At 40.3% G+C, this 60,948-nt stretch overlaps 1 protein-coding gene across 5 annotated transcripts; it reads right to left on the bottom strand.

Moving 5' to 3' along the window:
* Window positions 1-3,655: 3,655 nt before the first annotated feature.
* scn3b (sodium channel, voltage-gated, type III, beta) lies at window positions 3,656-34,714 on the bottom strand. 5 transcript variants are annotated; one of them, XR_009768955.1, is made up of 6 exons: window positions 34,062-34,714; window positions 24,894-25,072; window positions 24,543-24,771; window positions 19,501-19,639; window positions 12,348-12,449; window positions 3,656-4,025 (listed from the first exon to the last, which is right to left on the bottom strand). XR_009768955.1 is itself a non-coding variant. In XM_061682439.1 (5 exons), exons 1-5 carry the CDS (start codon window positions 34,114-34,116, stop codon window positions 12,443-12,445), a joined length of 609 nt encoding a protein of 202 aa, XP_061538423.1. In that variant the 5' UTR covers window positions 34,117-34,714; the 3' UTR covers window positions 12,144-12,442. The 5 variants fall into 5 exon arrangements, 4 of the variants coding, with proteins under 4 accessions (XP_061538423.1, XP_061538422.1, XP_061538424.1 ...); XM_061682439.1 differs by lacking the exon at window positions 3,656-4,025 and having other exon boundaries at window positions 12,144-12,449; XM_061682438.1 differs by lacking the exons at window positions 3,656-4,025; window positions 12,348-12,449 and adding an exon at window positions 18,690-18,962.
* Between the last annotated feature and the right edge of the window lie 26,234 nt (window positions 34,715-60,948).

Here is a 60,948-nt window from a genome sequence, read left to right as displayed (position 1 = left end):
CGAAACAGAGGAATTATCTATTGAAATGGAAAAATTGCTGAAAACTAGCATGGACTTGGTACTTATGAGAATAATTTTTGTTTTATCACTGTTGAGTTGTAGAAAATTGGATGAGAACCACTGCTTGAGTTTAGAGAAGCAGTCAGTAAGAGAGAAAGGAAGAAGATTGGCAGTGGGTTTGGTGGAGAGGTAGAGCTGGGTGTTATCCGTTTAACAGTGAAAGTGTAAGTTGAATTTTTGGAAAATATTGGCAAGTGGTAGGATGTAGGTGACAGGGTGCCAAAGACAGAGCTGTGGGGGACACCAGAAGAAATCGGGGACGGATGTGATTTGTATGATTTCATTTGAACAAACTGGGTGCGACCGGACATGTAAGAACTGAACCACTGGAGGGTTGTGTGTGTGTGATGCTAATGTTGAGGCGTCTGTACAGGAGGATATTACTATATGAATTTTAAGTAAATATTACATAGTGCTATGTTCCTTATTTAAAAAAACTCATTACAAATGTTTCAGTTATTTTTTTGGGAGGCTGGAACGGATTCATGGCATTTCCATTAATTTCAATTATTGCTAGTTTCTCATGCCATGTTGTTTTGGTTCAATAATAAAAAAAATAATAATTTAAAAAAATCCAGTAGAGTATATTGCATGAGGAACCTCAAAACACGATACAGGGTCACAGTTGCAGCATGCCGTGGCAGATGTGCAATGCTCATTCGCTTACTGTACGGCGAAGAGTCACCAAATGTAAGTTATTCGCGATGGTGTACTTCAGTCTCATACTGCTGTCGTTCAGTGTGCTGCGGGTCTTAAAAAGCATAATAGTGGTTATTCATACTAAACATAAGGAACAGATGTCAAGTACCTTAAATATAGCAAAATAAAAACAAATAAAAAACTTAATTGGCCCGAAGAACAAAAGGATGTGTCAGTGCCACAAAAATGTCTTACTCGCTTTCTGAACAATAGACAGACTGAAAAAGTAAAGCATATGTGTACATTGAAAGTGAACACTATGTAATGGTAAACAATTTTAATTGAATACACGCAAACATTTATTTTAGGGAAGTTATTTGGTGAAGCTAAAATAAATAAATATTTTCCACCAAGTATGGTCAGTGATTTGACACCGGGAGGAAGAAGTGGTTAATAGGTTGCATCTCATTGAGAAGAAGCAAACCAAAGCATCATAATGGCACACTTTTCTATTTATCAATATGTCTATCATAACACTTTCATGCTACAAGAGATAGAGCCTCGGCTCCGGGAAAGTGACTATTGATCTGCAATCAATGAGGCGTGTCTGGCGGCATACAACATTCCACATCATCACAGCTCGGGCATCCTGCACCAATAGTCTCTTATCAACTTGGCTCCCAAAGAGCCGGGTCTCGATAAATCAATGACAGCAAACATGAGTGAAATGAGTGTACAATCATCAGCACCATGATGACTGGGGCGGGGGGGGGGAATAACCATAAATAAAAAATAAATCACAACTTTTTGATGACATGTTTGTTGTCACATTACACTAGAGGGAGGCAAAGACCCATCGTCACATAAAGATATGATTTCGATTTGATTTCAGTGGCGGAGCTAGACTTTTATCCTTGGGGTGGCCAAGGCTATTTCAGGGGGTCCACAAACTATGACAATTAATTTGTTTCTCGACCAATGAATTGCAATCTGAGTCTCTAAATGTTGAACTCTTCATACTAAGCACACAGAAGATGAGGTTTGTGCACATGAATTAAAGTTTATTAACAATGTTTACAACACAATGTACACAGAAACACAACTGCAACATTTTTTCAATAATCACAGTAACCTGCTCACACAGTTATCCACTCACACACACACACACACACACACACACACTAGCTATTAACTCTCACTCTCTCTGTTCACCTTACCGGTACCTGACTTGCTTCTCTTTAAAAAGAAGTTATATATCTTGTCCCCGTCTTTTCATTTCTCAATGGACCCAATGAAAAAGAAAAAAAAGGCCAGTTTTGTAGCATCACTTACAATTGCATAATGTTATCAAATCCCCACTTCAAATCCCCACTTAAAGCCTAAAAAATGTCAGGGGAAATCGACCACTGTAGATGTAAGTTTCATATTCAAACATTCAGCTACTCAGTGGTTCCCAACTGGTTTTGCCTCAGGAACCAAAATTTAATTTTAGTCAGTCGCAACCAACATTTTTGACATTCTTTCGCAAAAAAAATTATTTCACCAACAAAATAGCCCAGTAATACAAAAGCCTTTATGCACTGTTGAAAACATGAAAAGTTGATATCTATGAAACATGAACAAACATGAAAAGCATGAAATATTAAATAAAAAGGCACTTTTTATGAAGTAAATAAAAAGGCAACTTCTTTTTTTTAATAGTTGAAAAAGGCAGACTTCTTGAATCAAATAATAAAACAAAACAGACAAAATATTTAAATAAAAAAGGCAGAATTCACTTGAATTACAGTATTTATGCTTTCTAAACAAGTTCCACTTGTGAAGCTCATGAGCATCACTTTTGTGATGCCCTCAACTCCTCAAGTTTTCATTGAAAGCACTCCACTAGTTTGTCTTCAGTGTTTTTAGCTAGCCTGTTGTGCGCTACATTATGCATGAAATAAGATGCTGCATAGAAGGGGGGGGGGGGGGGGGGGGTGGATACAAGAGCAATACTTTTGACACTGTAGCGATGTCAGTATTAAAACTTTTGAACAAACATACCAGTTTACCAACAGTTTAGAGACATAACAAAGGGCAAAACGTTGAGGATAATCCCCCAGCTTCCTTCACGTTATATTTCATGTAAACAAAAAAAGCATTAAACAGCTTGCTGGCCGATTGTGTGCTAGTTTCATTCCTCTAAAATCATTGGAGAAACATGTCATTATAAGCAGCAACCCGAATTAAATATACACGTTCATGTGGAATGAGGCTCCATGAGATGTAACTTGCCCATGTGCCCGTGTTTGTGTGTGCCAGCGGGCGCGAGAGACTGGCACACTGCACGAGCTGCTTATTGAAATGCGCTGGGTGATAGGTTTTCGTTTTTACCGCCATGAGAGGTCACTTAATGTTAACTTTAGCTTGACACCCGTGGCTGCTCGCAAAACGATCTATCTGAACACAAAAGTGTTTTTAAACAGGGACTCGTTTGCTGCTCGCAAAACGATCTATCTGAACACAAAAGTGTTTTTAAACAGGGACTCGTTTGGACACCACCGTAAAACTTACTTTAGAATGATGTCGTAGACTGGCTTTGATGCAAATCTTCTTTCGCTTCTGTGGCGATTCTTCTTCTTCTAATAAATGTGGATTACAAAACTCTTTGTGGTACATAGCGCCAACTACTGTACAGGAGGGTTTTAGCAGTCAAAAGGCATCACTGATTTCAAAATGCAAATGGTTCGTTTCGACAAGACGTGCGGTGCCGTGATATGTCAATCTGGGGGGGGGGGGGTCCAATCAGATTTTTGCAACCCCGGCCTCCCCACGGGCTCCGCCCCTGCAGAATTTAAAGCGCTTTAGGTTATCTTCATGGCTCCTATTGAGACCAGGGGTCTGCAACACAAAATGTCCCCAAAAAAAACCCAAAAAACAAATCTCTCTGGAGTCGCAAAAAATTAAAAGCCCTATAATGAATGCAACACATGCTGTGAGTGTCTATATTAGCCGACTATCCAAATGACATAATGAACATTCATGATAAAATGTTTATTTTTCCTGCAACGCATCCTAGAGAGAATGGCGCTCCACATGACTACTCTGCTGTACGATGGTGTTTTAAGTTTAACTTCCATTATCGATGTGTTGTGTTTCGTTGCATTGATGAAATTATACAAATATAATAAAGAACATTTTTTTTTTAATGTCATTTTTATTTTGAGGATTCAAATTGATCAAAATGGAACATACCTCCTGTAATTTCAGACCTCCCCATGGAAATAAAATGCAGTCCTCTTTCATCCTCATTAATACAAACAATCCTCTTCTCTTTTCCCCGTTATCTGGGAAACAGACAAAGTGTAATAAAACGCAGCCTGCAATTATAAAAATAAAACAGCTGCCTTTTGAAAACGTAAAGTATATCAAATTAAAATAATACAGTTTAAGTTCGATTTCTGTGCATTATCCTCTTCTCTTTAGTGTTCTATAAATTCTAAGTAAGTCAGTGCAAAGTAAAAAAAAAAAAAAAAAAAAAAACATCTTCGGACCTGAGCAACAAAACACAATAATATCCCTATGTGTCATTCCAAATATATTTTTTTTGGTCCTGTTCGGCTGTGAGGTCAATCAGAATGGAAAATCTGTATCCCTTTTATGCCGGAACAGTTTTACTGTGTCACAGTGGAGTTTTTAAGCTTCCGCTGTGATTTCTTAGAATTCTAATTTAGGTTTATTGAGAATCCGACTTGATCACTCGATCACTTGATCACACAAACAAAGACAAATGGCAAAGCACTAATTCTAAACAGGATGAGAGAAGTAAATGATTGCATTATCTACAACAATGAAACATTAAATATGAGTGTTGCATGGGGTTGTAGTGCTACACACTGTGAGGGAAGGGCAGGACAAGATAGAACAGGACAAGGACAGGAGAAGAACCATTGCAGGACAAGGGTCGTGAACCTGGCTGGACAACTTAAGTGTGGTGGCATTAATTATGCAAATTATAAAAGTCTACAGAACTAGAGTATAAGTGGGGGGATACACAAGCGATTTGCATATTCATGAGTTATGTCATGCGAGACCCCACACCCAGTGAAAGAGTCCCAGGGGTGTGTGCCTGCGGATGCATGCGAGTGAATTGACACCGTTTTACATGCACAAAGACTGACAGAAGTGTCCTGTTATTGTTGTGCTCGCACCGCGGAGGCAGAGGACCCCACCCAGTCAATCGAGGGGCGGGATCGGGTCCAGGGGTCCACCCGAGAGCAGCCCGGTGGACGGGCCAAATATATATTGACAAAAATCAGAAACCATTTGATTTAAAAAAAAGACACTAATAATGTGTCGATAACAGAATTGTGTTTTTGGACATCACTGGACAGCTTCTCAACATCGGGCATGTACAACCCCAATTCCAATGAAGTTGGGACGTTGTGTTAATCATTAACTTACAATTTTATGGCTGCAACACGTTCCGAAAAAGCTGGGACATGTGGCAAAAAAGACAGAGAAAGTTGAGGAATGCTCATCAAACACCTGTTTGGAACATCCCACAGGTGAACAGGCTAATTGGGAACAGGTGGATGCCAGCATTGGGTAGGGGTTAGACTAAAGTTAAATTAGGTTAAATTCTAAGTTAATGATTATTTGCTAAAAACAATCAAGTTTATCAGTTTTTAACATTAAATATCTTGTCTTTGTAGTGTCTTCTTTTTCTTTTCCTTTCAGCTTGTCCCTTTAGGGGTCGCCACAGCGGGTCATCCTTTTCCATGTAAGCCTACAGCATCTCCTGCATCCTCCTCTCAAACACCAACTGCCCTCATGTCTTCCCTCACGACATCCATCAAGCTTCTCTTTGGTCTTCCTCTCATTCTCTTGCCTGGCAGCTCCATCCTCATCATCCTTCCACCAATATACTCACTATTTCTCCTCTGGACGTGTCCAAACCATCGAAGTCTGCGCTCTCTAACTTTGTCTCCAAAACATCGAACCTTGGCCGTCCCTCGGATGAGCTCATTTCTAATTTTATCCAACCTGGTCACTCTGAGAGCGAACCTCAACATCTTCATTTCCGCCACCTCCAGCTCTGCTTCCTGTTGTCTCTTCAGTGCCACTGTCTCTAATCCGTACATCGTGGCTGGCCTCACCACTGTTTTATAAACTTTGCCCTTCATCCTAGCAGAGACTCTTCTGTCACATAACACACCTGACACCTTCCTCTACACGTTCCAACCTGCTTGAACCCGTTTCTTCACTTCCTGACCACACTCGCCATTGCTCTGGCCAGTTGACCCCAAGTACTTCAAGTCCTCCACCCTTGCCATCTCTTCTCTCTGTAGCCTCACTCTTCCCCCTCGACCCCTCTCATTCATGCACATATGTTCTGTTTTACTTCGGCTAATCTTCATTCCTCTTCTTTCCAGTGCATGCCTCCATCTTTCTAACTGTTCCTCCACCTGCTCCCTGCTTTTGCTGCAGATCACAATGTCATCTGCAAACATCATGGTCCACGGGGATTCCAGTCTAACCTCATCTGTCAGCCTATCCATCACCACTGCAAACAGGAAAGGGCTCAGGGCTGATCCCTGATGCAGTCCCACCTCCACCTTAAATTCCTCTGTCACACCTCCAGCACACCTCACGGCTGTTCTGCTGCCCTCGTACATGTCCTGTATTATTCTAACATACTTCTCTGCCAATCCAGACTTCCGCATGCAGTACCACAGTTCCTCTCTGGGTACTCTGTCATAGGCTTTCTCTCGATCTACAAAGACACAATGTAGCTCCTTCTGACCTTCTCTGTACTTTTCCATCAACATCCTCAGGGCAAATAATGCATCTGTGGTACTCTTTCTATGCATGAAATCATACTGTTGCTCACAAATACTCGCTTCTGTCCTGAGTCTAGCCTCCACTACTCTTTCCCATAACTTCATTGTGTGGCTCATCAACTTTATTCCTCTATAGTTCCCACAGCTCTGCACATCACCCTTGTTCTTAAAAATGGGCACCAGCACACTTTTCCTCCATTCCTCTGGCATCTTCTCACCCGCTAGAATTCTGTTGAATAAGCTGGTCAAAAACTCCACAGCCACCTTTCCTAGATGCTTCCATACCTCCACAGGAATGTCATCAGGACCAACTGACTTTCCATTTTTCATCCTCTTTAATGCCTTTCTAACTCCCCCCTTACTAACTACTCTACTTCTACTCTCCCTTCTCTATCATTTTCCTCATTCCCCAACCCCTTGAAGTATTCTTTCCATCTAGCTAGCACACTACTGGCAGCAGTCAACATATTTCCATCTCTATCCTCAATCACCATAACCTGCTTCACACCCTTCCCATCTCTATCCCTCTGTCTGGCCAACCTGGAGAGATCCTTTTTTCCTTCTTTAGTGTCCAACCTGGCATACATGTCATCATATGCCTCCTGTTTGGCCTTTGCTACCAAAATAATTTAAACCCTGCCCCTAAACTCCTAGCCTTACTGCCTTTCCACCTGCTCTACTTGACACACAATATATCAACTTTTCTCCTCATCATCATGTCAACTAACTCCTGAGATTTTCCTTTCATAGTCCCAACATTGAAAGTCCCCACATTCAGTTCTCGGTACTGCGCTTTCCTCTTCTCTTTACTGCTGAAGAACCCGCTTTCCACCTCTTCTACTTCATGTCTTTGTAGTGCATTCAATTAAACATAGGTCGAACATGATTTGCAAACCATTGTACTCTGTTTTTATTTATGTTTAACACAACGTCCCAACTTCATTTGAATTGTAAGATGTAACTTTAATCTTGACACATGACTGCAAGCTCTCATCTGTGAGGCGGTTGCAGTATTTGGATTTAATCTAGTTCATGTTTGAGAATATCTGCTCGCATAGGTATGTTGATCGAAAGATTGGATAATACTCCAAATGCATATTTCTTCATGTTCCTAAAACTGTCAGGAAGAGCATTCCACATTTCAAACAAGTTTCTTGGGTGTTGCGAGGCTTTCAATTTCACTCCATTCGTGGCTTTGGGCAAGCTGGGCTTTCTGGCGATTGACATTTTCAAGCTCGGCTGTCAGACCTTTGAATTTGGACACCCATAAATCTTTGTCAGCTATATTGGCCATTTCCATTTCGAGGTCAGCTTGATTTACTCCTGGGAATGTGTTCAACAAGGACAGCGAGCATGCCTTCCCTGGAAATGTCTTTCCACATGACTCTTTTTGTTATTTGACAACTTCTCATTACAAAGCACACATGTAAGCAAACCTTCCGCGTTGGCAATGAAAGCAAATGATTCAGTCTGAGAACTGCTGCATCCTCAGCTATCTCTCTTTTTCCCTTTGCGATCCATGGCCCATCACACACCCGCCGGTTTGTTTGCAACAGCCACCTGCCACGCTGAGCTGTGAAGCAAATCTTCGTTGACAGAAATGTTGAAATTTTATATTTATTCCACAAATTTTTGCAGCATTGGAAAACGTTAAGAATGTTTGTGTCATGTTTGTCGTCCTACAGAAACCACAAAACAAAAAATATATTTTTCTCCCCCATCTTTTTCCATTTTCATACATTTTTGAAAAAGCTCCAGGGAGCCACTAGTGCGGCGCTAAAGAGCCGCATGCGGCTCAAGAGCCACGGGTTGCCGAACCCCGATCTAGACACACGCAACATGTTGCGTGATTAGACATTCCCTACATAAGAAAAAAAAAAAAAGGTCCAAATGAAGGTGTTTATAGTCATGGCCTGTCTTGAGTGGTTGATGTTATGTGTCTGCAAATGTTTGCCAGCAGCAGGAGGCCGTCTGCTTTAATTGAAATGTATTTTGGTACATATGTGGGCCACATTACTGGGCTGTATCCTCGGGGAGATAAACGGGAACACGAGAGGGAGGCAGCATGTTGGGAAGAAAGGATAGACGAGCACTCTGAATGACCTGTTAAATGCTTTATGGGCCGTGTTGCACAATCCATCCATCCATTTTCCAAGCCACTTATCCTCACTAGGGTCACGGGAGTGCTGGAGCCTATCCCAGCTATCTCCGGGTGGGAGGCGGGCTACACCCTGAACTGGTCGCCAGCCAATCGCAGGGCACATAGAAACAAACAACCATTCGCACTCACAGTCACACCTACGGGTAATTTAAAGTCTTCAATCAACTTACCACGCATGTTTTTGGGATGTGGGAGGAAACCGGAGTGCCCGGAGAAACCCCACGCAGGCACGGGGAGAACATGCAAACTCCACACAGGCGGGGGCGGTAACTGAACCCCGGTCCTCAGAACTGTGAGGCTGACGCTCTAACCAGTCGATCACTGTGCCACTGTTGCACAATCAATAACCAATTTATATGAACCTGATGGATGGGTAAAGGCCGCACCGGTTACATTAGCTGTTTATTGGTCGGACTGTACAATATCGGACACTGGGAGTTTTGGAGGAAATCCATTCCTCTGGCAATTTTAAAAAACCTTGCGGAAGGTGTGAATTTCAAAGCGCCATACTTTTTTGTTATGCTTGTTAGAGTGGTCTTCTATTGCGTGATCATATTTTAGCCAGTCGATTCCACCTTGATACAGGCATACGCAGGTCGCCTTGACAACAGCCGCTGCTGTATCAGTCACTGCTCTTGGTCACAGGCTTTTGGAAAGAGCAGCCTGCATCATGTCATCATGTCTTTAGACCATTTTATCCTCTCTGCCCTTTCTTTTAAATTCACTATTCTGCAATTATTTGCTCCTGTGGACCAGTTTGATAAGGACTAGAAATCCTTCTCTCTTAAATTGAGCGCTTTAGTGACGGATTATCGTGCAGTCTTCCCCTTAAAGCCAACAGACTTGAAAGGCATCAAAATGGCTATAAAGCGTTGTATTTGAGATGTTGCACTGTACATCTCCTTTAAAAGTAGATTCTTCGTGCAATGGAACTTCTGAAATACAATGCAATGCCTAGTAACTTCAGAAGTGTGTTTTGCTTTTTCTTCCCCAGCAAAAGCAGTATTTTCCCCCTACGTGTAGCTACATTTGTCACTTGTCATCAAAATTAAAGGGCCACTTGCAATTTGTTAAAACTGTCATTATGACCTGACATCAGTGATTAACATGATCTGTGAAAAACAAAATGAATATCCTTGAGCCCATCTTGTGTTTCTAATTTGATTTGCAAGAAACCAGAGCGCCCGAGGAAAAACAACCATTTAGAGGCAGAAGGCGTGACTCATGACACACTCAAGGACAGACCCTCAGCCCTTTGCTGACCTGTTACCTTGTGTTTTAGGAGCTTTGCTGAAACTATGGTGGAATATCCACCTCAGGAAAATAAAAATAAAAAATCCCACCCCTCATTAGCCAACAGCTGTGTATCCTGTAGGACTCGAAAACAGAAGCATTGAAGCATTAAAAGAAGGAATTGGACAGGGCCTGAGACAAAACAAGGCTGAGCATATTAGTTGCCTCGCCATGTGGAGAGAGCTCAGGCAGCTCTGAGGATTCAGAAGCAATGCAGGATTAGCAACATTTCTGCTCAGCAGGCAGGTTTATCACCTCTTTTTAATTTTTTATTGATGTCCATTCCAAAAAGAAAACTTCAAAGTGATAACATTTAGTGTTATAGTAACTCAAAAAATAATCATGCTAACACCGTAGCAATTGTGGCTATTGCCAGCTTGTTTACAGTCAGAGGTAAGAATACAAATGCTTCGTGACTGAACGTAAGTCGATTTTTCAGGTATCTGCACTTCACGTTTCTGGCAACTTTTTACTTTTACCCATTATTTTTTAAACAAGTATCTGCACTTTCTACTCCTAACATTTTAAAAATGAGCTTATTACTTTTAAAACCTAAAGGTAGCGACGACGATGGAAGTAAACGAGTCAAGCGCATAGATCATACACTTTGTAGCTACAACACTCCCCATTTGAGCTGTGGGCGTACGGCGACACTAAGCTAGTGGGGGAAAAGTGTCGCCGCATTCTATGTTTGTTGCGACAGGTCGGAAACCAAAATAACAAGTACCCCTGAATATTATGCTGCATACGGTTGCACACACACCGTGCAGTCACAACAAGGGAACGCTGAACTAGGAATAATCTTACATAGGTAAGAGTATTTTTTGACTCTTTTTTTTCTTCTTTCTTTTACTTTAGTAATGAATACCAGTACTTTTGATATCTGATTACAGTGAGAATTCTAGTCCAGTATTGCCAGGACTGCTATTTTGTTGAAACTGAATGGGCGTTCTCTGTGACTATCATGACTACGCACTTTCATAATGGCACAGCAATTATGAATAGCCATGTTTGACAATCACACTTGTAAACGTTTATTGAGGGGAGTAGCTCTCCCCTCACTAAGTAGCACACTGAAAACGCCCCCTTTTACTTCTTTTTAGACTTGTGTGACAGTTAGCAATCGCGAGAGTTTAGCTTTGGATTGGATTTTCATTATTTCCTAAAGGAAAAAAAGTTTGTGAAAAATGAGAACAAATCCACATTGTGTGTTTGGATTGCAATGACATGATGTGATCAAGGCTCAATTCTAATCTATGGAGAAAGATTTGTCTCAAAATTATTTACACAATTTATCCGCAATTTACACATTTTTCGGATCCACAAATATAGCTGTGATCTACAAACGCTTTTTAAATCCACAAATATGCCCACGATTTGCACGTGTATTTTAATGTTGTGTGTGCATTTATCATGACTTATCATTTGTAAATATTCAATTCTGCTTGTGAATTGTTGAAGGTGCATTTATGTTTGAGACAAACGTAACGCAGTTTTCAAGATATTCACACACGCAGACAAATTGAGAGTATTCACACGCGTGGGAAAGCCCGTCCCTCCATCCGCTAGGTGGCAGTGTTGCGGATATATTTGTGTAAATATCTTTTTAGAGAAATCTCTCCCCACACTAATCTGACTTTGGCATGTCGGCTCACAAATGGGATCTCTCGGCATCCGCATTTCCAAAGTTTTAGATAATTTCAGAGGAACACTGCCAAAAGATGTGGAATTTAGTAGAATTTACTCAAAGATTTGCAGAACAGGAGCAGTGTCACGTGACATAAATGGCAAAATATGTCCAAAATATTACAAAGTAGCAAAAAAGCATCTACTGCATGTAGAACACCAGCAGCAAATGTCTAAGCCGTGGGTTTAAAGACCTTACTGCTGTGTATTGATTAATATTAATTAATTTATACAGAGAGATTAGGAGGATTAATTAAAAACAGCAACAGAAATACAGCAGGGGGGAGACAATAATCATATATTTCCTATATATTGTAGCAATGCATGTCATAACAATAAAAAAAAGCAGTGTAAGTTTTCTTACAGCGGTATTAGCCATGACTAATATAATCAGACTCTCTGTATGTCTTATAAAATACTGTAAAGACCAAAAAAAAAAAAAAAAAAACAGAAAAACTACAGCTAATAAAAAAAGCTGAGTAGCCGTGACAGCAGTAGGATAGTGTGTTGCACTTCATTGTCTCTATTTATAAAGGGTCCACATCACAGAGGCACGACATGGTACGATTAAGAGGCCAGGTTCACATGAAGTGCAGCCGCTTTTTACATGACCTTAGACATTTGATTTGTAACTCGTGTTACTACTGAGGGCACAGGAGTTTAGCACAGGAAGGTAATAAACTGACATTTTTGGCTCTCCACAGGAAAACGGGTGGGACTGGGGGGCAGGGGGGTTGTTGGGCCGTTCGGTTGGTTGATCTTTATCGTCCATCATGGTTCTTCAGTATCTGGCAAAGCACAACACATTTCTGTTGTCAATAAACAACTCATAGTTGTATTTTATATATTGCAATAGTTAATCAACACATGAACATGTACAGCGGAGTCACTATTTAATCACTATTTAATCTAGATAACAGATTCACTAGTCACTATTTAATCTAGATAACAGGCTTGCTGGACACGATTATGTACATGTCTACAATGACATTCAACTTTGACATTTAACACTTCATTGATATGCAAATTTGTGAAGTGTTTCGCATTTCTTGTGAGTATTTTCGCTTATCTCAATTAATACAATATGTAGTATGCCTTTACAACTCATGTTTAGCTTGGTTGAGGTATTCATTTCACAATACGTTATGTAAAAAATATGTAAAAGTATGTGCATTATTTAGTATTGGTAAAAAAGTTTCCACAACTCTGTTCAATTGCCAGGTTTTTGTGATATCAACAAATGAGATCAAGATAGATCATTTCAAAACGTATGCCACCATTAATGTGATCTATAACCTGTACAACTCAACTGGAAAAAAAAAATCTGTTTTGAGAGGGGAAATTTAATGTGGTGCCAGAAGTGTGCACACCCTTGTATCACTGGGAGGTGATTGTGTTCTGAATTAAATGTGAGTCAGCACGCACCTGCCACCATTTACAGTTCCTCTGTATAATCCCAAATAAAGTTCATCTGTTCCAGTAAGCTGTACGTGTAGGTGTGTGCTGACTCACATTTAACATGTTTGATTTATCTTCCTCTCATGTTTTATTAAAAAAAAACAGGGGTGTGTAGACTTTTGACATCCACTGTAATACCTCCCTGACAGTGGAAAAACTAAGCATTATTATCTTGGTAACACCAACTTTTGTATTCATTCCACCACGTTGTGCAAGTGAGGTTGAATTGCTACAAATGAAGGATTTCTGATTGGACATCAATTCCAAAGATGGCAAGAGTGAGGATGCGACACGAAAAGCTCTAAAGACATGAGACTTGTAGGTAGAGAACTACAAAACAATTATTTGCATGATGTTAATAGTGTAACTATGGAAATTTGCCATAGTCACTGCATGTCATTTGAGAAATGGCATTCAAAACTATGCACTCCTCTAATGAAGCATACATTTGAATATGAGAAAAGAGTCTCTCTTTGTCACAAGGAATGTGGCTAATAACTATGTAACCTTTGTTGGATTGGTGAGAATTCAATTTTACATTTTTAAACAAATATGATAATGGCCTAATCAGTATTTTTTGCCACAGTTTAAAAATAAATTGAGGCTCCTGCTTGGAAAATAATGAGAAAATGGAGGCTATTCTTGATGGAAAGGTCATTTTCTCTTTACCATAGAAACTTAAGCAAGAGAGATCAACTGCTATGCAGCGCTATGTAATTTGTTCATCTAACCTGCTTTTATCATCCACCCATCCATTTTCTATACTGTTCATCATATTCAGGATGACAATAGAGGGTAGAGCCTATCCCAGGAGAGGACACCTTGGTTACCATGTCATGAGCCTGTGATCGTGCCTGGTCTCTTTTGAGTTTTTTTCCCCAGTTGCTGTCTTGGTTTTGTGCTTTGGGGTCATGCTTTGATATTACGCACCGTAACAGGTACATTGAATTGGTATTCATCTCACACCAGCTGCACAAGTCAGCTACTGTGCTGCATGTTTACTGCTCTAAATACCAATAGCTGATGGAGTAAAACCTCAAAATACTGCAGCTGGCGCTTGTACTCCATAAGACTGAGTAGCCAAGAAGTCCTTCGCCAATATTGGGACGTTTGATAATGTCACAGTCAATTAGCTGTCTCATCTTTTTGGAGATGAGATGTTCAAGTCAAGTGTTAGAGTTTGTATTATTAAAAAAGTTTGACGCCAATATTGTCCCTTGGGCTCCAAATATTGGTTATCGGCCTCCTTGACTACTGATAATCGGTATTGGTATCGACCCTGGAAAAAAACATATCGGTCTATCTAAACATCAAAACCGAAACATTAGGTAGTCAATGTTTCATTTTAATTTAGTTTTAAAATGCAACCAAACAAGAGAAAAAAAGATATTCTTAATTCGACATATTACAGAGTGGCGGCACGGTGGCCGACTGGTTAGAGCGTCAGCCTCACAGTTCTGAGGACCCGGGTTCAATCCCCGGCCCCGCCTGTGTGGAGTTTGCATGTTCTCCCCGTGCCTGCGTGGGTTTTCTCCGGGCACTCCGGTTTCCTCCCACATCCCAAAAACATGCATTAATTGGAGACTCTAAATTGCCCGTAGGCATGACTGTGAGTGTGAATGGTTGTCTGTCTGTTTGTATGTGCCCTGCGATTGGCTGGCAACCAGTTCAGGGTGTACCCCGCCTCCTGCCCGATGACAGCTGGGATAGGCTCCAGCGCGCCCGCGACCCTAGTGAGGATAAGCGGCTCAGAAAATGGATGGATATTACTGAGTCTTGTTGACAAGCCTGACAATAAATGAACGAATTACAAAGTACGTGAAATCAGCTTCAAAACGGTCAAGAATTGAGTCTTTCAGCTTGCAGACACTGTGGAGACACAATCAGGTACACGTACCATCTTACTTCTCTCACGGCTCCTTTCCAGTGACCAAGATATCACACACTTTCACAGGCTGCAGAGAAGGCTATAAACCTATGGCTATAAACTCTGCCGCCAGGACAATCTTCCCTCCTTTGAAATACAGCGAACAACCTGCTTCTGTGGCCACAGAATGGTGCCCCATAAGCGGTCAAAGTCGCGCTATGCTCTCCGGTCCTGCTGGATGAATTTTGTTTTTCAGCCAGGAGAAGGAGGGAAGGAGGCTGTGAGGCTCACGGCAGTAACGTTGTTGTGACCTCCAGCGGCTTCTCTAACTGCTGGCAATGGGCTGCGGATCTCGTCCGTTTTACCACTGCCTCACAACACAACGTGCATGGGTGCCAGACGGCAAGACAAGTTGCCCAAATAACACAAAACACATTACACTTTATATATTTTCAAGTTGTGGGCATAGCTTCATGGCCAATTGCACGCTATACATGTACGGGTAAAACTAGCCGAAGTTATTTATGAACAAGGAAGTGCAATTCCACTGAATGGCCACTGCATGGAATTAGGGCACTTGGTTTTTATACAGTGGGGTACACGCTCCAGCCCCATGATGCCATTGGGCTAGTTTTTAGCCCCACCCACAAAATCAGGAAAATTTAGAAGGTGGAACAGTGCCATATCAGCCATATCGCAACAATTCATTACTATATAGTTATCAGTCTTTGCGCAAGTTTTCAGCACTTTATCTTCAAACATTTAATGTATTTAGAAAGTAAACGTGAAAATGAGCTTGCTTGCACTTTAAATAGTTTGGATGTTGCTGAAAAAAACTGCTGTTTGTTGTATTATGAAATTGTTTGAATGTTTTTAGTTTGTTAGTCAATGCTGTTTTGCTTGTTGCCTGTCCTGACCAGGGAACTCTTGTAAAAGAGATTTTTAATCTCAATGAGGTTTTCCCGGATAAATAAAGGTTAAATGAAAAAATGAAAAATCACTAACACCGGTCAACAAGCCATAGAAATAGCCGCAAAAGCTCAGATATTTATATATATCACGCCACACCTTCTAAAGTTGAAGCATGTGATTTGCTCTCTCTGGTCATGTGGCATTTTGCCCTTTTCTCAATCACATTTTTCCAAATATGACCTTGAAGCGCCAACTTGTGGTGCAATCTGTTACTTTGAGAGTTTGAAAAAGGTTAGACTCATAGTTACAGTTAGAGAAGGCTGAGAAGTGCATTCGAAACAAGGGACATTAATGCAATGGGTAAAACTTGTATTTGTAGTTTTGATTTGAAATATATCCTTTCCGGTCCTGGAACATTGCTGACACACCTCATACAGTAATTAATTAAGTCCGGAAGTATAGGTCGGTAGGTATGTGAAGTAAGAAGAAACGTAAGTTGACAAGGAGATGATTTGTTTTTGTTTTTATTCATACAAGTACAAACATTTATTTTTGGTGTTTTGCTTGTAAACATCCATCCATCCATCCATTTTCTTCACCGCTTCTCCTCACTAGGGTCACGGGCGTGCTGGAGCCTATCCCAGCTATCATCGGGCAGGACGCGGGGTACACCCTGAACTGGTCGCCAGCCCATCGCAGGGCACATGGACACAAACAACCATTCGCACTCACATTCACACCTCGGGGCAATTTAGAGTTGTCAATTAACCTACCATGCACGTTTTTGGGATGTGGGAGGAAACCGGAGTGTCCAGAGAAAACCTACGCAGGCACAGGGAGAACATGCAGACTCCACACAGGCGGGGCCGGGGATTGAACCCCGGTCCTCAGAACTGTGAGGCAGACGCTCTAACCAGTCGTCCACCGTGCCGTTCTTGTGAACAAACTTTGTGAATTATATGCCCTTCTTCCTTTGTATCTTTGCTATTCTAGGAAACAAGAAATACATTGTGCAGTAAATTGTCTGTGTGTCACCGCAAGCGTCTGGCACAAGCCTTAATTGTCAACAAAAACACAAACAGTGAGACTCGCGTCTGTGTGCCGCGATTGTTCCATCGCAGACATAAATTGCCTGTTTAAATGCCGTCAGTCTGGATCGACGGGCCTCGTCAACACAATGGCCAACAGCAGGGAGCTAACTACATGGGTGCCTTTGGGTCTTTGTCAGCGCTGACAAGGTGATGCAAAAGCTTGGTCTCTGATGGAGCTGCATTGGTAAGACAAAGGTTCCAATGGAAAAAGGGAGCATTCACTAGAGATTTATTCGGCACTGTCAGACTGCATATTGTGAAAAGATAGATTATTATTACATGAGGTTTACAAACAGATGCGGTTCGGACTCAATTACTGCTCTGTCCATCTGTCTGACTGCTTTCTCCTCAGCTCCGTCCTGTTCTCTCTCGTCTCTTTGATTGCTGTTCTCTCTCGTCTCTTTGCAAGTTCCTCACAAGGTTTTTGCAATGACTAGTGTTGTCTGCAGAAAGTCAGGCAACACAGACAACAGTGCCATTGCATGTTGCGATAACTTCTATGAGATGTGGGATACAACCACATAGTGCCATCCAGCCATCCATTTTCAATACCACTTGTCCTCATTCATGCTGAGGCGGTTTAATTGGATGGGGAAATGCGGTTGTCGGGCTGGACTGACAATTGAGCCAAAAGGTAACCAATGCAGAGCACTCCTATCCATCTTCCTCTCCAGTGTTCGCTGACTAAACAATACATTAGATCATCTACAAATGGAACTAATATCAAAACAAACAGCCCTCCTTGTTCAGCGATGACAGCGCGAGTGCGCAGTCACTAATGACGGGCGGCTTCGCTCTGCACCAACACTCGCCACGCCTCTTGCACTTTTTGCCCAGCCACAAATTTCACTGTCTATGTACATATTAACAAGAACAACCACCCGTTCTTATATTATATATCTCATATAAATTGTGGAAGACCCCTGATATAAACCATAAAAAAATTATATCAGTTCTCGGTATCGGCTTGGAGAAGCAGCAAGTATCGGTATCGGTCAAATGAAGAGTTATCGTGCATCCCTCACATTGGGAAGAAGCTGGAGGACCCACAAAAAACCCACACAAGGATGGGGAGAACATGCTAACTCCACACAGGAAGGCTTGATTCTGAGTTCAAACCCCCAACCTCAGAAATGTGCCAAACAAACGTTCACATTCACAATTGAAAATTAAGTATTTTAATCTTTTTTTTTTTTTAAATCTTTGTTCTATCTTATTTTCTTATTCTATATATACTGTATTTCTCGAGACTTATTGGGCTAATCTGGGACCTCATGGATTTGAATTTCATGCCATATCATGTGTAGATGTATATTGGTATGACAATTAAACTCTTTGAATCCATGAATCCTTGAAAGATACCAGAATTTCCTACGGGCTCAATTAAGTCTAAAATTCTACGTTGACTTGTGTGTGCATTTAACAGTTACAGGGCTACTTTTAAACTGAAAATAGAGGAATGGTGTTAAGTTACAGGCATGTGTGAAGGACTCACAACCAAAACAATTTTATCTCCGACTAAGGACACATTTCCTGCTTCACGAATGTGTCGAGTGGAGACATACATACTTCCCCACAGTGTGACACAAGGCGGGTGTGGCGAAAGACCCAAGTTCAAAACACCAAACCACGGAAAAAATTGCAAAGGATTTAAAAATTTTTATTTAAGGTCAACTGTGACAGGTCAATTCAAAGCCAGGATACAGAACAGTTCACAGTCGAGAGGGTCAAGTTTTGAAGATGGGAAATTTGTCTTTGGCCTAAGTGATGCAATGTTTTGTAAACCACATATAGCAGGTCAAGCAATTCAGTGATTTCACTGTTGTCTTAATCCACGATTCACAGAGACCAGAAAAAAAGAAACTCCCTTTTCCCCTTGATCAGGCAGAACTCGCGGTCGTGGACACAAATCGGAGTGGATTCATGGGGTAGCAATGTTGCCTCTTGCACAGATGACTTGTCGGACACTGACACTGATTGCATAATCAACAAAGCAGAGTGTGAATCACTGTGGCTAGTAGAATGGATTGGCTGGGGGGGCTTTAACCAACAACAATTTACACAACTGTAAATTACTACTTATTATGACTAATTATTAACTGACTACTACAGAATGGAAAATGTATGAATAAACTTTTTCCAGTGAAATAAAAGAGTCTACTTTTGGTGGGTTCGGTGCTTACACAGTATTGTCACAGAACACAATATTATATGGGTTCTGAATGATCAGTCAAAATGCTGTAAAACGGCTCGCAATATGGGGAACTCTGCCTTGAAAATGGCTTGTCGTGAATGAGTTAATTGCTTTATAAAGTGACATTGCCAACTACTGGCCTGGCATAAAAACTACAGCTTTATCACTCTGAAAATGGGGATTGTTTTCACAAGATGGCCTTCTCTACTCAGACCTTCCTGTAACCCAACTTGATTGGCACCATTTAAGCACTGAAGTTGTTGCTCCCCTTCCACTCAATGCTGACCCTGTTTGCCATTCATCCCAATGACACTCACCCTGTGTCCTGGACCAGCTCGTCAGACTTGGAGATCTTGCGGTAGCAGTAAACCATCTCTACCAACAGCCAGAAGGTCAAGAAGACCAGCAGCAAGTACATCATGATCTTCGAGTAGAGGGCTGTGGTGTCCGGGCTGACTGTGGGGGCACAAACAGCAGCGAGAAACATTTTTTATTCAGTACATTTTGGTTTCTTTCGTGTGGTGAATAAAGCAATACTGTTTATTCACAGGTTTAAGAAGGTTGTGTGCTACCAACAATAGACAATCAGGCATTATAAAGAAGACCACTACTACTATTAATAGGATGAATCCAAATGCTTATGAGATGCATCAGAGCATCACGTCTAGCTATTGATTGGCACTTCGCATTGGCATTTCTTTGTTTTCAATATATAAACTACATTCACTCGCTAATTTATTAGGTACACCTGCACAATGTAATGAAAATCAATACAAGAGATGTATGAAAAATTCTGCTGTTACAAAGATTTAGTTCAGAATTATTCATTTTAAAGAGCTGGATTTTTCAACAAGTCTTGTATCACTTGTGCTCCAAGCAATACAGCCTGTAAAGTTAAAGGTTACTTGTGGAGATTTTGATCATTTTAATGAAAGATTCACAATTTTTCATTATCTTTATGGTATAAATTAATTGAATCAAAAAATCGACACAAGTTAGCTTCGAAACGGTGAAATAAGATGAATTGTTTCAAATTACAGTAACTTGCAGGGTGGGGTGTAGTCTAGATTTAAACTTTATATTAGACTTAGTGTTAAGCACCAATGTAAAACACATAACTGCTTGGCTTTGTCTCATTAAATCACCTTTTTATTCATATTTAAATTGTGAATAAAGGTGCAAAGTGGAACAAAGTACACACTCACATGAATACACACATTCACAGCAGGCTATATAATCCATTTGACAACAATGAACATCATTACTGTAACATAATACTGCTCTATCATGGGGCCGGGGGTGGGTGACTCTTTGTGACATTTGATAGCACAAAAGTGGCATGTGAAATAAAAACCCTCTTAGAGGGGGGGAAGAAAAAATACATCTATTCTCTGCAGGCACAACAAACAATATTTCCCTCTATCGTTATGCATAGATTAATTACTTACAGTACATACTAAACATAAGTAATGGAGTCTTGTGTCATGACAGAAAACAGGTCAACATCTATTATGTGCCTAGGCACAACAAACACATTTGCTTCTATCTTTATATCTTACAGTTCATAATAAACATAAGCAATGGAGGGAGTTGTCATAATGGAAAATAGGTAAAAATATTCATCAGACACATTATTAGGTACCTGTGTACAAGCAAATGAGATCCAAGACAAGAGCTATATGAGAAATTCTGCATTTACAAAGATGATAATGCTCAGATAATGACGCTCAGTTGAATATTCTTAGAGCGATAACCAACACATTGAATGCAATTAAATAATTAGGGATATAGTTTTCACGTTGGACCTGATTCGGTTGAGCAGGTGCACCGAATGTTATAACGAGTGTATGTAATGTGAATGTACTGTATGGTCCATTGGAAGCATTCAAATGCAGGAAGCGGAATACATTACCCCATGTGAAAAGAAAGCAGACAAGGGGCAGACAAGACAAAACACACAATTATTCCTTCTGTTGTCGACAAGAAGATGAGAAGGACATGTGCATTATTAGAATCAGACCAACATACTAATGCTTCTTGAATCAGTGAATTTGAAATATTTTATAATGTAATGTGTTGGATTAGCAACATGTATAACACAAGGGTAGCGCTATCCTCACAAAATCCAAATTTGTGATGATTTGTTAATTTGTTTGGCCTGTGGATGATTGTATTTAGCTGAATAAAAAAGTAAAGTGATAGAAAAATAGGTTCCACATTGACTAATGGACAGAAATGGTATGACCAAATACGAGTACAAAGGCGAGAGTTACTGCATTGAACGTCACTTGTTTGTGAGCAGAATTACGCAAAAAATGCAAAAACTTGGGAGGGGTTGAGGTGTCATTCAATTTTGGTTCCAAAAGAAGGAAAATATGAATACAATAGATTTTCATGACAGAACTTGTTTTGTTGGCAAACCCCCAAAACGCTTATTGGCAGCTTATCCGTGCTTAATCAAGAATTTGTTGGGGCTTAAAAAAATATATATAAATACAATTATAATCAGTGTCAATTATCTTTAGATTTTCGCTATTCACAGTCCACCCTGGGCCCGATCCCTTTCCTAGTCGGATGTAAAAAAAAATTCTGACTTCCAAATGTTCTGGAACATACCATTAAGGGGACAGCCATTGCCAAGTGGTTAAGATCACCCCTACCTGGTGTCTGGTTTCAAGTCATCAACCAGCAGAATAATGTTTTTCGGGAGGGGAGTCAGCTTCGTCAAGTGTGGAGCGGCAGCGCTAGAGATGAGGCAGCAATGGACCACCCACCCCCAATATCCACCGGACCCACGGCTGTGGTGTCCTTGAGTAAGACACAAATACCCTGAACTGCTCCCTGGCTGCTAAGCTGCCCCTTGCTCCTGTGTGTGCAAATAACTGTGTTTGCGGTGTTCACTACTGTGATGGGTTAAATGCAGAGGACAAATGTTGTGAATAAACAGTATATTCATGACAATCAAAATGGTTCTTCTTAAATGATTATATAATGCGCCAGAAACAGGCCCGGTTACGTGGCGACAAAGCAACAAACAAAATATGGCAAGCGTTACCAAGGTGGGGTCGTATGTTCTAGTGAGTATCATTCTAGTTTAAAGTTAGGCCTGCCGCGTAATGATTAACGTCGCCCAACGTAACTGGACGGGACAATCATGAAAAATACAGTGAGGGACTAACCCGCACATCAGGTTACCGATGCTTACATAATATAACAACTCGCTGAATTGAGAAAAAATAAATAAAAAATGAAAACCCTGGAGTTCTTATTAGGAATCAACATTTTGAGGCGCCATATATCATCCATCCATTTTCTGAGCCGCTTCTCCTCACTAGGGTCGCGGGCGTGCTACAGCCTATTCCGGCTATCATCGGGCAAGAGGCGGGGTACACCCTGAACTGGTTGCCAGCCAATCGCAGGGCACATACAAACAACCAACCATTCACACTCACATTCACACCTACGGGTAATTCAGAGTCTTCAATTAACAAACAACATTTTGTGATTGTCAGGGAAGGAGCAGCTTGTCCTGGCTGCTGTAGCTATATCATTATAAAAGGGAGTGTGTGGATATTTGAGAAGTTGTTGGCAATGATCGGCTAATTCATTGACTGCACTTCTGCATTTTGGCAACAAAGACTCTCCACGCTTCACCTTTTAGACACAGACACACACATTTGAAATTATAAATATAACTAACTGTTAAGGGTGAAACGATTCGTTTTAGCAATGATTCGATTTGTATCACGATTCATGGTTAAGGTTTGAATCAAGGACAATATTGGTTAATTTAGAATGATACGATCCGAAACAATTCAGTGGGTGGAAATTGATTCAGTAACTTTTCAACAAAAAAATTATATATATATATATATATATATATATATATATATATTTAAAGAAATGCCTGCATAATGGACAGTGCAGGTGAAATTTCTAAGATTCTTGTTGTTTTTTGTCAGGAAATCTGGTTAAAACTCATTATGTCAAAAAATATAAACATTTTCCTGACGTCCTTTCCTTCTATGCGTCTTATTGTGTACCGTACTATATGTGTTTTCTAATGGACTACGAGTCTGCTTAATAAAAGCTGATTGATTGATTGTATTGCGTTGCAATAAAACAAATGAAAACAGCAACTTACTGTTATGTATATTATGTCAGCTATGATTTTTGGGCAAATTTATTTTTCTAAAAAAAAAAAAAAAGAGTTTGTTTAATTGGTATTGGAATTATGAGGGGATCCTTGGAAAAATGTCTCCACTGTAAGGAGTCCCTAGCTAGACCCAAAGTTTGAAAATTATTAACAGTTAAGTAGTAATGGCTAGAAACAAAGCACTGTGAGGTTTTCATGAGGAAAATCTTTTAGGAATAGTGTTTATAATAAATAGAGAGGTAAATAAATTCACAAACCTGTTCTTTGTAGCCTGAAACGGTGTGTAGTTGTTTACGTTGCCGCTGGCTCTTCTCTTGTAATCTGGGTTTCCCCTCCTTGTACTCTGCTATCGTTGTTAATGGCTAGCGAGCTAACCTAAGCTACCCATCTTGAAAGGCTTCAAAGTGCACAGCGATTTGGCTCGAGTCACACACACGCATCCCTAATGCTAATTTCTCACGAGCCTCCTTCTCATCTGCCATCCACCAGACAGACCGTCTGAAACGTCACGAAAATAGGTAAAAGTGCCTAAAAAACAGCACGCACATATTCAGTGGTGTCTCATCCAACCAGTAGGGGCACTATGGAAAGGCGTGACTAGATGTGCGGCGTAGAAAAGGAAAGAAAGAAGAAAAGGGACAACAACGACGACGAAGAAAGCAGCCTTGACAGTGCTAATTGTCATGTGCTAACTGGAAACTCAAGTGTGTTTCTTGGAAATACAATACAAACAGCTCCATTATAAACCCTGTCATGCGTAAATCCAATGCGTTATTTCCGAGTATCGATACAATCGATTGATTACCTTTTAAAACAATTTAAAATCGATACTTTGCGTCTGGAAGGCTAACTTGCCGAGCACAGATCGATCTCGTTGGATCGTAAGAATATAAATCAATACATAAACGAATGAATGAATCGCTACACCACTATGAAGTATTATTGTAAAACACAATATACATACTGTATTTGAAGGGCTTGATGGCGGCTGGCTGGATTTCGCATCATACCCAGAAACGTAATATTTGTTGTGAAAGCACATGTGATACGACATGCCAGTTTTTTACTGGCCGTTATAACTGTGTCATTGTGAAATTCCAATTTCGCAGCAAAACTAGTTGCTGACGATTGGCCATTGCGCGACAGATTAGAGGCACCCACTAATCAGATTTTTGGGAGAAAGTGTTGAACGACAAACCGCACCTTCCTCTATCACCTTCAGTGTGATGTTCTTCAAGATGTAAGCTGACGGAGTGAAGGAGTCAAACTCAAACTCGCGAAGCACACGGCACTCGTAGACGCCGCTGTCATTGTAGGTGACGTTCACGATGCTGATGGAGAGGTCTTGCAGGTCCTGGCTACCGTTCCACACCAGGCGGCCCTTGAATGGTCCATCCACCTCCATAGGTAAATCACCCTCGTACTTGTATATCTAGGAAGGAGGGAGGGAGAGGGAGAGAGAGGGAGAGAGGGAGAGAGAGAGAGAGAGAGAGGTGAGCTTCTCTTGTTTTATGACCATCAATTTTAACAAACAATATTGTGGGAGCAACCTACAAGGGTTTTGTCAGGTGTGACGCCTTGTTCCACCTTGGTCATGTAGTACCAGTCCACATGCGTCTTGGCTTTCACTTCCTCACGTTTCATACAAGAGATACACGTCAACTTCATCATCTTTCCCAGAACCGCCTCCGTCCCCGAGGGAACGTCCACGCATACTGGCTGGCTCAGGTGCGCTGGAATAAGAAATGAGTAGACTTTACACCGATCTGATCGGTTTGATCGGTATCGGCCGATAAGTAGCATTTTATGCTGATCGGCTTTAATGCCATAATTCATTGATTGGCTTCGCAAAAGACATTTACTCCGTGTCGAGTACACTATATTTGAATCCAAAAGCTGGTTTATTTTTAGCCTTCTCACGTGTCTTTTGACGTAGTACTGTAAATCTCTGACAACCAATAAAGTTATTTAAAATAAAAACATGTAGGCGGTGTGGGACAGACAACACGTAATGCGTCGATCAGACTACAAGACAAATTTGGTCTTTCACAGTTGCACTGCGTCAGACTACTGCAATAAAACTTTGCATTCCAACCCCACCGCATCCAGTCCTTTACAATCAATGGGCTTTATTTTGTCAACTGAAACGCGACCGAATACACTCGTTACCATGGCGACGCCAACAACAATGGCTTGCGCCGTGTGTACTATACGAATAAAATGAGAAACAACATGTGGTGGTGGTCACCGGTACTCGGGAGAGGACTTTAATTCAAGGATTGGTTGAGGTATGCTCACGTACTTTTTATACGATACCGCTCGCAAGTAGGCAACAAAACGTTACGTAGACTAACAAGCTAGTGCTAGCGCTAACGGTTGTATATAAACATGCCGGCGTTATGTCGAATCATGCGCTAAAGTTTCGATGTGTGTGAAGTAATAAAGTAACAATAAAGTAATTTAATTACAGTAAGTTCGTTGTAATGTTGGTTTGACCTGACTGATTAGAATACACGAGCTGACTAGAGCATTGATTTCCAACCTTTATGGAGCCAAGGAATATATTTTACAATTTGAAAAAGTTAGTCATGTTGTAATGTTGGTTTGACCTGACTGATTAGAATATATGACCTGAATAGAAAATACTTTTGAAGATACTCAGTCCACAAGTACATACAGTAAATGAAAAAGTCATTTAAATAGACACATTGCTCCGTCTTGCGATCGGATCGGTTATCGTTTTTTTTAACTCGGTGATTGGGCCCAAAAATCATGATCGTGTAAAGTCTAGAAATGAGCGCACAAATAGATTCGGAAAGTAAACATAGAAATAAATCACAACTCAACAGTACCAAGCAGCAAGGGACGGGCTGGGGTGTTACTAGCATGAATAAAACTAAATAAAAGACCGATTACTGACGGCACAAAAACAGAAAAAGACCGATTACTGACGGCATAAAACAACATAATATTCAGACAATGCACAGTTGTGATTTACAACCCCAATTCCAATGAAGTTGGGACGTTGTGTTAAACTTCATCCATCCATCCATTTTCTGAGCCGCTTATCCTCACCAGAGTCGCGGGAGTGCTGGAGCCTATCCCAGCTATCATCGGGCAGGAGGCAGGGTACACCCTGAACTGGTTGCCAGCCAATCGCAGGGCACACATAAACAAACAACCATTCTCACTCACATTCACACCTAGGGGCAATTTAGAGACTTCAATCAACCTACCACGCAAGTTTTTGGGATGTGGGAGGAAACCGGAGTGCTCGGAGAAAACCCACGCAGGCACGGGGAGAACATGCAAACTCCACACAGGCGGGGCCGGGGATTGAACCCCGGTCCTCAGAACTGTGAGGCAGACGCTCTAACCAGTCGGCCTTCCGTACCGCCTTGTTAAACATCATTAACTTAGAATTTTATGGCTGCAAGACGTTCCAAAAAAGCTGTTCATGATTATTTGCGAAAAACAATAAAGTTTATCAGTTTGAACATTAAATATCTTGTCTTTGTAGTGTATTCAATTAAATAAAGGTTGAACATGATTTGCAAATCATTGTATTCTGTTTATATTTATGTTTAACATAACGTCCCAACTTCATTGGAATTGGGGTTGTACAAGCCATCCATTCATTTACTGTATTTTCTATTGCGCTTGTCATTAGGGAGTCAGAAAACTGGAGACTCAGGGCCTGAAATAATCAACATTTTTGCATGGCAATTGTTGCTATGCAAAATTAGATTTGTATAGCAATTGCAGAGATTGTGTAGCAATTTTTTGACACACTGTTTTGGACAGTAATTTGAATAAAGGTTCCACTAAGTACTAAATTGCTGGTTTTTTTTTTTTTTTTTTTTTGCTTTTCTGCCCTAAATGTATAGGTAGAGGCATTTAAATTGAATAAACTAATTAGTCAAATGTTTTCTGATCATGTCAATAAAAATGTTTTCTCTGGTTACTAGTCATTTTTATTATGCTTACCATTTCTAATGTGTTTACTAAAATGAAAAGCCTACACACTGCAAATGCAAAATGACTGGAAATAAACCCATTGAATATTAGCAGCATTCATGGTTTCACTAAATGGGGTTCAATATTTTTAAAATAAATGAACTTGAATTGATTACATTTTATTAATTAAGTGCAACAGCAATCTTGCATCTTGTGCTATTTGAAATCCATTCCATTTTCCGTACCGTTTATCTCACGAGGGTCGAGGCGTACTGGACTCTATCCGAACTGACTCTGGGCGAGACACGGGGTACACCCTGAACTGGTCGCCAGAAACAACCATTCACAATCACATTCACACCTACGGACAATTCCGATTCTTCGATTAATCCACCATGGATGTTTTTGGGATGTGATAGGAAACCGGAGTACCCGGCGAAAACCCACACAGGCACAGGGAGAACGTGCAAACTCCCCACTGGGAAGGACGGATTTGAACCCATGTCCTCAGAACTGTGAGGCAGATGTGCTAACCACTGTACCTCTGTGTTTGAACTCACCACTGATAAAAAAATAACAAAAACCATACAGATTTAGAGTTGGGGACACTACTCCTGACTTTTGAGGTTATCTAAGAAAGTAAGTAAGAAAATACATAAGAAGAAGTAAGAAAGTAAGAAAATAAGTAAGAACGTAAGTAAGAAGAAGAAAGAACATAAATATAACACCTTGAGCCTGAACATCTTTGGGAGACGACGCACACTGATGGTGTTATATACTGGATGTCCTTAAACCTCGTGCAAAACATATAATAGTGCCATACAACACACCACCGAGTGAATTTACTTACCTGATCTTTCTTGCTGTTAGAGGCACGGTTTAAAGCCCGTCCAATAGTAATTTTGTAGATTTCGGCTAATGTGGCAGGATTATCCAAATCTACTGCCTTCTTGTGTACTCCAGCGTGGTTGTGCTCGTCAACATTAGCTTTTTGAGACCACTGCCTGTAACACCTTCCACAAACTTTGGCGAGTAATTTCGGCAATATTTAATTACGTTTGTGTGCTGGCGACAAAGGGAACAATGTATCTCATCTACAGCACCATGTTTGACTGTAAAACGAAGCCACATGTTGCTTTTCGGCCAGTTTTCAACCGTTCGTGAGCTTGGCATGTCGCATTCTATCGTCTGACCTGCTTTTATGTCACATTTGGCAATGCGATACCAGATATTTTGGACCCTGAGACTATCCCAGGCCGAGTGGCGATGTACAACCTGGACTGGCTGCCTGTCAATCACATGTATCATGTAGACAAACAACCATTCACACATTTGGGAAATTAGAGTCTAAAATGAACCAATAATGGTTTTTCTAGGTAGACATTCTAACCACTATATCACTGTGCTGCCTTGTGACTAAAATAAAATAACAACAACAAACAACATCAATTTCTCATGTTTTACTATTGAAATGAAAGAACACATCCCTAGGAGAACACATAAACTACTCATGATTTACTACTGAAATAAAACAATAAATTACACAAACATGAAGTATTTATCCATCCATCCATTTTCTGAGCCGCTTCTCCTCACTAGGGTCGCGGGCGTGCTGGAGCCTATCCCAGCTATCATGATTTACCGATAAAATAAAGTAAAATAAAGGTCCAGTCTGGCCTATGTCCGATCCTTGTAGCCCTAGAGTCTATACTGAATCCAATTTAGAGCAAATGGCAAAGCTCAGCGAGCATTAAAGTGACATCGACTCAATTTTACAGCTCTGTGAGCACTGGGAAAGGGCTTGACTCTCTGAACTTCATCACAAATCCAAGCTCATCCAGGCCAGTAAGCACTAATGATGACATGTGCCCATTAGTATTTGCATTAAGGGGGAGGACAATAGAGTAAGAGGTGGAGGAGAAGAAGAAGAAGAAAAAAATGTGATGGCAAAATTACAAGAGACAGAATAAAGTCAAAAGTATGTATTGCAAAGAATAACAGGGATTATAAAGACAAAGAGGGATGTTTTCTCAAGCGAAATGTGGCAGCAGCAGCCTTTGCGAGTTGGCCACATGGATGTCTCTTGTGTGACTGGGCACAGTTCTTTTATATAACCCAAAGCTCCCCCAAAGGTAGACTGTGACAACATTGATTCCATCATTTCTCGTGCAGCCACATAGGGAATGAGTGCAAAGCAGCACAGAAAGTGGTGGAAATCAGACTTGAAATATGAATGGATTAGTTCGAAGCTTGGTTACACAATCTCTGAATAAAACGCTCACAAAAAAGTGAGCGTTTTACTGTAATTGTAATTGGTTAGCTCATGGAAGATCTATGTTACATATTTTCACCTATGGGGTGGGGTCAAAGGCCAAACAGTTCCCCAATGAAAATATTGGATTTTTTCTTTTCTTTCCTTTCCTTCATTTCTTTATGATATGTATCTTAATGACGAGGGAAGTACGTAAATGGAGATGGTGGGTATCGATGAGCTTGCTGCTATGGTCTGAGCCCCTATTAAGAGCTGAGTGCATCATTATGCATTCAATGCCGATGGGCTTTTTGTCTGATGTTTGCTAATGGTCACACAGTTGAGAATTAAAAATGATACACATGAGGGCGTAAACATCATCCTCTGTTTAGAGACTGGTTGTTCTAACGTTGATGTCTTCATTTGCTCTTTTTGGACAATATTGTGGAAAGTATTGAGATAATCTCATTATAAAAAAGTACGGTACCTGAAGGTTACAAAACAAGTATGTCCTTGCACTTACAAAATGCAACCATCTATCCATCCATCCATTTTCTGAGCCGCTTCTCCTCACAAGGGGCGCGGGCGTGCTGGAGCCTATCCCAGCTGTCATCGGGCAGGAGGCGGGGTACACCCTGAACTGGTTGCCAGCCAATCGCAGGGCACATAGAAACAAACAACCATTCGCACTCACAGGCATGCCTACGGGCAATTTAGAGTCTCCAATTCATGCATGTTTTTGGGATGTGGGAGGAAACCGGAGTGCCCGGAGAAAACCCACGCAGGCACGGGGAGAAAACGCAAACTCCACACAGGCGGGGCCGGGGATTGAACCCGGGTCCTCAGAACTGTGAGGCTGACGCTCCAACCAGTCGTCCACCGTGCCACCTGACACTGTCAGGAGTGGGATTACAAAATGCATTTTATGTTAATTCTAACTAGAATGTTTATGTTCTAGTGCGAGGATTAAAAAAGGACACCTTGTTCCTGCCTCTCGCTCTCTCTAATATTGTATTATCACTTTGCTGAGAGACTTAGCAAGACATCTGTGGTTGGGGGGCAGTTTCATGAGGCAGGCGTTCACTGCCTGTTCATGCGTGCATATATGATCGCAACTAAGGATAAATAAAAGACACTTCTGAGAGACATGAGGTGTACAGTGGGTACAGAAAGTATTCAGACCCCTTACATGTTTCACTCTTTTTGATATTGCAGCCATTTGCTAAAATCATTTAAGTTAATTTTTTCCACATTAATGTACACACAGCACCTCTGTCTCTGAGTTCTTCAGGCAGTTCCTTTTGACCTCATGGTTCTCATTTGCTCTGACGTGCACTGTGAGCTGTAAGGTCTTATATAGACAGGGGTGTGGCTTTCCTAATCAAGTCCAATCAGTATAATCAAACACAGCTGGACTCCAATGAAGGTGTAGAACCATCTCAAGGATGATCAGAAGAAATGGACAGCACCCGATTTAACAAAGAGTGAAAAATGTAAGGGGGTCTGAAGACTTTACGTACCCACTATACCTAAACGGTCTCCTAAATTGCATCTCTCATTATTCTCAAAGTTCTTGTCTGTTCTCTTGTCTACTGGAGGGTTATCAACTTTCCCTTGACAACTACAATTCTTCGGGTGGACCGTTCAAAGAGTGAAAATACAATTCTGCAATTGCACTTGTATCCAGTTCTTCACCATCTTCCTCGGCCCACGCGCCATCCCTCTACAACGTCATTTTTGGTGTGTGTGTAATCTTGCCAACTGTATCTGTCCCACTATTCATTGTTTTGGCTGATGATGGAAATCAAAAAACACAATGTAACAAAAAGCTACTGGTAGCCTCAGACTATTGCACGGTACTAAATGTGTACCATTTTTACCTTGTAAAATGTATAAAGAGTAGTCTTGGATTAAAATAATTAGCCCCACAGAGATACATTAATGTATATCAAGATTTAGGGTCTGAAGGCATTTATTTTTTGGGGGGTTAAATGCTGGAATGACTGATCTTCAATTTTATAGCATAATATTAGATTGTTTGTTGTAACAAATTGATGTTACTGAAATACGTTACGTATTGTCGTAAATGTGGGTCCCAGGGAGCATCTACATTTCTGATTTGGCAGCAACATAACCCTAATTTGTAAGTCACTATGTGCTGTAGTTTATCCCTGACCTTTGGAAACGCAGTACTTAAGTCAAAATTAAATTCAATATTCAACCTTGAACTGTCATAATTACAGTAAATATTTGTATTAAAAGCACTTCTAAGCCATTATGTAAAGCAGCGCTTCACAGAGTATGGTGTTATAGTTCTTTCACGTACCACTGAAAGAAGCACTGCCCAAGTCCAGTTCAGTTCAATTAACTTTTTGGTACAATACAGTTAAATACAGAGGTGTGGACTTGAGTCACATGACTTGGGCTCGAGTCAGACTCGAGTCATGAATTTGATGACTTTAGACTAGACTTGACAATAAGTTAAGTCTTGCAACTCAACTGGGACTTGAACAACAACTTGTGACTTCAAATCACTTTCACAAGCACAATACTTATTATTCCAATGATTATTCCACTAGAACTGTCACTAGAACACTCTTACTAATTGCAGCACTATTGGATCCAAATTCTTACTTGGGACCGGTCTGGTTAATGTCACTTCAGAAATAAACTGAAAAAAAGTCAGTCATAACATAGCATTTTCGTAGAATGAAAAAACCTACTATCAACCGGTTTTGAAGGGGCAATAAACTTAGCCCCCCCTTGATGATTGGCTTTGAAGAAGCAAAGATTTTGATCAGTCCCCTAGTTTTCTTATAAAGGTTCAATGCACTTGTTTATCAAAACTTTTTGATAAATATGGATTTTAAAATATATAAATGCAGTATATAACATATACATATTAATTACATATAAATATTACCAAATATTAAAATCTATTTTTATTTTGTTGGTAAAATGGCTCAAAAGGACTCAAAACTCAAGCGTAGGACTTGCGACTTGACTCGGGACTCGAGGGCGAAGACTTTAAACTTACTTGTGACTTGCAAAGCAATGACTTGGTCCCACCTCTGGTCAAATAAAATACTAAACTTTTAAACTGAACTTTTATTACATTTTAAGCGAACCATTAGCCGGGTTTACATCGTGACTTTTTTTGTTATTCTGATTGAATTTATTCCGATTAATGATCTCTGGTCAACGACTTACATGTGACGTTATCTATTCTGATCAGGTGTATACCTGTGCACCACATTTAATCAGAACAGCCTTGTGACAAGCGCACATCAACGTAAACGCCATGATGGAGGGTCATCGTCTATTTGGTACAGTAGTTGGGATTGTTTCTACGCTTTGACTAAAACAACCGCTTGATAAAAACAAATTACAAGTTGTAAAAAAAAAGATCTCCGTTGCATACGAGCTCCGGGTGGAAGTCACCATATTTACTTGCGTTACAATGACGTCACCGTGCATTTACGTCAAGACAGAGCAATGCGCAGAAAGAAAGCATCCTGGCACCAATCCGATTCCAGGTTTATATGATGAAAATTTACTTAGGATCAGTTTGGCAAAAGGAACATTCCACCCCTGTGAAAACGAAATAAATTCCATTCAGATTTGGCCTGTTTATTCCGATTGAGGTGTTTATATGGTGCATTTCCATTTGGTTTGGGCTTCTAAACTGATTATATATGGAATGGAAGGCTCCATGTAAACCCCCCTAGGATTTAAGTACAGTTTTTTTTTCATTTTCCTATAATTAAGCACAGTGTTAATTTTTAATCTGTGTATAATGTTACAGTATCTTACAATAAAATGAAATATACTTTTCAGGAATAAGATCTCTGTCTACGACTACTATGCTACTGTATTTTAATGTTGGTCATTATAGTGGTTCTTGGTGGAAAAAAAGTTTGAAAACCACTTATATAAAGCAAGGAAATGAAAAACAGTAAGTATTATTATTATTATTATTTTTACAAAGGTATCTATAAAATGTTTGGTTGGGTTGTCTTTGAGTAATTTAGCAAAACATGATGGCTAGCCTACTAAAGTGAGCTCGACAGCACCTTTTCCATTTCCGCGTTCAAAAGAGCACATCTCTTCCATTAGTCTGAGCGCCACAAACGTCAGTAACATAGCCAGTCCTTCAATGATCGTGGTAACTATGTCTGAATTTCCACCACATCTATTTTTGAAACTTACCTGTTGAAAAGTATAGCCGGCATAACATCTTTTCGTCGACTGACACTTCACACATGCAAACTGGGTGGCAGTTAAAGAAATATTTATATATATTAAAAAAAAAAGGCTAAAATCATTCTCTCCATCACTCTGTCTTGGTCAAATGACATGTAAGTAGCAATTTGCTAAGTGGCAGCCATTTTTGTGGAATTTTCAATCGGGGGGAGAGGGGAGGGGGGGGGGGGGGATGGCTATAACTACCAATCTACACATTGACACAACTCATAGTGCATAATATTGACTTAGTGGTGTAGTTTTATACTTACCCAAACAAGCCAAAAGGACCACAGTTTGTCGATGAAGTCTGGTTGGGGTGTGCATATTTCGCTCTTTCGGTAGCTGCTGCTGGAGGTTGACTTCTTGGGGAGGAGAAAGTCACTCTCGCACACTCAATGAGGTCAGGAGTTGAGAGTCCCACTGGGAGGCGGGGGGCTTCAGGACCGAGGACAGCGCCTCGGTTCACGCCCGTCCTCGAGGCTGACACCCACAATCTTCTACTTGATGACAGGAAGTCGAAAAATATAGAGCTTCGAAACGTGATTTGGAAGCCAGGCTGTGACTTTTTTTGTTTGTTTTTCTATGCGTTCTAGACGCCATACACATGGACTAACTCGAACTTCATCATTCCCCTCTTCTCGGCGACATAATGGCTTTAAATGTGCTCCCCTGACGCGCTCATCCGGTCGACGTTGTCCCAAAAGCAAACAGCCGACGAGACCGGCGAGGGGGAAAAGGCGAGGAACCTGTGGATTCTCGCCGAGATCTGGACTCTAGTCAACAACAAAACAACCACGCCACCTGTCTCTTGTCAGCCCTCGAAGAATAGCAACGACGCTTGGAAGTGTTCAAAGTCCAATCGAGCCATTAGAGGTTGAATTGTGACATTTGCCTCTCTCTCGCTCTCTTTTGTTTTCCAGTCGTCAGTTGACAGCACTGCTGCGCATGCGCACAGATCCCCGCCTCCTCTCTGAACAGGCACATTGCACACGCGCTGTGTGTGTTGCGTTTTCAAGTCAGCTGTTTGCATGAGCAGGCACAACGGTCACACAGCAGCAGGTTGGATTGCTTCGGCAAAATATTCGTAGAACCTCCCAAATAAAACTACATCGAGTGGACGCATTGCTAAAATAGGCTTTCTGTCTTTTTAGTGGCCGCCTGATGAAAATAAAGTATATTTTAAAAGTAAATCAAAATGCTTGATTTGTATCTAGGTATTTGGACGCTCTGCATTCAGTTGCCAGCAGAGATGATTTCTTCTTCCTGACATTTCTCGAACTGTTAAAATAAAAATAACAAGTAATAATTGGGGGTCATTTTGAATGAAAGGCACTTCATTTTGCTGAGAATCTTAGATTATCACTCAATCTCACGATACAATAAAACCTATCCTTTAAAACTAATTTGATAGCATCAACAATATTTATAGTTTAAGTATCACTAAACTGGGCCTGTTACAGAGTTGACAATGAATTAAATTACTCACCTTAATTTCCACCTTTCTCTTCCTGCAGCATGACTGATGCAATTTGAATAGTCCTTTAACGTATTGCGATAATTTTATCTATGTGCAAAATAAATGTTTCTTAAAAAACATTTTTGGTTTACATATTGAGTGCATTATGGACAGCAAAATTCACATCAGTGTTTTTCAGGGACAGATTGCTCATGAAGTATTTCGAAGACACTATTCAGGGAATTATGTCACACCTGCTGATGAGTGGATGTTTGAAGAACACAATTTACTGGTAAAAGTGCCCATTCAACTAGTCAATGTATAATCCATCTATTTTCCGTACCGCTGATCGTCACTAGGGTCGCGGGCGAGCTGTTGCCTATCCCAGCTGACTGCGGAGGAGAGGCGGGGTACGCCCTGAACTGGTCACCAGCCAATCGCAAGGCACATAGAAACAAACAACCATTCACACTCACGTTCACACCTACGGGCAATTTAGAGTCTTCAATTAACCTACCACGCATTTTTTGGGATGTGGGAGGAAACTCGAGTGCCTGGGGAAAAAAACACACACAGGGACGGGTAAACATGCAAACTCCACACAGGCGAGGCCGGATTTGAACTTCCTCAGAACTGTGAGGTAGATATGCTAACCAGTCATCCACTGTGCCACCCTCAATCTATAATCTAATCTATTTTGTGTGTGTAATCAGTGGTTAAATGGTACTCAGTCCACCCTGTCATTATGGGACAACTCCCACTTTAAGGCACCCTCCGATCTTTGCACCGAACTTACAAGCATTTTGTCTTTCTTCAATGGAGGCTACTTGCAGCATAAATATTTACACTTTCCTTTCATAATTTTCATTTAATGTGAGTCGTTGGATGTTGTCAAGCTTAAAATGTCCAATCTGTCATAGTGAAATATCAGTCGTTCAGAAATTTCAAATATATTTGTTAAATAGTTCAGTCAGCTTGCTATCTGAATCATGTTGCTAAGTGAAGGTCTATCATGTGATCATTAAATGCTAGCATTAGCCAAAAATATCCATCCTGTCAGCAAGCTCACATATTTTGCTGTTTCTGTGTACAGTATCTGCCCTGCGATTGGCTGGCAACCAGTTCAGGGTGTACCCCGCCTCCTGCCCGATGGTAGCTGGGATAGGCTCCAGCACGCCCGCGACCCTAGTGAGGAGAAGTGGCTAAGAAAATGGATGGATGGATGGATGTACAGTATCTGCTTGCAGTAAATTCATTAAAACAAAGAGTGGGAGCTTGACCAATATGCATTCTTAACAGCATAACATCTACTTAATACAATGAATATGAAGTTGAATGGAAAATATCAACTCATTTTGGTGAAAAGTGGAAGTCTCAAGGATGATAGTGACTCAGCTCCTGCAGGAAGGACAACAGATTCAAGCTGTACGTGAGTACAACTAAAATATATACGATGCTGGTAAGTGTAACTTTTACAAGCGAATGAAACTCAACTATCTTGTATGCATCCATTTTCCAATATAAAGCACATTTAAAGTTGCATTCATTTTATGCATGTTAATTCAAATGTTCTTACCTAGTGAAGAACCGTATGTCTTTGTCCGATGATGCAAAATGATGAATGTCAAATCTTTGCTTCATTGTCAAGTTCTCCACCTGCTGTCTCAGCCGGCGAATTTCCTCTCAGAGAGTTGCATTTTTGTCTCGCGCCAGATCAACAACAGCTGGATCAGGAAACACTTTGTCGACATAATCCATGAAAAGATCATTTTGGCCAGACGTGTCTGTGCTGTCTTCCGGATCGTCCTCACGATGCGCTCTTGATCTTCTCTCCCAAACACAAAATGTAAAAATAAAAAAACTAAGACAGAGATTGGCAGAGATTTTATACTGAAGCTCTGCAGTCAACCATTGGCATATAGTCCATTGGATCTAATTAGAATGAGTAGTTTTCCATGTTAAGTAGTATTTAACATATTAGGGCATCATTCAAAACGCTTGTGGAATCCATCCGTCCATTTTCACCATGCTTGTTCCTTATGCACAATAAAGAATTGAATGACAAAACCATTGTTGTTGCATGTTATATAACGCTGTTGAGCATCAACTGGCTTAACTATTTCTGTGGGCATTCAATTTCTTGCAGATCAGTACTCGCATGCTTAAGTCATTCGAGCGTCCCAGATGTTCTAAAAACTAAAATAATGTGATTTAAAAGTTTTACTTTTGATTAAAGACGTAAGCCCCAGGCCAATAAATAGAATACAAAGAGTAGTACAGCTTCTTGTTTACATAAAGTACCAGTGAAAAGTCTGGACACAAGGAAAGTGAATCCAATTGTTTGCATGGGTTTGTATGCTATAAAAAAAAGCTGTATTTTATTGATTTATTTTTTACCCTAGAGCTATCTTTCTCAGTCAGACAAAACAAATTACAGTACTTAGTTCAAAAAGCAGGGCGGCACAGTGGCCGACTGGTTAGAGCGTCAGCCTCACAGTTCTGAGGACCCGGGTTCAATCCCCGGCCCCGACTGTGTGGAGTTTGCGTGTGCTCCCCGTGCCTGTGTGGGTTTTCTCCGGGCACTCCGGTTTCCTCCCACATCCCAAAAACATGCATTAATTGGAGACTCTAAATTGCCCGTAGGCAATTTAGAGTCTATAGATGGTTGTTTGTTTGTACGTGCCCTGCGATTGACCGGCAACCAGTTCAGGGTGTACCTCGCCTCCCGCCCGATGACAGCTGGGATAGGCTCCAGTACGCACGCGACCCTAGTGAGGAGAAGCGTCTCAGAAAATGGATGGATGGATGGATAGTTCAAAAAGCACATATTTTCAATTCACACAACTTTATTGCAACCTCTGGCATTTGCAAATCTACAGTGAACTGAGTAATATGAAAAACATGGTGAAAAGAAATGCACAGATAAATTGTTAATTTTTAAAATAATAATAATGAATTGGGAATTAGGCACTAGAAAATCTACAATTACTAATATATCACAACCCATGTTTTGTTTGTTTGAGTCATGTAACAATTATATTTTAAATATAATATTAAAGTATGTATATTCAATTCTTTCTTGATGTTGTACTGTGTTTTCTCCAGGTAAAAACAATAACAACAACAATAAAACACATAACAATGTACATCCCATATTTCCTCTGTATGGTAAAGGTGTATCACCCACTTTAGACGAATAAACAATTCCCTCAAATAAATTGCCTCCTTTTCCCATCATAAAAAAATGGCTTGTGTCTGTAATTCTAAACCATAGGGTTAGTTCATAAATGTTGTTTACACTTGCACATTAAGGGGTTAACCAATGGGTCCATTTGCACTCTGTTGCTAACCAAAACCGCAGCAGTGAAGCATGAAAACCATTTTTGAAATTCAAGTGTAGAGTAACTACAAGCTGTAAATGAGTTTCTTGGACAGTATTAAAGATATTTCGTTATGCAGAGAACGATGATTCTAATTCCAGTAGATTTGACTCCATATTTCTTTATTTATCCACTTTCACGTGACATACTGTATGTACATTATAATGTACCTGTAACATTTTTTGGTACCCCCTAATAGACACCTCCTCTCATCTATGGTTGAGTAAATAACACACTATTTGTGGAAATGTGATCAGTGTAATTCAACTAAATTGGCCATCAGTGTGAAAATGAGTACGAATGGTTGTGTATAATGTGCCATGTGATTGATTGCAGGCCAGTGGATTCTGCTCCTCACCCTGTCAACTGGGATAAGCCCCAGCTCATTGGTGACCCTTAACAGGATAAGGGGTCTTGAAAATGGATGAATCGATGCCTAATGGATGTTTATATAGGCCTAAAAACAAAAGTACTCATTTTATCCTCAGTGACTCTGAGACAGCAGATGTGCATTAAAGTGCGGTTTCATGTGTTAATCTTCAATTCAGTGACCCAAAACGGAGAGGAGATGAAGCTGCAGTCAAGTGTTCTCAGGAGCCGCAATGGGCTCACTGTTAGGAGCAGATTGTTCAATCTGTCAGATAATAGTGTGAAGTGATGGAAGGATTAGGAGAGAACAGAAAACAAATGTTTGGGAAAGGGTTTTTATTTTTATCCCTCATCTTGATGTGAGGAGAAACGTGAGGGAATTATCGGGTTCAATCAGCGAAATCAGCACCACGCTGGAAATCTGAGGAGCGCACTAAATAAGGAAGGCCTGGTTTGAGCCATATCCTGGAGATAAGGGAACCATAGCAACAGTGATGCGGTGCCATGGTGACCCGACGAGGAGGCCTGCTTGGTGACAGAACACACACTGGGAGGGTCCGAGCATGATTTCGAGATGAAAACAGAGCACAATTTCTGCTTTTTGAATGGCTAATTTACGCAACAAGTCTTCATATGTAAACATTAAAATGTTAATGCACAATGAGTTTAGGAGGTGACTGTGAGCAAATAAGTAGCTTCGAGAGTGTATGCTCAAGAGTCGTCCCTTGAGGATGTGCTGTAGAGAGCAGATTTCCAGGGATTTGGAAGGATTTCAAGATTATAACATGACGACAGCACACTGGCATGGATGGAACATGTCGGCTGGAGATTGGCATGTAAATCTCCTGCGCAGCTGGGAATGCTGGGAATGGGGATGGTTAAATACAGACTTGGGATCACAACAATACAGATGCGATGAAACATCAAACAGAGATGCAGCAAAGATATCAGAATCAGAATCAGAATCAGAATCATCTTTATTTGCCAAGTATGTCCAAAACACACAAGGAATTTGTCTCCGGTAGTTGGAACCGCTCTAGTACAACAAACAGTCAATTTACAGAACACTTTGGGGACATAAAGACATTGACAAAAAACAATTGTGCAAAAAGATGCAGAGTCCTCTAGCACTTAGAGCTAGCACTAGCACTTAGATTCATCATATTGTGAAAAATAACGGGTTTTCCTCATCACATAATTACTTTTTTTTTCACAAAATAACTAAAAATATTACAATGCCTCTATAATTATAATTTTAAATGTTTAATATTCACTGAAAATTACTTTTTTACATTAGGTGGAAATATTTGTTTTCTAAAATTATTTAAAAAAAATATTGCTCTCATAACATGACTTTCTAGGAGACCCTAGAATAAGCTTTTACTCACACTATGACTTTTGTTGTACAATTGCCATTTTTAAAAATCAAATATTATGACTGCGTTCACTTAAAATCAGTGTCATCATTTAAGTTATACAATTTTTTCTTGAAATTCTTCAAATTAGGCTGAGTTCATCTAATATTATGACATTATTTTGTTTTCATACATTTTTCCTCACAGTATTACTTTTCTTGGAAAAATACCTGTCAATATTTCAACTTCAGTACTCTAAAATGACTCACTTCTTTCAAAATAAATAATAAACCTTTATATATATATATATATATATATATATATATATATATATATAATATTCTCTTGAATTTACTTTCAGGCAACCCTGCAGTTTAGTAGGAAAATGAAATTGAAATTACTTTATTGTGATCTTCGATCTAAAAATATTAGGGCAAGGGCGCACATCAGGCAAACAGCTCATAAAAACTGATTAATAAAGTTTTCTTAAATTTAGAGCAATCATTGTTTTAGTCTTCATTCACGGTCTGAAAAACCCCATCAAAGAGCTTGATCGACTGTATCATGATTGTTTCAAATGCTTCCACTCCCTTCTCATGCAATGGACTATTCCATCTTCTTACTACACACGTGGAGACTTGATTCATAAGGAGGCTAGCAAACCAAACTTGTTGGTCCTTTGTGAGATAAATGAAGCAGAGTTATTCCAGTGGAGCGGAGAACTGAAGAAGGCGAGAGGAAAACAAACAGTTTTTATCAAATCTACCAAAGATTTCCTTTTTCATGGTGACACCAAATGTGCGTGACCAGCAACAACACACACTTGCCAGTTACAGTAGGAGTGCTGTCAGTGTTAGTAAAGGTGAAGCAGAGGGTGACATGAGTGACATTTTGCAATGTATTAAATTATTTGAAATGGTAAACTACAGTATATTAAATATCGATTAATGTTCTTATTAATTCCAGTGAAAGTATTCAGATGATTCACTTATTAGATATCTTCCTCACTTTCTAGTGTGGCCCTAATATTCAAATATGAAAACATAATACTGTAATGAGGCCTACAGTATGTCTATGCTTTGTGTGTACATATATGGACTCATACAAACGCGCATACTAATTATTATCGTACTGTACGACAAACGCTTCACTCACACAGAAAGCTCCAGTCCAGCACAGTGTGGATGTGTGAAGCAATGGTGATGCAAACACCTCAGCGGCCACCTCAGCTGCAGCTAATCTAATTGATAGTGTACACACACACACACACACACGCACACGCACACGCACACACACACACACACACACACACACCCACATCCACACCCACGCCCACACACACACAGAGCTGTAGAGTACGGCCAGTTTCCAGTTGGGGGATTTGGCACCGAGCAACAAACAAACACCGATAGTAAGTGAAGACTCGCCCTGTCGGACCTTGTGATTTGGCTCACAGACACCTTTGTTCTATTATGAGAAGCCGTCCTAGGAACACACGTCACCAGAGGAGCAAGGTATACTGTACTCACTTGAATAACATATTGGTGCTAATGAGGGTTCTTGCCAACAAGGAGAAAGAATTATTAATTATAGATGAACACATGCTGGTCATCACACTTTACGGCAGCGAGGTGCACAACACAGAGGCACAGGGCTCAATTTGTGTCTGTTCAGTTGAAGTTTATTGTCCTAATTAGAGTATACTAATGAACAAGTCAATATATATATTTTTTTTCCCCAAAGAGGTGGCACGGGCAGTGGAAGACAAGCAATAGCTACAGAATGTACTGATTTGCCTGGTGATCAGTTCACGGTGAACCTCGCCTGTCGCCCGAAAATGGATGGATGGATCGGTGAGTGATTTAAGTACAGTGGTACCTTGTCTTATGAATTGAATCTGTTCCCTGACCACCCTTGTAACCCAAAATCCTCATAGCATCATTCCCCATTGAAATGAATAGAAATGCCACTAATCTGCTCCAGTGCCCCCCAAAAACATCCCCAAAATTATTTTTCTGTTTTGTAACAAATAACACTCAACAGTTACAAAAACATACAATTATAATGTAATTAAATAGAATGTAAAGATTTTTAAACAGTGTGTGCATCATGATAATTTAGTGGGCATTATGCTACTCCTTCTGGTTTGGACATTTTAGCCACCAGGGGGAAGTATAATACATACAGACAAAATACACACAGATTTGATGATGTAACACAGAAGAAGACTGTCACAACTAAACTGAAATAATATTGCTTTTTGCCAAGGATAAGGACAATATGCCTGTGATCATTGTTGAATGCTCTGTCTGCATATGTTGCTACCACTTGAGTTTAAATAAAGCGTTTAAAGGTTTATAATTACCGCAACTTTTACACTAGTTTAGTTATCTCATTTATGGCGTGTGTTAGCATTCAGCTAGTGAGCTTTGGACAAATACTAATCTGCATTGTAATGTTACAACTTTATTGTATTTTATCTATTTTATTATGTTTTATTCTCATAATATTGCTTGCTTTATTTAATTAAAATTAGGTGATTCTCATAATTTTAAGTTTTTCTCTTGTAAATACTTTACTCACGTAAACCTTTGAGTTTAACTCAAAGTATCATCTGATCATCCTGAATATTTTTTCTTTATTATTACAACTTTATTCTCCTAAAATAAATGTTCTACCTTGTAATATTAGAACTTTAATCTATAAAATATCTCGAGTTTTTTGTCCTCCTAAAATAATTTCTTCTTTTTCCCCCTTGTATCACAATTTTGTTCTCGAAATTTAAAGTTCTTGTGAAAATATTAGGATTTAACCCCTCCCCCCCAAAAAAGTATGATATTACAAATGTATTCTCCTAAAACAACTTTTTTCCTTGAAATATACAACATTATTCTCTATAAAAAAACGTTGTTTCTAAGTTTTATCTCATGGATTCTTTTGCTCTCACTGATGATTTAACTTTCTAATATGTGAACTTTACTCTGAAACAAGTCTGTAAGTCTGTTTTCTCTCGCAGCAGTACAAATTTATTACATGAAATTACATGACTGTTCTGGTTATATTAAAACGTTATTGTCGAGTAAAATACTAGGGCGTCATGCTTCATTTATTATTTATGCAATTTTATTTTGGTCTTGCGTGTACATTTGAATGAGCAGGTGTAACTAATATTGAAGCCGGGGAGTGGAGGAAAGACGAGTAGAAAAACACAAGGCCATCACGTCTTCGTGTTGTGTGTATTTTCAACTGCCATTTCTATGATGCAGCATGTGTGGAATCTGTGGCATCTGCTCGTCCAGTAGCGTGTCTAAATTTGAACTTTGGAGAGTGTTACTTAATTTGTTGTGCAGAAATATGACTCTCAAGGTCACTCTTATCAAGACCTGTGTCTCCGCTGGTTGCTGGCCTCGAGTGCGGCCGGCTGGAATACCGCAGGAGGAATCACAAATGGTCCGTGCCAGCACAGCTCTCCGCCAGCTCCTGCTGAGCAGTGCTGCTGCACGTGTGCATCCCGGCACCGGACCTGCTGCCTCGCCGCTGCCCGATGCGTTCCAATGTGATTTGGAGCTCACTGAGGCGCTGAGCTACATAACGTCTCTTCATTTCCAGCAGAATTGTTCCATTACAACTCAGGCTTGGCGCCACTGCCCTCTGACACAGACACACCACATAGTGTGTTATTGATGATGTTATTTATTTATTAATTTTTCTTGGTGCATGATTCAATCAGAGTATAACAATGAAAGACGAGTGTGTCAAACAAACACTCGCTAGCCGCAACATTAGGTATATGTGCACAGTCCGGCGAGATTCAATACAAGAGCCGCATCAAAGGCTTTAACAAATTTAAAAAGGCTAAATATGGTAATATAAGTAGAAACAACTCTCAATATGAAGCAGTGCAGTTCTCTACGACTACAATATTAAACAAACAATAACAAACATATTGTTAAAGATTGTTTGTTTTCAAAACTGAGCATTAATAGGGCCCCATTGACACGAAATGGGGTGGACACGTCTATCATAATAGGAAGTGCAAAAAAATCTCAATGACCCATACCCGAAAATGAACAGGATCCCAACCAATTTGGTTTGAAGCAACCATTTCGGGCTGGTCCCAGGGCTCGTAGCCAGTCAGCAAACCTAGGTAGCACCGATTTTGGCCTGAGAAAGGCATGTCGGCGGGCAGTTGCTATACGTCTGACAGGCATCGTCCGAAAAGCGTGTATTTCCCAGCTTTATTAAACATCCCAGCAAGGTCTGTTTTGCGTCGACTCGGCTGGCCAATTCTGTGTTGTGTGGGCGGGAACGTACTGGTCATAGAACGCGGCATGCTGCACAATTGTGCACAGCTATATTAATTACAACACCAACATGCCATTCGTCACCAGTATTTTTCAGGTAAGAAGTTTTGGTTCATCCAGTTATTTATTTAATTTAGACAGTGGAACATCACCTCAATTGAACTGTGGACATCTGGAGGCACTGCTAGATATAACTGTGTGTCATCTGCATAACTATTATAGTCAACATTAAGGTTCTGAAAATTTTGGCCCAAGGGTAGCATATACAAGCTGAACAGAAGGGGTCCAAGAAATGACCCTTGAGGGACTCCATATGTCATTGCCATTCGATGTGATTGAAAACTTCCAATTGGTTACGAAATATCTTCTTTCCTTCAGGTAGAATCTGAACCATTTAAGGATTGTCTCATTTAGTCCTACCCACGTTTCCCTGTTCAGCAATACGTAATGACCTACTGCATCAAACCCCACACTGAGAACCAACAAGACAAGAACTGACACCTTTCCCGAGTCAGGGTTCAACCTTATATCAGTTATCACTTTGAAAAGAGCTGATTCTGTACTGTGAGGAGTTTGGAAACCTGATTGTAATGTGTCCAAAAGTCCATTTGACTTCAGGTAATCGCTCTTCTTCTTCTCCCTGTAACCTTCTTCTCCCACCACCCCTCTCATTCATGCACATATATTCTCTCTTACTTCGGCTAATCTTCATTCCTCTCCTTTCCAATGCATGCCTCCAGTTTTCTAATTGTTCCTCCACCTACTCCTTGCTTTCACTGCAGATCACAATGTCACCTGCGAACATCATGGTCCACGGGGACTCTAGTCTAACTTCATCTGTCAGCCTATCCATCACCACTGCAAACAGGAAGGGGCTCAGGGCTCTATCCCTGATGCAGTCCCACCTCCACCTTAAACTCCTCTGTCACACCTACCGCACACCTCACCACTGTTCTGGTGCCCTCATACATGTCCTGTACTATTCTAACATACTTCTCTGCCACTCCAGACTTCCGCATCCAGTATCACAGTTCCTCTCTGGGTACTCTGTCATAGGCTTTCTACAAAGACACAGTGCAGCTCCTTCTGACCTTCTCTGTACTTTTCCATCAACATCCTCAAGGCAAATAATGCATCTGTGGTACTCCTTCTAGGCATGAAACCATACTGTTGCTCGCAAATACTCACTTCTGTCTTGAGTCTAGCCTCCACTACTCTTTCCCATAACTTCATTGTGTGGCTCATCGACTTTATTCCTCTATACTTCCCACAGCTCTGCACATAACCATTGTTCTTAAAAATGGGCACCAGCACACTTTTCCTCCATTCCTCAGGCACCTTCTCACACGCTAGAATTCTGTTGAACAAGCTGGTCAAAAACTCCACAGCCACCTCTCATAGATGCTTCCATACCTCCACAGGAATGTCATCAGGACTAAATGCCTTTCTGTTTTTCATCCACTTTAGTGCCTATCTAACTTCCCCCTTACTAATCATTGTTACTTCCTGGTCCATCACACTTGCCTCTTCTACTCTTCTTTCTCTCTGGTTTTCCTCATTCATCAACTCCTCAAAGTATTCTTTCCATCTATGCAGCACACTACTGGCACCAGTCCACACATTTCCGCCTCAATCACGACTCTCTATCTGTCTGGGATGCTCAGAACTACTTCATCCAGCTCCTTCCAGAATTTCTCTTTCACCTCTAGGTCACATCCTACCTGTGGGGCAGAGCCACTAATCCCATACATAACACCCTGAATTTCAAGTTTCAGTCTCATCACTTGATCTGATACTTTTTTCACCTCCAAGACATTCTTAGCTAACTCTTTAACCCTGCTGCTAATTTTGACATATTTCCACTGAGCAAATGCTTTCCCTGCAACACCAGGGCAATGGAGCTTTTGATGATGGGCCAACATCGGTACTACGTATGCTGACTGGGAAACTTTGACGAATTCCTTCAAGGGAATTTGCCCAAATAAGCCCCAATTGGTACACATGGGCGGCACGGAATTGCATAGCTTTTTTGCCTACATGTCTAATGTATGGCATCAAAGTTTGATCATCATTATGAGGATTCGCCATGAAAAAGAGGGTGTGAGGACAAGTTTATAGCTTTAGCTGTTTTTGTAATGGCAAATTTTTTTTTATCACTCTTGTATTAGATCTCATTATATTGTGCAATTGTAGGTAATGAAGGGTCTAGTGATACTAGTGATACACAATGTCTAGTTAGTGCACACAGTATGCACAGTGACATTAAAATGCCAGTGGAGACCTGGGGACATCAAGGCAGCACCCCACGAGATGACGCTATTAGTCCTTTTTATTATAGTAAACCCCCGCTATTCACCATGGACAGCCCTCCCTTGAATAGGTAAAAACAAAAATGTTTATAATTGTCTACTCAAATAGTTTAAATCATGGACATACCATAAAACTATGATCCAAGGCACTTTAATATCATTTCAAACATATATCTTTAAATTCAATTATGTATTTATTTTATACTTAAAAGTAAATAACTTACGAAACATTTCATTTAAAAAAAAAAAACAATTCCTTTGATACCAATTACGACTTTCTTATTAGCTTTTGGTGCTACCTTGTGGCAATAAAAAGAGCACCGAAATACACCAGGAACCATGAATAGGGGAGTTTTACAGCAAATAGCGGAGGACAGTTTCCACACGCGAATATGTGAATTTGTGAATAGTGAACTGCAAATAGACAGAGATTCGCTGCATTCATTCATTCATCTTCCGTTCGTTCCGCTTATCCTTACTAGGCTTGCGGGCGTGCTGGAGCCTATCCCAGCTATCTTCGGGCGAGAGGCGGGGTACACCCTGAACTGGTCGCCAGCCAAACGCAGGGCACATATAAACAAACAACTATTCGCACTCACATTCACACCTACGGGCAATTTAGAGTATTCAATTAACATACCCTGCATGTTTTTGGGATGTGGGAGGAAACCGGAGTACCCGCAGAGAACCAACGCAGCCACGGGGAGAACATGCACACTCCACACAGGCGGGGCTGGGATTTGAACCCCTGTCCTCAGAACTGTGAGGCAAATGTGCTAACCAGTCGTCCACCACGCCGCCTGTGCAAGTATTTTATTGCAGTGGTTTGATCGCAGAAAAAATTAAATAAACATGTCATAATCCATGTTGCACTGATTTATTTATTTATTTTTAATCATGTCCATGGTAATTGTTTGTACTTTGTTTTCTTGTTCTTGTCAGCTGTCTATCCAGGGAATTGCCATCAGCTCCTCGAGTGGGCGTGGCTAGAGTATGTAATTTATTTTCATTTCATCAAACTAAATTCTGCCTAGCAACAACGGACCAGGCAAACATGACGCAAACAGGAATTAAAATCAAAGAAATTCTGTTGAGCCGCTTTGCTGTGTCTCCTAAGTGCTAACTTGCAAAAATTCTACTTTAGTTGTGTCATTTTATAATGAGTTACAATATATTAATCACGTACGTATACATACTGTATATGCACATCAAGCATTTTATGCGGCCTACCTAGCACTCCATTTTGTCCCCTATAAAAACAACACTGAAAATGAGGGCTGAGGGCAATAATTAAGCCACGCTTATGTAGAGTAAATGTATGCGCAACATGTAATTATCCAGCTCCTTACCACAGACTGGTCGTCTCCCTCCTGTTCCAACACACTCACATGAGCCCTCTTCTGCAGCTGCATACTAAGCTCCAAGAAGGCCTCGTTCATGCGGTCTATCTCCTCTTCTACGCAGGACACCTTGAAAAGAGCTACTTTAAATGGGTTTAGAGAAGGAAGATAACTTTATTAGTAATACACATACCTCCACTGGAGTTCCATATGCTGGTAAAGCTTGAACAATAGCTGGAAAAAGCCAATTGAGAAGTCTTAAGATTGCTTAATGGTCAACATTTGACAGAATCTTTGTTCATGAGCGATACAACACATTTAACCATGATGAAATATGATCACTGCATATCTAGAAGAAAAAAAATTGGACAGAGAATAATCCCCCTGGCATGGTGTCACGATGTCATGAACCCTACGTCAGCCGTGTGGGATATTGAACCATTCTTCTGGAACCACAACTCTTAGCTCATGCAAGCAGTGACCAATGACCTCACTGGCATTTCCTCCCCCGAAAATCCGATAGGATCACACCTCTATTTACACTTACAAATCGATGCGTTTATTTGTTTGAATGGGTCAATTGTCATTATTCAATGCAGGGACTTTCCTGGTTTTACAAAAATGAATAACCAAATCAATTTAAACGCTCAAAGCTAAAAGAATCGAGTTCTTGTCCAAGAACTATGGCAAGACAAAAGGCTTTGAGCATATTATGCAATAACTACAGAATATGGCCATGTGATATTCTATATTAAACCCATCCATCCTTCCATATTTTATACCAAGTCTCTTCGTTAGGGTTGCAGGTGAGCTGGAGCCTATCCCAGCTGACTTGGGGTGAGAAGCCGGATACTCCTAGACTGATCGCCAGCCAGTAGCATATAGCCAAGCAAACTTTCATACTCACATGTACACCTATGGACAATGTAGAGTCTTCAATGAAACGAACATGTATATCTTAAGAATTTGGGAGAAAGCTGAAGTACCCAGAGAAAACCCTTACAAGCACAGGGAGAACAAGCTCAGGCCTTCCTGTGTAGAGCATGTTAATGAACTTGTGTTGATTTTCTCCGGGCACTTTGATTTCCAAAAAGATGCATGTAAGGTTAACTGAAGACACTAAATTGTCCGTAGAAGTGGACTATGTGGCAAGACTCTCGCTGAGAAGTGAGTCTAATCATGGCAGAGAAAAAGGGGCTTTAAGAGGCCTCACCAGCGACCGAGACCCGGTCAAACCGCTGCTTCTTTCTTTTTTCCATCTCTTCCTCTCGTGCCCTGCTTGCCCCTGTGATGCGTCGGTCAAATCACACCTGAGAACGAGGCACTTTAAGTAGCCTCGCCAGTGGCTGAGCCACAGTCATGGTTCTGGTTCTTTTTTTTTTTTTTTTTTTTTAATAACCCATAAACGGAATCGTCAGGCAAACAAACAAACGATACCTAAGAATTGAATTGAACCAGTTTTCGATTTTGCTTAGCTGCCATAGACTCTATAAAAAAAACACAGATGGCTAGATAATACTTTTGGGAATTGACATTTTTAATTTCTGGGTATTCGATTAAGTGTCGTTGAAAGGATGCATTTATCATTTCATAACGAAAATGAATGACATACCATATTTGGTAACTTAAAGTAGTCAAAATGGAAACGGCATGTCTCCATTTCTAACTGTCAACCAGCAAGCAAGGGGGGAGTAACCTCTTAAGAGTTAATACATTTTTAAGTATTATGATGCCCTTTAAAAGGTTTTTATGATGACAATGAATGGCACTGTTATGAAAAAAAGGCTTCAACCATTGCATGAGTGTGTGCAACAAATCCAATGCATATTCTTTGTTCTTGAAAATACATCAGCCATATTGCACTGCAGTTTCATTAATTACTTGGTTGTTTTTCTTTTGTACCACGCTTGTTAGGGCTGTTTTGTATAACTTTTCATCAGTTGTACTTTGTTTCACAATCCAGAGCAAATGCACGTTGGTTTCACGGGAAATGGCCCCCGTACTCCAATACAGAACCAACTAATTGCAGCTGATGAACTATATTAATATGAAGTATTTTCTAGGTTTATCACGGACTTTATGTGCATGTGTCACGTGGAGGATGGGGATGTTGTCATAAATAGCCCTGTGATTGCACTGCAAACCAATTTCCCGGCGGGTACAATTAAGGTATCCATTTGAAACTAAAGCAGCTGAAAAGTTGATGCCGCTGCCTGCTGTGAGCCTTGTAGAAGCCTAGCGGCACGGAGGCGGAGGAGGAGACGCTTGGTTTGTTTGACTAATAACAGCAGGACAATTTCGTGCTGATGAAAACAGTTTTGCTAAATCAACATCCTGTTTGAAACTCCTAATTGCTGTAGTTCATTCGTTATCTTCATTATGATATATTCAGTTTTACAAAGATGAAGGGGACAAGTGAGCCTGTGTCAGCAAATATATAATATACAACAATAATCCCTTTTTGCCTGAAACCAGTGATCCCCATTGTGGTACATGTATGTTGCAGCTCAGTTGAATTTGATGTTTAAGTATGATACTTTTCAATCTTTAAGAAAAGTTTGTTTTTAAACACCTATGTAGGTATAATTGTTATATTTTGTTGAACTGTTATTTAAGTACAATTGTTTCATTTTCCTATATTTAAGTGCACTTGGGTATCAAAGTTTGTGCCCTATCGTGTAAATGTGTGTTGTTATGAAAATTCAATTCCTTGAATCCCTGAATATTTTTACACATATACGGCAGTTAAGTAGGCGTACAAATGTCTACTCTGTTTCATAAATGTTCTATGATGGCCACAGTTTGAACTGATGATTTGAAATTCTATTACTTATGATAAATTCTAACAAATGAGCAGTTAACCAGCATTTCTGAACAGATAGATTTTTCCCATTTTGAGCATTCCAATTGCTTTTGTGTAGAGGCTCTTACCAGTCTCTGTCTCCTCAGCTGTACTTGGTGTGAGATTTTCAAAGAGTTGCTCTAACATGGAATGCTTGTATTTCTCCAATCTGAAAGGGAAAAGCTCATTGTGCTACTGTGTTACCATGTAGAAATGAGACTCTACTCTTACTTTTGTGTTTTTGCGCTCACCTTGCATCTAATAGATGCTCAGCGAAGAGCACTCCTTTGGGAACTCTGATGTTGATAAATTCCTCTCTCAGTGCACCCTGCGGCCAGAGCAATTCAATCAAATAAAACTGTATGAACATCAGCTGTGACATTGAAACGCCACATACACACCTCTGCTGTGCTCTGTTTGAAAGACATGCTGAACAGTAGTAGACTCAGAGCTGAGATAGCATCATGAAGAGCCTGCATGAAGCTTTGGGCATTGTATCCTGGATTAAAAACATACGGCATAAGAAATTGAGTCACTGAGAACTCGAGTGGGTTAAGTCCATTTTTGTCGTTTTGCAGGAGAGTGATTTAAAGGAATAAAAATATAAGTAATTTCAAGGAATAAAATCTGGGGGATTTATATCTTGGTGATTTGCAGTATATGGCAAAGTTTACTGGAGACTTGCTTTTACAGAAATTGTGGTTTTCCTCAGATTATGGTATTTTGACAAATGTAATGATTTTGGACTTGGATCATATTGGACTTACATATTGGGTCACATTGTTTTGCGAATTTATCAATGCACAATTGACGAAGCTGTCATGGTTGAATACCATTTAATATCATCTCGGCTACATAAAAATAAAAATAAAAAGAAACAAAATGTGATTAGGAAAAAAACGTGGAGTGGAATATTAGTCCCAGCCTCTGTCAAATCGCTCAGTATTTCATGAAAGATGGTAAATAACTTTCGCCTGATGCACTGGCACCTAATTAAACCGCTACTTTATTTTCAGAGTTTTTAACCAATCGCTGAACCTCACTTTATGGGACGTTTTCACAGGAGATTAAACCTAGTTCTTAGAAATGGGAGTTGGTCCAGTGTAGCACTGACGAATCAGGAAAAGTGCTGCATGGAACAAAGAAATGCTCTTTATATAAATTGGAACAAAATTTTGAAGTAGACCAGTATTTATCTGAAATAAATGATTTTTTTTAAATACATTTCTTTACTGAAACAACAAAAATGGTGTTAGCCCACTCTAGTTCTCAGTGGTTCTGCTTCTAAAGATGGCTGAGTTTTAGAGACAGAGTTTTTAGACTGCATAGTGTTATCTTTACGATCACCTGATGCTATGTGAGCCATTGATTGAAGAATGGTGGCGATAAAATTTCCCACATGCTCTAGCTTAGCCTCGGACAGATAAAGAACTTGATGGCTGGGGTCAAAATAAAAGTCTCCCCAGAAATGTGCCAGCAGGCTGTTATCAGAGCACGGTGGCAAAGGTGGGACAAACTTGGCCAGCGTGAGGAGCACAGAGGAGGGGAACACGGGGCATTTTTCAAGCAGTTCCATCACCCGACAACCAAATAAAAAAACAGCGGAGTGCTGAGGTGAGAGGCTCTCCAGCGCGGTTGGAATGAGTTGTATTTTCGGGTTCTCTTGGGCTGAATTACATATCACTGTGAGAACACAAGAAAAATGGTTTGTGAACTGGTTGGTTGTTTTTTGTTGTTGTTGCTTTTACCAGTGAGTTATTTTTAGTGTTTGTTTACCATTGGGAAAAGGCTGACTGCGATCAGCTGGCGGAAGACTCTGAAGGGATTGGTGGATCTCTTGCAAAGTTTTATACAAAGGAGATATGCTAACTAGCTTGGATAAATCCACATCACTTAGACAAGGAGCAGTGCTCCCTGAATGGACTAAGAGAAAGAAACAAAAATGTATTCTGTAATAATTCAGTTGAACATCTTACAGGTTAAGCATGAAATTTGTTCAAAAACACACAGTAAACCACTTAAACAAATCCGACCAGAACACAATTCCACTAAATGAGAAGAAATGCCTGGGATCTTGAGTTTTGCCACGATATCTTTTCCATATTTATAAGATTTGAATTGGTAGTGTAAGGGGTATAATTGGGCATATTAGATATTTTCGTGAAATTTTTTTTCAGCAAAAATTTCAATGTCACCTCTAATGTCAAAGACAATGATCTCATTTATTTAGATTTCAAAACAATTAAACAAGAAATGAACCACTCATCGAAGTCTATAGTATTTACAATGTGATGGCATCACACACACACACAGGCACGCACACAAGCGCGCACACACACACACACACACAGAAACACACACAAAATGAAGAAACAGCAAAGACACAATTGACCTCCAGCTTTGTGTGACTTAAGAGGCATGTACCTCCTAAACATTATGCTTGCTTTCCAAACGGTACAGTCTTTTAGGATGGTTGAGGTTCCACTACAGTTTTCTGCTCATTGCAACTGATTATCTTTCTCACAAAATTATTATGAAAATGGCTTTTGAGCGACATAATTGACACTAATATAGGCTCAAGAATGCCCGCGACCCTAGTGAGGATAAGCGGAACGGAAGATGAATGAATGAATGAATAAAATTAGAAACTAAAAAACAATAGTACTGTGAAGGTTTGTTCCTTACTTGCATCATGGGCAAGCACTTCTGTTTGGGTCAAATCCATAGATGCATTCTAGAAATGAACATTTGAAATTATTATTACTTTTATTATATGGCACAGACTGAACTAAGGCATATTGTACCAGTGTGACGACGTTACTGGTCTGAGCTTGTAGTTCACGTTCCTTGGCATCAGGAGGCTGGGTATGGACGTCTGAGATAGAATGCTGATCTTGAGTCTGCCAAGTCACTTGGTTCATCTTACATAGGAGTGCCTCCACAGATCTGAGAACAGCTAGTAATGCTGGGGATTCTTCAGCTAGGTAATGGGTAATGGATTGAAATGGGATTCCAGACAAGTTTTTTTGTGTGTGTGTGTTTTTTTTTTTAGTAAATTGAACATTGTGAAAAAAAGAACAAATAAGAGAAAGAATATCAAAAAATCATGACTTTTTCATGAGTATAGGTAAAATCAGAGTACTGTTCATTTTTTACCTTCATCTTTAATCTTTTTAACAGTGCTGTTGTATAGTTTATCCCTCATAGCATTCTGGGATGCTAGCTGTTGTTTTAGCAGATTCAGCTTTTTACCATCCATGTTTTCAAAGACATTCTTAAAAAAAAGATATCATTTGTAATTTGCGAAGACCATACAGTCTACTGTAAATGTAAGCAATTTAAACAAAGAACAACAGTGTTTTTCAAGACATATGATATAGTCTCACCTGGAGGCCATCAACCTGTTGGCTAATGTTCCGATAAAACTCCTGTGTGTCTTTGCGATGTCGCGCCAGCTGCGAGGCCACATGCAGGTTCTGATCTTCCAGTTTGTCATACAACGTCTTCACATTGAATTCCTCTAAATAACAGCACGCCAATGCAATTCCTACACAGGAACAGTGCATGTCGCTACTAAAAGTCACCTTAACTACAGTATGTCTCCATAATAACTCAGAAGTAAGACAGCACAAGACGGTGCATGTAATGAATGATAACTACCACAATTAAAATCACAGAGGTTAACTGAGAGATAGAAATACTACCACAGGCCAATGTGATAGCGACCATTATATTCTTTATCATCAATCAAATAGGGGAAAGCTCTTAAATGCTGCCTGGTCACGCTCTATGGACCTTTAATGCAGCCAGTGGACACTAAAGTGTGCTATCAAGCTGGATGAATAATACAACCCCAGTTACAATGAAGTTGGGACGTTGTGTTAAACATAAATAAAAACAGAATACCATGATTTGCAAATCATGTTCAACCTATATTTAATTGAATACACTACAAAGACAATATATTTAATGTTCAAACTGATAAACTTTATTGTTTTAGCCAATAATCATGAACTTAGAATTTTATGGCTGCAACACGTTCCAAAAAAAGCTGGGACAGGTGGCAAAAAAGACTGAGAAAGTTGAGAAATGCTCATCATACACCTGTTTGGAACATCCCACAGGTGAACAGGCTAATTGGGAACAGATGGGTGCCATGATTGGGTATAAAAGGAGCTTCCCTGAATTGCTCAGTTATTCACAAGCAAAGATGGGGTGAGGTTCACCTCTTTGTGAACATGTGCGTGAGAAAATAACAGTTTAAGGTCAATGTTCCTCAACGTACAATTGCAAGGAATTTAGGGATTTCATATAATATCATCAAAAGGTTCAGAGAATCTGGAGAAATCACTGCATGTAAGCGGCAAGGCCGAAAATCAACATTGAATGCCCATGAGCTTCGATCCTTCAGGCGGCACTGCATCAAAACCGACATCAATGTGTGTGTGATATCACCGCATGGGCTCAGGAACACTTCAGAAAACCAATGTCAGTAAATACAGCTCGCCGCTACATCCATAAGTGCAGCTTGAAACTCTACTATGCAAATCAAAAGCCATTCATCAACGACACCCAGAAACGCCGCCGGCTTCTCTGGGCCGAGCTCATCGAAGATGGACTGATGCAAAGTGGAAAAGTGTTCTGTGGTCCAACGAGTCCACATTTCAAATTGTTTTGGGAAATTGTGGACGTCGTGTCCTCCGGGACAAAGAGGAAAACAACCATCTGGACTGTTATGGACGCAAAGTTCAAAAGCCAGCATCTGTGATGGTATGGGGCTGTGTTAGTGCCAATGGCATGGGTAACTTACACATCTGTGAAGGCACCATTAATGCTGAAAGGTACATACAGGGTTTGGAGAAACATATGCTGCCATCCAAGCAACGGCTTTTTCATGGACGCCCCTGCTTATTTCAGCAAGACAATGCCAAACCACATTCTGCATGTGTTACAACAGCATGGCTTCGTAGTAAAAGAGTACAGGTACTAGACTGGCCTGCCTGCAGTTCAGACCTGTCTCCCATTGAAAATGTGTGGCGCATTATAAAGCGTAAAATACGACAACGGAGACCCCGCACTGTTGCATAGCTGATGCTGTACATCAAGCAAGAATGGGAAAGAATTCCACCTACAAAGCTTCAACAATTAGTGTCCTCAGTTCCCAAGCGTTTATTGAATGTAGTTAAAAGAAAATGTGATGTAACATATGTAAACATGACCCTGTCCCAGCTTTTTTGGAACGTGTTGCAGCCATAGAATTCCATGTTAATTATTATTTGCTATTGTCTTTGTAGTGTATTCAATTAAATATGGGTTGAACATGATTTTCAAATAATTTATTTATGTTTAACACAACGTCCCAATTTCATTGGAATTGGGGTTGTAGAAAAGAGCACAGTGAGGAGACCTGAAGCTTTCACTTGTAGTCAATGCTAGGTTACTGAACCGGCACTTTTCGCCATACAACAGTTAAAAGGATAGTTTGCATTTTTTAAATCCCTTTTTGTTACATTTGTTAAAACTGTCAGTATAACCTGATAGTAGTACAATAGTAAAATATTCTGTGAAAAATAATTTTTTGCCTCTCTGGCCCCATCTTGTACCTCTAATTTGAATTTTAAGAAACCACTATGCTCGAAGAAAAACAACCAATCAGAGACAGAAGGCGCGACTGACGAGGTGTCAATCATTTGCCATGCGCTCACGGGCACACCCCCGCAGCCTCGCCCTGACCTGTTACCTTGGTCTATCGGTGCTTTGCCCATACCTTGTTTGCTAACAATTGGGCATAAGACTAGCAAACAGAAACAAAGCGAAGGGACTTCAGGCAGAAGCGAGGGTTAGATGTGATGCAGGATTGGCAACATTTCTGCTTCACAGGTATATGTATCACCTGTTTTTGATTTTTAAGTGAATGTACATTCCAAAACAAACACTTCAAACCGATAACATTTAGGGCCCTATTTTCATGACCTGCGTAAATCTGGAGCGGTGGGTGGCACAACTACGTGCCAGGGAAGGGTTAGACCGGTATTGGCAATCTCGTGGTCCAAAACACCCCAACAAATCTAAAAGAGGGAGGTCTGTGCTGCTGTATGTGTGTTTACAGTCAACTTCATTTACTGGCAAGCAAACCGGCTCCTCTAATTCCCTTTTAAATGCATCGCGGTGGTCGAGCACTGACAGTCTCAAGGTGCCAGGCGCAGACAACCAAGGGACAGCGCCTCCCTCAGCCGGAATGCCTAGTTTGGTGCAGACCGGTCTATCAAATTGGCAAATGCGCATTGAGCCTTGCGCTTGTACAACTGCAGTATACGTCTCTCTTGTCCATGTTAGGAAGGGGGGGTGACTTTGTATAACGACTCGAGGGGGCAGGGAATAATGAAGTAAGGCTCCATTCAAATCTTGCGAGCAGTTTTAACACTGTAACCTCCCACTTTAAGAATAAAATCAGAAAACGACAAATTAGGTGTAATTAAGGGGCATAACAGAAGAACAAAGTTCAGAAAATTGTGTGGCTAGATTATTTTCCGTTCAGCATGTTAGCAAAACGGGAGAAAATCACAATGTAGCTTAGTGAGGTGTTAACAGCATAAACCATAAGTTTTTTTTTATGTATATAAGATAATCTTTCACATTGTTCAGAGGTGGTCACAAATAGTCTTTGGATGAGGGTATGTGCCACACATTTTTCTTAAAAGTTCCATTAAGCTACCAACTCAGCATACAACACATTCCACCCACATTCATTTAAAAGTTATCTTACCGCCTTTAGAGATAGCGGGCTCCTCAGCCTCGGCTCCCTCTCCTACACCTCTACTGCCTGGAGAGCCACAAAAGCTTGCAGAGACACAAACAGAAGCCATAATATTTCAGAATCAGTGGCTTTCTTTAGTGTTTTTGTAGTGGTTAAATGAAGTAAAGAGAAGTTTTAGAGGAGAGGAGTTTTAAGTTGGGACCAAGCACACTATTTCTATTTGATGATCTCTGTTCAAAAAAATTGCATACTGTACCTGTCTCTACTACAATGGCACTCCATTGGACGAGGTGTGTCGCCAAGGCTGCGCCACTTTGGCTTTGTTCTCCACTGGGAGAATAGCTTCTCTTTGCTGGGCCAGAGAACCACAACTGTTGTGGTCACGACCACTACGACCACTAAGATCAAACTCAAGAGACCTGAACACAGTTATTGTTGTCTCATACAGTACAGTATACACAACACATCAGTGGTATCCAAAAATTGCTACTTTTAGGAAAATGCTTGGTTTGCATTGTGAAGAAATAATAATAATGTATTCTGCAAGGTGTTAAGGCTCACTTCTCTTAAATGTTGTCTATACTTATTTGACGCTGCACTGATTAGCCATACGAGATGGGCAACAGGTATGTTTTATGCAGTGCAGTTCCACACCGCTGCAAACTACAACCATAATAAAAAGTGTTAAATTAATACCTCACTGAAAGTTTCATTCATGTGTTCAATATCTCTGAAAAGGCAGACTTTTGAGAGCAGCATTTACATTGGATTTCAATATATTACGCAGATAATAGTGGATATCAATTTGTATTATTCAACAAGAAAATGCAGCACAGACAGCGGAATACTGACCTGAAATTGCTTCCCAATCCGGTAGAAGGTTTAGTCGGTGGTGCTTAATGACTCCATACCTGACAAGCTGTGCTGGGGTCATGGCCTGGAACACCGAGGCCCGCGGGTCACACACTGTCCCATCCTCACTCACCACTACCACCAGACTCCAATCTGGGACAGCACTGTCCATGAATACATATTTCCCTGTTTCTGAAAAGGGATGGACAAACCTGACAGGACATCAAACGGAATGTTTGCCATCTAAAATATTGAGTACTGTACATGAAGCTCTTCCTGCGGTGCATTACCAAGTATTATTCAGGTTTGACTGCTTGATGAGTGCCTGCACACGTCTGAAGACCCCAAAGTCCCAGCTGGGGTTGCTGTTGAACAAGTGGTCTTTCTCATAGACGGGGAAGTGGCTGAGGCTGCGATCTTCAAGGTACCGAATGAATTAGTAGCATCAACACAAACAAAAAGCACACTAAAAATCAATGAAAGCAGATTTTTTTGTGCACCTGTGTGATTAATGGTGAGGTGGAAAATTAGCATGTCGCCAATGGACAGACAGGCAACTGGGTTTGGGATACGAGGGAGGACAGACAAGTCCTCCTCATCATCGCCTATGGTTCTCCTTTTTCTCCGTGTGGGAGCTACAACATCATCTGATTCTGAGACGAGATAAGTCAGTCAGAAATAGTCTTTTTTTTAAATATTCATCTGAGAGAAACCTAAGCTCAACAGAAAGTCAGTCACCAGAGAGAAACATTTCAATGTCTTCTCTTTGTTTGGGAATCCAACCAAACAATCCTTGAGAGTCAAACTGAACTAAATGGATTTTCTCAATATTCTTTGCATGGGGATCTGGTCCTAAAACATCCACCAAAGTCTGGGGGGGGGGAAAAGAAATTATCCACTGAGTAAAGCTACTACAACACTGAATACCAACAGCATGAAGCGAAGAAAAACTAAACAACTTTTGTTGATAAAACTGACCAGATGTAATCTTGTGTGGGTGTCTTGGAAATTGTAAAACCAAGGACGACTTTGGCACAGAAAAATCCAATTGGAGGACAAATAATGTCTTTACTGTGAACAGGCCAGCAGTGTTTGTAATGTTCTATTCAAAGAACGAATGGTCACAAAAATCATCTGGATACCTTTAAACAAAAACAGTCTAACCCACAAATCCAAGATTAATTCCAACTGTACCAGAACTATTTTATTACACAATCAAACACAAAGAAAATGCATATAGTATATTATGATAAAGGAAGTTATTTACCTACATTTTGTATCATTTCAAGCGTCTTGGGAATAAAGCAGGCCAAGACCCTGATAAATCTAGTCTCATCATCCAGGTCGCGTCAGTATTTTTCTAATATCATATGATAAATATTGTTGTTTTTTTTTCGACCTCATGAGTAATTTAGATGTATTCAATCTATAGATTTAAACCAATAACAAGAGAAGTCAGAGAAAGCAGATATTTGCCAGGCAAAACTGTTCACATTCAAATGAATATTCTGTTTATGTGTGTGCCTTAACCAACTTATACAACATTTTGTCAGGGCAGATAGTACCAAGGCCAAACTGAAAAAAAAACAAAAAAACTGTTTACTTCAGCAAAGCCTAAATGCACAAGAAATTGTTTATATTTTTTAAAGCATAATACCACAAAAACTACACAACTTCACAACTAATTTTCAATAAACTTCGTGGAGCGGTGGCATACACGCCAAGTGAGTACCCATTTGTTTTTGGTGAGGATCCATATAAAGGCGCAGACAAAAAAAAATCCACCTTTCACTTTTTACATTCTACTTACGTTAGGGTCAAGCGGAGGAAAATGCCTTACCAATTGATATTATATTTGATGTCGATGATGAGTTGTTGATCAAATAAGTTTAAACAGGCAAGTGTCATATTGTTCGGCCTTGGAGGTTGTATTTGTTCATTTGTTTTTATGCAAAATCCGCTTAAAAGTAGACAGAACCGTGGACGATTGGTTAGCATGTTTGCCTGAGGTTCTGTTTGGATTTGGGCTCCCGGCCTTCCTCTGTGGAGTTTGCATGTTCTCCCCGTGCTTCCTTGGGTTTTCTTCTAGCACTCCGGCTTCATGCATGTTAAGTTAATTTATGACTTTCAATTTTCCCTAGGTATGAACGTGAGAGGTTATATAGGTTAGGTTAGGTATAGGTTATATAGGC

The sequence above is a fragment of the Phycodurus eques genome, chromosome 7 (assembly GCF_024500275.1).
Source record: "Phycodurus eques isolate BA_2022a chromosome 7, UOR_Pequ_1.1, whole genome shotgun sequence".
Taxonomy (NCBI): domain Eukaryota; kingdom Metazoa; phylum Chordata; class Actinopteri; order Syngnathiformes; family Syngnathidae; genus Phycodurus; species Phycodurus eques.
The sequence above is the reverse complement of the archived record's forward strand: the minus strand, read 5'-3'. Positions and strand labels throughout refer to the sequence as shown.

Bases quoted from the DNA above. Each gene is read 5' to 3' on its own strand.
- scn3b (XM_061682438.1), bottom strand. From the start codon at position 34,116: ATGCACACCCCAACCAGACTTCATCGACAAACTGTGGTCCTTTTGGCT. The intron at 24,772-24,893 runs GTAGGTTGCTCC...CCTCCTTCCTAG, and splicing joins TCACACCTGACAAAACCCTT to ATATACAAGTACGAGGGTGA. The intron at 18,963-19,500 runs GTGAGTGTCATT...TTATGCAATCAG, and splicing joins GAGCTGGTCCAGGACACAGG to TGTCAGTGTCCGACAAGTCA.